Raw genomic sequence first — 72,089 nt, 5'->3', positions numbered from 1 at the left:
AAACAAAAGGTTGTCACATTTAAACAAGCTTATTACAATGCAATTTATTTCTTTGAAGTGGCATTTAAACAAGCACACTTAACAAATTTTGATTTTCTTTTGATGGGGTTTCATTTCATCTCTTTTTTTCTAATTTTTTCATTTTCACATTTATTCGTTATTTTTTCATACCCTCTTTTATAATTAAAAACTAACTTATCAAAAATAAAGGATGTTCAAAAATATTAAAGATTTAGTAATAGAAAAAACATACATCAACCTTCTACCTTTACATATTGGTTGTTTAATTTAGTCAAAGTTACATTAATTTTATTTTATTATTGTGAGATTAAAACTATTTATAAAAAGAATGTCTTTCAGATTAATCACATCATTGAATCACTGAAGTCTCTGTATCAATGTGCATCACAAAAGCCTTAAATCTAACATTAAAATTATTTGTTTAATTTTTTCATATCTTTAGTTTTAGGATGAGAATTATAAACTTTACCTCTATTAATGTAATAAATTATATTTGTAAATAATCATATAATTAGAATTTATAAATAAGAAATAAAGAAAATAAAATAAAAATATATCATAGTATTCTAGCGATTTGACATATTTATATAAATGTTAATCATATAATTACATTTAAAAAAATGAGTATTTACAAATTTAATAAAAATAATTTATATTGGTATTTTTTATTAAAAGTGATATGGAAGATTTTTCATTTTAATTTACTTGTAATAGTATTAAAAAAAATATGTTCATGCAAATTCATTTTATATTACTTAATTAAATGGATCTTTTCCATTTTAATTCAATTGCAACAGTTTAAAATAATAATAATAATAATAATTAATTAATTACTAATTATTAAGGTAATTTTCTATAAATATTATATAGAGAAGTCATGGGTATTTGAATTTTCATTAATTTTATATGAACATTACTTAATCTTAGTGTCTAGATTCTTCCATATTTGTCTTGCTTTTCCTTTTTCCTTACAAAAAAACGAAATTTTATTTATCTTTATGATTATTATATATTTGTGGTATTTATGTTTATGTATTCATGCATATGTAATATTGTGCAAAAATAAAATTTGATGAGAGGTAATATGGGAGTGTCTATAAATATATGTGTGTTTGTTTGCAATCCTAGTTGTTAGATTTCGAATGCAAGATAACAATAATTTTTTGCCACTTTTTCAATATTCTATTAATGTAATAAGGTAGAAACATTTTTTGGTTCTAGGATTTTCATTCCATAGTCCACATACAATAAGTTCGAGGCCATTAGCAATAATTTATGGCTATTGAAAAACACTTTGTTTACCTATTCATGCATGTCTATTTTTTTTAGTTCATATCTTTCAAAGTTCAATAATTAAACTAAGCTGCAAGGGACATTCCTAACAAAGTAATGTCTAAGGACTTACTTTTTCTTAATTTTTAATAAATTGGAAACTAATTTTTATGAAATGTATATTTCATTAACATTTAAAATAACTTTATCAATAATAAAATTACTAAATACTTTTTTAAATATAAAAATTTAACCAAGAATTCGATTTTTCTCATTCTCAAATAGATTTAAAATAACATCTATATATTTTATTAAAATTTTGAAGTGAGTTAATTATAATTATTGTGTTATTTCTTTTCCTATTTTCATATTTACTTTTTTTTGGTAAATAAACACACATAAATTTCTATTAGCACACATAGATTTATGTTATTTCTTTTTCCATTTTTCCATTATTATAATTGCTTATTTTTTATTTTCCTATTTGACATTTTTTTTTTAATTTGTTACTATAAAATATTATTTATATACCTATTTAGTAAATGCACTTGGTTACTCTCATCATAATAATTAGAATATATTGAATTCAGAATTTTATGATTTGATAGAATTCATAATTTTATAGTTTGATAAAAGACTAACATTTATTTTAAGAGAGTGAACTACGCGCGCCCTGCCTGAGCGCGTTCCTGGCAATTGTTCGACTCCAACCAGCAGCGCAGCGGCATGGGCCTCGGCCCCAGCCATGGCCCTCCCGAAATCACCTCGGGAGGACCCCGATCCCAAAAAAGCCTTCTCAGATCTGATGAAATCTCTACCTCCTCAGCGCCCCAGACCTGCAATCTCGAAATTTGTCAAGAAGCTAGATGTTCTTCAGGAAGTTCAGCTACCTCCAACCCTGCCTCGCATGGCAACGCTATCCCTTGCCGAAAAAGGTCTTATAGGGCAATTTACAGGCCTTTGGCCATCTCCAAGAACAGTTCAAAGATGGGTCGAACGAAACTGGTTAGACAAGATCCAAGGGAAAATATCAATTAGGTTTTGCGGAAAAGGGTACTACACTTTCCATTTTGAATCCAAAGAGGACAAGGATTTGATCTTCAGGAACGGGCCATACTTCATGGATTCCAGGGGTCTCTATCTCAATAAATGGACCCCAGATTTCGATCCGGAGCTGGACATCCCCAGTGCTATTCCAGTCTGGGTCCGTCTCCCTCATCCCCCTCTCCACTGTTGGGGAGACGAGTCTGTACGGGCCATAGGGAATGCTGTAGGCAAATATATCGACCGTAGTGAGCCCAAGGACAACATGCAAGCTTGCGCAAGATCTGTGTTGAAGTGGATCTAGCTAGAGGACTGCCTGAAGCAATAAAGCTAAAAGTGGACGACTGGAGCCATGTCCAGCAATTGGATTATGAGCAGATACCATTTAAATGCAAGGTATGTCACGAATACCGACACTTTGCTAATAGATGTTCTAAACTTGTTAATGCAGAGAATGATGAGCAGGATGGTCACTGGGAAACAGTCAAAAAGAAGAAAGCAGCTCCTCCCCCCAAGCCTTCCATGGATTCTGATAACCCTGGACCCTCTGCTCTGCGACCCTCCTCTTCCTCTCCCTCTCCATCTGCTCCCCTCCCTCCTGAACCGCCCCTCCCCTCCTCCTCCAACCCCTTCCTTGTCCTCTCCACTATCGATTTTGCCCTTGAAAATCCCTCCTCAGAACCCCCTGACCTCCATCTACCCCAGACCATCTCATCTCAGACTCCCCTCGAACCCCCTTCATCAAGGATTACCAGAAGCTCTTCAAAAGAACATGGAGTAACCAGCAACACATATAAAAAATCGGGACCTGGCAGAAAATCAGCTAAGCAACATAGGGATGAGAATGCCCAGAAGGACATAGCCATGGGCACACAAACTCCAATCGAGTCCTTCATTCTGGGGCTTCAAGAGAAAGAGACAAGCGGCAAAGACCAAGAGAGGCGAGCACCTCTCTCCATGCCCAATGCACCATGATGAAAATCCTATCTTGGAACAGCAGGGGTTTAGGGCACCCCTCTAAAATAGTTGCCCTCAAAGATCTAATTCACAATGAAAAGCCAAAAATCATGCTGATACAGGAGACAAAACAAGATCAACAAGAAATGAGAAAAATTATAGACCGGCAGAAACAATATTTAGGATGCATCAGTGAATCAAGAGGAGCCTCCGGAGGAATTGTCACCATTTGGGACAATAGTAAATGGAACTGCACCTCAACAAATCCTCACCAGAATTGGATCAGAACCACTCTTGACAGCAAAACAGGCAACCAAACAGTAATCATATATAATGTTTATGTTCCCAACCATTACAGAGAAAAGGAAATCTGCTGGGACGATTTGAAGACAAGCATTGATGGGGAACGAAATACAAATATCATAGTCGCAGGTGACCTCAACCTGATCTTACATGCCAATGAAAAAAGGGGAGGAACTTTCGCTCCAGATCCCTTCAGAGGCCGTCTGGAGACCATCATCCAAGAGCATGAATTAGTTGATGTTGTACCCAAAAATCGCAGATATACCTGGAGCAATCGTAGGATTGGCATCGGCAACATAATGGAGAGACTTGATAGATTTCTTGTCAACATCTCGTACCTCTCCTCCTTCCCTGTAGGATATGCCAACATCCTCAATACCTCTGCCTCTGATCACTACCCTATCACTCTAACTTTGGAAACCCACTGCCCTCTTGGCCCTATTCCTTTTAAATACAGTCCCCTTTGGAATCGGATTCCAACAGCCAGAGAAATCGTTCAGAAGACTTGGAGGCAACATGTAGAAGGTTCGCCAGGTTTCATTTGGGAAACCAAATTAAAAAGAACCAAACAGGTATTAAAATATTAGGCCAAAGAAAGTTACTAGGACCCAGAGGAGATCAAAAAGAAAATCAAGAGTGAGTAAGAAGCTGTGCAATTAAGGATCGAAGAGCATGGACTATCGCAGCAAAGTAAGGAGCAAGAAAGTGTATTACACGCACAGCTAAGTCACATTAATAGGGAGGAAGAAACCAAGTGGCGTTTAAAATCTAGACAATTATGGCTCCAAGGAGGAGACAAAAATACAACCTACTTTCACAAACAGGCCACTGCTCGAAAGCTCAGGAACAATGTAAACACAATCTTGGACAGCGAAGGAAATCGGCAGAGCACTCAAGAGACCATAAGGAATGTTGCCTCCAAGCATTACAGGGACCTCCTAACTGAAACCAAAGGTGCAGAAAACTATTCCGACTTGCTCCAGCATCTGCCCAAAGGAGTCACTAAGGAGATGAACAACAACCTTAGCAAGGAAATTGAAGAAGAGGAAATCAAAAGAGCAATCTGGAGTTTGCATCCTGACAAGGCGCCCGGGCCTGATGGATTCCCCATCTGCTTCTTCAGGGAGTTCTGGAATCTGATAAAAAAGGACCTGATCAAGATGATTCGCTGGGTGCAAAGAAAAGGGAAAATAGGAGGATTTACTAATGCCACCTTTCTTGCCCTCATACCCAAGGAAAATCGGCCCTCTTCTCTTTCCAGATTCCAACCCATTTCCCTCTGCAATTTCTCCTATAAAATCCTATCCAAAATCTTAGCTTCCAGGCTTAAACCCCTCCTTCCCTCCTTGATATCTGAAAACCAAGGAGGTTTCTTGCCTAACAGGCATATCACTGATTCTATTCTCCTTGTCCAAGAAGCCATCCACTCGAGTTTATCCAGGAAAGAGAAAGGATTCGTCCTGAAGATCGATCTGGCTAATGCCTTTGACAGAGTAAGGCATCCCTTCCTTATTGTTGTCCTAAAAAAGATGGGCTTCGAGACTCACTTCATTAATATTATTGTGGCTTGCATCTCTGGGCCCTGGATCTCCCCCCTGATCAACGGTAGGCCAGGTGAAGCATTTCAATCTTCCCGGGGTCTCAAACAGGGCTGTCCCCTCTCTCCCTACCTCTTCATCCTCATGGCAGAATCCTTCAGTCAAGCTTTGGATCACAATCGGAGAGTGGGCCTTATAACCGGTATCAAATTTGGGAACGGAGCCAAAAACATTAATCACTCACAGTTTGTTGATGACACCTTGTTAATTGGAGGAGCCTCCACCACAATAGCAAGGTGATTCAAGAAACTCCTTGACCAATTTATGGGGTATTCTAGAGGCTTGGTTAATCAGCTCAAAAGCTGTATATACGGATGGAACACTTCAAATCAGGTTATCCATAGCATTGCAAACATATTTGGTGTCACATGCAATCTGGAATGGACCCACTTTTCCTACCTGGGCATGCCTGTGAGCTTGGGCCCTTTGAAGGCTGAAACCTGGAACGGAATCATTGACAAGGTAAAGAGGAAAGTGCAGCAATGGGGATCACTGTGGGTCAACCTAGCAGGCAGGCTCATTCTCCTCAAGTCAGGTATCACTTCCCTTCCCCTTTACCGTTTTACTCTATATCAAGCTCCTACCATTTTTCACCATAAATTGGAAGTAGCACTTCACCTCTTCCTTTGGCAAGGAGGGAAGAATGACAAAAGCAAGTTCAGTTTAGTCAGTTGGAATCATGTCATCCAAACTCAAGATAGAGGAGGTCTTGGCATTAGATCACCAAAGTTCTTAAATCTGGCCTTTGGTGCAAAAATTGTATGGAGGTTTATAACAGGACCCTCATCGTGGTGGAAAAAGGTGCTGGAGACCAAATACCTAAACTTCCCCAGGTAGCAACTCCTTGACTCCAATATCCCCAATAGAGACTCCTCTAAAATCTGGAGGTTATGCAAGAAAGCCCTACCTCTTATGATTCAAAATATTTCTAAAGTTCCAGGGGGGGAGCCAGCATCAATTTTGGAACTGATAAAATCCTGGGACAACAACCCATGATCATGCATAAAGAGGCCATTCCCGTCATCAATTTTCTTAACAATAAAGGTATCCATCATCTGGCTCAAATTTCCAGTTGGGACCCTCACTCCCATTCCTGGACTGGATGGTCCTTCTCGGAAATCCCCAGCGCATTAGAGCCTAGCCTTAGCTATCTTAAGTCTCTCCTCCACAGTAAGGCCCCCATCAAGGAAGATGAAAGGGATGGTTTTCACTGGGACTCAACAGGAACAAATTATACAGTCAGAGCAGACCAACAATACCTTTGCAACAACACCTTTCAGATGAGCTTGTGGAACCATTGGAAAATAGTATGGAGATTAGAGGCACTCCCAAAAATAAAAAAATTTATATGGCTTCTACTGGAAGGCAAAATATTAACAACAGAGAACCTAAAAAGAAGAGGCATCAACGGCCCATCCAGATGCCCCAACTGTTGCAATGCCGAAGAAATGATGCATCATCTATTCATAGAATGCCCCTTTGCTGTTGAATGTTGGGAAAAATTGTCCTCCACAGGTAACTTAATTTGGGATCCTCAGCATACCATAGTTGAGACAATCTACAAATGGAGGAAATGTTGCCCCTGGAAAGAAAAAAGAAGCAACCTGCTGAAAAGAGTATGGAACACTCTCCCTTACACCTTGCTATGGCGAATCTGGCTAGCAAGAAATCGAAAAATATTCCAAGACAAGAGCTCAAATACGCGAATACTCTGCAGCAAAGCCAAAATCCTCGCCCTGGAAACTATTTCAATCAAAACCACAGGAAATATCGATGCAACAAGATATAGTGTGGAAGAGCGAGATTTCATAAGTTACATACTGGAAAAAAATCATAATGTACAGGAAGGTAGCAGGACGGATGCACAGAGCAGGGTAGAAGCTAGCTCCTGGAAAGTTAGATTAAAAGAAGAGGAGTTCGCCAATTGGATACAAAACTGCAACTGCTTCTATCTGTTCTTCGACGGGGCATCCAAATCAAATCCTGGTACAGCTGGAGCAGGGGGGCTTATTATTAACGCCAACGGGGAGTGCATCCTCCATTATGAGTGGGGTCTAGGCAAGGTCTCGAATAATAGAGCTGAAGCGCTAGCTCTGTTCCAGGGCCTAACTCAGTTAGGCAAACTGGGGATAAAGAAGGCAAAGATATTCAGGGATTCTTCTATTGTTATACGCCTCATGGTTCGCCAGCAAGACTCTCCCAACACTCTCCTTCAGTAAATTAATAAGCGCAACCAAATTCTGCACCAGGAAATGGATGACATTCAATACTACCATATTCTCTGTAACCTTAATAAGCAGGTCGAAGGTTGTGCCAACAAAGCGTGTGGAAGGTCAGTTGGCACCCTGTGCTGCAATTCCAAGGAGACTCACCACCCCTTGCCATGAACCAAAACAATCTTTTCAGCGTTAAGCCAAATCTCACTAACAGAATCGATTGGAATCATACTCCTCGAGCCTTCAACAGGATTGCACACTGCAGCAGGATATTGCAAAGATACGACATTCATAAAATACTCATTAATCTCGACAATCCCATCAGCTCAGCCGACAGTTGTCTCCTCAGATCCGCTTCTCGGATCCTCCAGGACATTTCTCTGGTCTGCCCTCAGGACCCCCTCTTTCATCTCGTGACTGGTTGGCCCTTTTCCCGCCTCTCCCCTCTTCAGCTTCTCTATATTTCTCTCCTCCCTCCTTCATTCATTAGCGCAAAGTGTTCTACTCTTCGTCGCCTGCTCCCCTGTCATTGCTTCCAAGAGAACTTGCGTCCTCAGGCAGTCCTTTGTGAGTTGTATTGCCCATCGAACCGCCGCCTCTACTATAGGGAAAGTTTCTGTCTCCTGTGTGGCGGACCGAACCTCTGGACTGTTTTCTTTTGCTTTATCCATCAGACTGTCTTCCCCGTCCCCATGTGGATTCAGGCCATTAAGAGCCCAACTATGCGCTGCGCAACTCTCAATCTCTCTGCCCCCTGCGTTGTGAGTTGTATTAACGGGTGTTCAATCTTTGTGCGCATCCACTCCTTATTACTTCCTCTCCCAGCAGCAACTATGGCTCGCAATGAAGACTGTTTGCATTGTGCGGACCTGCAAGTCGAGTTAGAAGAAGTCAGGGCTCAGCAGCGTATTTTAGAGAACCAGCAGAGGATCTTGGAAACAAGAATTGAAGACCAGAATCGCATTATCAATGATAAATACCGAGCAGAAATTGACCTCTTCCTGCACAGGGTCGCTTCACTTCATGAACAGTTCAGCCATTTGTCAAACAGGTGCAGTCATGCGGAAGAGTCAATCTCGATCCTGCAATATATGATGGACAAACGCAACAATGCAGCCCCAAGCTCCTCAAGTGTCAAGCCGACAGAAGGGGATCAAAAGCCGGAGGAATCGACCGCAAGGCAAATTAGTCATATAGAAATAGATTAAAATGTTCTGTAAATGTCAATTTTGGTTGTTCCAATATGTAAGAAGCTACAGTAGCCCAGGTAATTTTAGAAGTAGAACAAGTAGGAGAAGGATCAAGGAGAGATGTCTGTTTTGTAACTCCTTCGATCCCAGCTGCCAACGGCACCTAATGTATCTCAGGAGCTCTGACTCCCTACTTTTTTTCAGCCATTAATACAGCTACCAACTTTGTTAAAAAAAAAAAAGACTAACATTTATTTTGTACAAGTATTGCTAAAACATAATTGTATACTTGCAAAAAAAAATATTTCCAAAATAAATTATTAACAATTTCCTTTTCAAATTTTCAAATGAAAATATAATAGTTTTCTAAATATTATGTTGAGAAATATTTTGCAACATAAATATGGTTGTTAGATTGTGTAAGGTTACTATGCATTATCATGAATGTAAACTCCAATACAATTGTTCATCAAACACCACAAACCCACACAAATCCCTTCTCGAGTCCACACGATGCCCTTCTAGATATGGGATTCCCAATTTTAAAAATTACAAAAGTAACATTACTACCATTGAGTTTGGAAAATAATTAAAGCAATTAATGAATATATTTATCTCTAACTAACTTAATTTTGAAAAAATTAACATATTGGTCTCAAGGCGTAGCACCATTTTTCCTTGAGTTTGTTGGATGTGATTTTCTATCAAAATATTGGTTGGTTAGAAGGCATTCTACTTATAATACAAACCTTATACTTATAATATAGAACACTGAGTCACCTACCGACACAAATGGTAGTTAACATGTTATATAGAGTATCGAATTTGTCCAACCTTGATGTCATTTCAAATATTTTATTTGGCAGTGTAGGTGCTCTTATGTTAGATTATAACAAAGCAAGTAACATCGAATCAACTTTCGTTGATAAAAAGTTGTCATCTATGAAGTGTAAAGTTCAATATTTTTATGCATTGGAATTTATATTTCCTTATTTTTAAACTTTTTATGATTAAATAATATTAAACAATAATATTCCAAATTTTAAGATGTATCAATACTATGCACATATATTTAACATACATTAGTTGATATTAATATATACGGTTGTCTTAATATATATTCATTATAATATTCAGTTATTATTTAATTTTAATTCATTTTACAATTTTATCATTGTTGGGAGTACTTTTTACAACACATCATGACATCAAAATATTTTACTTAAGCTAAGTGGTAGGGAATGCTAGTGAAATCTGTTTATATTATGCACGCCCTTCATCTTTCTTGAGAGTGTCATCTTAGCTGAATATTTTGAAGCCAATTATTGAAAGAAAAGTAGTTAAAAAAGAGTATAATTATTAGCTACAAACAAAACTATGGTCATTAAAAAGGGGTATAATTATTAGTTACAAACAAAACTATGGTCATGGTCATGGAGAAGTGAAAAGTATAACGCCAACTAAGAGAAGTTCATAATTTATCCATTAACCATCATTAAAATTACATATGACCCTTAAAAAATGCATATCCTAATCAATATTAGATATTAAATAAATTTTGGTTAAAAAAAATTAATATATCAACCAATTTCTTTTTTTTTTTTTTAACAAGAACGAATAATGGATATATTGCCAAAGGTGGAGCAAGCTCCTATTACAATCGACTGTAACTTAAAAAAATTGAGCAATGAGAGTGATCTAGGAATGTAGTTGCTTCTCCATTGCTTATATTCAAAAATTCATTGAGATCTTTAGTTATTCTTGAATGTTTTACGTATTGTCCCTCTAGAAAAGAAAATTTACATAACATTGTTCATTCTGCTTGTTATTCCTTCTGCTTATTGTTCCTTCTACTTGTCGCTATGTCTACTTGCTGTACCTTCAGCTTGATGTTCCTTATGCTTGTTGTTCCTTCTACTTGTTGTTCCTTCTTTTGTTTGTTGTTCCTTCGCCTGCTGTTCCTTCAGATGCTATTCCTTCTGCTGCTATTCCTTTTGTTTGTTGTTCCTTCGGGTTGTTGTTCCTTCGGATGTTGTTCCTTCGAGTGTTGTTCCCTTTGTTGTTGTTCCTTCTGCAGCTATTCCTTATGCTTGTTGTTCCTTCGGATGTTGTTCCTTCTGTTGTTGTTCCTTTGGCTTGTTGTTCCTTTTGCAGTTGTTCCTTCTGCTTGTTGTTCCTTCTGCGTGCTGTTCCTTCTGCTTGTTGTTCCTTTCCTTGTTGTTCCTTCTGCTTGTTGTTCCTTCTGTTGTTGTTCCCTCTGCTTGTTGTTCCTTATGCTTGTTGTTCCTTCTGCTAGCTGTTCCTTCCGCTGTTGTTCCTTCTGAAGCTGTTCCTTATGCTTGTTGTTCATTCTACTTTTTGCTTGGCGTTCCTGAATGTGACTTGCAGAATTCCTAAAACAACTCTCACTCAGAATATTGGGGCCAGTGAGCACAGATCTGTCAACTGTAGGATGGTTAAGGCAAGGGATGAGTCGAGCAGGGTTCTCCATTAAGGCTGAGATTTCCTTGAGACAGCAGACAAATTATGTTTTCCAGTGAATCTGCTTACTTATTTAATTCCCGCAGAATGTGGTATGGGTCGTGTTAGCTTTGCTATGCAAATGGATTAAAAATAGATTCAAAAAGCTCTCAAAGGCTGCAAATATGCTTATAGTCATGCCCAAAATCCATGTTTGTTGTTCAAATCATCAAGACATGACAAAAGCTACCCACCGATCAAAGAGGTTGCAAGAGGGAAGCCCTTTGGAGGGCAGAATTACACTATCGGAAGGTGAAAATACCCAAAAAATCACATAAAAACCAAGATTGCAGGCTTATGAATCCGCATCAACCTCAGCCGTCGGATCTGGCCGATCAACGGTCCAGGTCGCGTCGGCATATCGCAAGTCGAAGGAGGAAGAGGCAGTGACATGATACATTACCGATGAGCGATCGCCGATATCGCTTCGGTGTATCGCTATCGGCGATAACAAAGGGATGGGCCTTTAACATATATCAGCGATCGCCGATGGGCCGGACCCGACGGCGTTATGAGTTATTTTTGATAACTTATCGGGTCCGCGGTGAATATCGCTATCGGCGTTTTCTGAGGGGCGGGGCATTTACATATAGCATGCCTCTGATCCGATGGGTCGGACCCGATGACACTATAAAGGATTTTTCATAATATTTCAAGTCCGTGCGGGGGCCAATTTTATTGTATTTTGTGTATTGTCAATGTATAAGGAAATACACAGGAAGCCTTAGCGAATGCCGATAACGATGAAGCCTGGACCCGAAAGGGTCCGGGAAGTGAAATACATATATTTTCAGGTCCGCCAAAGTCGATTTCCTCATGTTTTGCAGCATTGTTCATGAATTTCCAAATATAAAGAAAAGCAAGGGATCGGCCGGCTGCGATATGCGACTGTGACCCGAAAGGCGGACCTGATAGAAAGTTATGCCATGTTTGAGGATGTTTGAAGTCCAAGTGAAACAGAAATGGGCGGGATTTAGCAGTGTCGCAGCGTTTTCGCTGTTTATGACCCAGACAGACACAATAACAGAAAAGAAACATTCACAGCTATTGCCTGAAAGGGACCGGTGCAGGGATTTCATAAGAACGGCAGCCACTCCATTGCAGGTTCAAGCGGCAAGCCATCCTTGAAGGAACTGTGCAGTTATGTTATATACCAGAAGAAGGATTCGGCGGAGGGACAGCAGCCGGCAAACAGAACCCAGAAAGGGAAGGGGAAGGGCCACTACACGCCTCAACCCAAATCAAATAAAATCATGGAGCATTAACGGCCCTGCCAGTGCAGCAGTCATCCTAATGAACATAATGGGGCATCTTTGGCACGAGGGAGCTCATATGCATCACAGCAGGCCACCCAAAATATCTGAGTATGGTTATTTCTCTGTCAGAAGAGGAAAACCGCCGAGCCATGCCTACTTATTGAGGGAATCAATCAGTTAAACAAGACAGAAGGATAGATTAAGACACCTGAAGCCTCAAAAGGCTAAGGACCATTGTAAACAAGCTATAAATAGCTGAAAACAAGATGTAACAAGGGTTCAACTTTTGGAGATTATTCCTCCCCTGTTTTCTCAAGCTTCTCATCTGTAGTCTTTAGTAATACAAGATTCTTTTGCTGCTACATGTTTAATGTCCATTTCTCTTCTGTTCTATGCTTGCACTTGAACAGTTTGTTCAGGTTTTCTGTGTGTTTGAGGCCAGATAACTGTCATCTTATCTCTGCTTTGATATATTAGATTTGCAAGCTTCTTTGCTGCCTATGGCTAGCCATTTATATGTGTGATTATATACGCATCTGCCGATATAGTCAGTAAGTTCATTTGCTGCCTGTAGCTAGCCATTCGTATAGGTCCATGTATGCAACCTGCTGGCATAGTCAGTGTTCTCCATCTATCCATTAAATCTACAAACTATTGAGCATTAGCAGTCTAAAGCCTTGTGTTATTGGGGGTGTTCATGCATGCCTTGAGTGTGAATAGAGCTGAAATGGTTATCCGACTTGATCCAAACCATCTTTCATTCCAATATTTCAGAGAACAATATTAAAAATTATATGTTACCAGGCATCTCTGGTTTACAACCTCGGAGAGTTTCCTGGAGTGATAACATTAATTGGCGTCGTTGCCGGGGAGAAGAGAATCGAAGCTCAGCTTCCCTGGGAGACGACACAGCTTCAAGCTTTGATGACATACAAGGTTTGAACATAGACATTGGTTGTAATCATCTGTCTGGCGACTCCACTGGAGGAAGGCCATCCTTTGGCGACTCCACTTTGAAGTTCTAGCTCAGTTTGTGAGGCATACTAGAAGAAATCCGCAGAAGTCTCCAGCTGTCCTAGTGCCTGACCCTGAGAAGATTGTTAACCCGAGGAAAACATCACAGAAGGGAGCATCAAAATCAGGTAAGCCCCAGAAATCTTATTTGTCTCTGCATGAGAAGTTTTTAGTTGAGGATACGCAGTTTGAAGATTTAAAGCCTAGTATTGCTAATGAAGAAGTACCTGCAGAGCTTCATAAAGCTCCTTGTCCATTTAGTTCCCCTTTGAATCTCAGTCCAAAGAAAGCTTCCCATACTGTCCAAAACATCCCAATATCTCTGCCATCCATTACATTATTTCCTACTTCCCCATCTGCTAGTGTCCTTCCACAAATTCCAAACATGGCAGGACCACAAGCACCCACCAAAATGGAAAGAATCATAGCCGCTAGGTATGGACCTTTAATACTGCCCACTCCCTTGAATGCTATGCCCACTGGAGAATATCAGAAGTATATGCCCAAGTTCACTGGGACTGAAGGTGTCACTGCTGAAGAACACCTTGAGTCATTTTATAGCTATGCTGATAATCTAGATATTAGTGAAGATGATGTGTGGATGAGAGTCTTTGTCCAAAGTCTAGATGGGGAGGCTAGGAAATGGTTTAGAGAACAAGCCCCAAGATCTATAGCAGATATCGAAGCTTTAGATGATACGTTCCTAAAACACTGGGGAGATAAAAAGGACTTGCTATACTATCATACGGAGTTTGGAAACCTGAAGAGAGAAAATGGGGAATCCTTGTCTGATTTTAATAAAAGATTCAACTGTATGTATAGTAAGATACCAGCTGAGGTAAAGCCTACCCCCACCTCTGCCAAACTTGCCTACACCAGTGCCTTTGACTCTGAGTTCTGTTTGCTGTTGAGAGAAAGAAGATGTGCCACCCTAGCTGAAATGCAGGATGCGGCACTAGAAGTCGAATCTAACATTATGGCTGCAGAAAAGCTCAAAAGTCACGCTGATAGAAGGAGGCCGAGAGGCGAGGCTTCTTCTGCTTCATCCTCAGATACCAAACTTGATAAAATGACTAGAATGATTGAGTCACTGTATGCTAAAATTTCTAAGCTGGAGATTGAGCAGAACCCTGGGAAGACAAGGCTCCCAGGCACATTTGCACCAAGAAATCCGAATCCATTTAGAAGAGCCAACGAACAATCACAAATCATTCAGAGGGGTAAAGAAACTAACGAAGATCAAAAAGTTAAGGCTCCTTTCCAGAATGTGGTCATGGAGGAGGAACAGATTGAAGATGAGGATGAAATTCTCTGTATGGAAGATAAAGGCAGTGATGCCTTTTTGACATTGGCTGCATACGAAGAGTCTTTGCTGCAGGAGCAAGACAGTCAAAGGTGGGACAGAGAGGCTGTTCTGCAAACTGGGGAGCAGAAAAGATATAATCTAAGGTCAAATGCAAATAATATCAAGGAGAATCCTGCCCAAAAAGCTGTCGTCCAAACAGAGACCCAGAATAGCAGACAAAGAAGACCAGCAGCTGATCCAGTCACCCTCAAAGCACCAGTTCAAGAGGTAAAAAGTCCTGACAAGCTACCTCTCTCTTTTAGCTTCGAATCAGAAGTTCAGAAGTTAAAAATAACCGTGCCTCTGACAGAACTGGTAAAGAGTGAGATGTTTAGAAAGCGTATCCTTGAGGCTCTCGAGCTGAAGATCACACGAACCTCCACTGACTTTGTCAATTTGCAAGACGATAGGCCTGCAGTTGTTCTAAGCCCAATGACTGAACCTGCCAAGGATAATTCCCCATCTTTTTATGTCTCCTTGACCATTCATGACAAAATTCTCCACAACTGCCTCCTAGATACAGGTGCTAGTCACAATCTGATGCCTAAAACCGTCATGGAAGAGTTAGGCCTTGACATCACCAGACCATATCATGACCTATTCTCGTTTGATTCAAGGAAGGTGAAATGTCTAGGATTGATTAAAGATTTAGCCATTTCCCTAACCCAGCTGCCCATGAAGAGCATGATAATGGATATTGTGGTGGCAGATGTCCCTCCTAAGTTTGGCATGTTGTTGTCCAGAGGGTGGATTAAGAGACTAGGTGGAACATTGCAGAACGATTTATCTTATGCAACTGTCCTAGTGTTCAGAGGAGAGAGCAGGAGGTTATATAGAGAAGCACAGCTGGCATATATCATTAGCGATGAGAAGAATCCTACAAACCATCCCATATATGCAGTGGACACTGATTTTGGAGCTTGCATTCTCCAAATAGAAGAATCTCAGAAGGCTGCATTGCAGATCAGGAAACCAACAGCTCAGGCTGAGCATAATACAGGAGGTCAGATTTGGGAGATGTTCTTTGATGGAGCATGCACCAAGGAGACTGCAGGAGCAGGGGTGGTGCTAATGTCTCCACAACAAGAAACAGTTCAATTGTCTCTAAAGCTGGTTTTTCAGGTGACAAACAACATAGCAGAATATTAAGCACTGTTGTTGGGCCTTCATGCCGCCAAAGACAGAGGAGTAAAGAAGCTGAAGGCATTCAGAGATGTTGATCTGATAATTTAGCAAGTGAACAAAACGTTCCAAGCAAAGCACCCAAGGCTAAAAGCGTACAGAGATGAGGTATGGAGAACCAAAGAGTTCTTTGAATTTTTCTGCATTTCATATATTCCTAGAGCCCAAAATCAGCTTGTCGACTCCCTTGCTGTCTCAGCTAGTTTGTTTATACCTCCATCGCCTCCCAAACTAGTTTATGAGGTACAAATGAAGTATAGACCCTCCGTGCCTGATAATGTCCACCATTGGAGGGTTTTTGATGATGATGATGAGCTAAATAGGTTTCTTCAAGTCATTGATGAGTTTTCTGAAATGCAAATTGACCAAAATAATGATGCTTTGTTAGAAGATCCCAAGTCCAAGCTTAGAAATAAGATTGGCAAGAATAGCATAGTCCAACTCCCTAGCAACCATATTCCTAAGGGTCTAATTCCTCTTGAGAGATTGTTTGATCACAATGATGTGCCTTACAAAGCTGCCCAAAAAGAAGATCAAACTGCAGTTTGCAAACATGATATAGGAGGTCCAGGTCACCCCAAATTCATAAATCTGTCCACCAATCTATCTGCTGACCAGAGTGCTGAATACTGCAAATTAATGAGGCAATTTGCTGATGTGTTCGCTTGGGAGTACAGCGATCTGAAGACATATGATGAAACTATAATTCAGCATAAAATTCCACTTGAGAAAGACACTATTCCTTTCAAACAGAAGATGAGACCAATGAATCCTATGCTCCTTCCTCTGGTTGAGAAATAAATTAAAAAGTTGTTGGCTGCTAAGATCATAGTGCCTCTCAGATATTCTAAATGGGTGGCCAATCTAGTTGTTGTGAGGAAGAAGAGTGGAGAAATCAGACTATGTGTTGATTTCAGGAATCTAAATAAATGTTCCAAAAAGGATAATTATCCTCTACCAGAAATGGAGCATTTGTTGCAGCAAGTCTCAGGTGCCAAAGTAATGTCTTTTATAGATGGTTTTTCAGGTTATAATCAGGTTGCTGTGCATCCGGATGATCAGGAGAAGACTGCATTCACCACTCCTTGGGGTACCTTTATGTATTCCAAGATGCCTTTTGGGTTGATGAATGGTGGAGCCACCTTTCAGAGAGCTATGGATATAGCATTTGTGGGAGAAAAGGATAAATTTGTCCTTATCTACCTAGATGATATAACAGTATACTCCAGTAGCCATCAAGACCATGTGCAACATTTGAAGAAAGTGTTTTTGAAGTGCAGAAGGTTTGGGATTTCAGTAAATCCTAAGAAGTCACAGTTTGCGTTAGAAGAAGGCAAGTTGTTCGGACATATTGTTTCTGCTGCAGGTGTCCGAATTGACCTAGAAAGAGTAAAAGCGATACAGACCTTGTCTGTCCCGAGATCGAAGAAGGACATCCAGTCTTTTCTAGGCAAGATTAAATTTGTAAGGAGATTTATCCCAAATTTTGCAGAACTTGTGAAGCATATTACCTCTATGTTGAAGAAGGGGTCAGAGATCAAGTGGAATGGTGTAGCGAGAAAGTCATTTGAGTCCATTAAAAGGGCAATTATGGAGGCCCCCACTTTAATCAGTCCAGATTATAGCAAGGAGTTCCGCATATTTTCTTTTGCCTCTGACGACACCCTTGCAGCAGTCTTATTGCAAGCAGATGAAGAAGGCTCAGAGCATCCGATGGCATTTTTCAGTAAAACCTTAAGGGATGTTGAGCTGAGGTATGATATTATTGAGAAACAAGCATACGCTCTTATCAAATCTTTGAAAGCTTTCAGAGTATACATCTTGCATTCCAAAATAGTTGCATATGTGCCTTCTGCTGCAATAAAGGATGTCTTAACGCAACCTGATGCTGATGGAAAAAGAGCGAAATGGATTGCAAAAATGATAGAATTCAACATAGAGTTGAAGCCTACCAAGCTGGTAAGAGGTCAGGGGCTTGCCAAACTGTTGGCTAAAGAAAATTGCAAATCTTTGGACGTCGATTTCTTGTTCAATGTAGAAGGAAATGGTCTAATAGAAGAGCATGAAACAGCTGAATCGTAGAGAGGACAGTCGGTGGCCGAGAACCTAGCTTCATGTAGTTGGTATGCTGCAATAATTAATTTCCTTTTAAAGCTAGAAGTTCCTTCATAATTTTCTCAAAGTCAAGCAAGAACGTTAAAGCTCAAGGCAATGAAATATTGCATCAATGATAGCTCGCTTTATTGGAAGGATCCTTATGGAGTGCTTTTAAGATGTCTGGACAAAGAACAGTCAATAGAAGTTATGCAGCAGTTCCATAACAGCATGTGTGGAGGACATCATTATTGGAGAACTACAGCCCAAAATATTCTCAGAGCTGGGTACTATTGGCCATTTTTATTTTCTGATGCATTTGCTTTTGTTAAATCTTGTGACAGGTGCCAGAGATTTGAAGGAAAGCAGCAGTTAAAATCCCTGCCCCTAAAGCCAATAATTGCAAAAGGACCTTTTCAGCAGTGGGGCTTGGATTTCATTGGTGAAATCAACCCGCACTCCAGTGGCCAGCACAGGTGGATATTAGTTGCCACTGATTATTTTACAAAATGAATTGAAGCAATCCCAACAAGGAAGGTTGATCATAATGTGGTAATGAAATTTTTATCAGAAAACATTTTCAGCAGATTTGGTTGCCCACATAAGCTTATAACAGATAATGCAGCAACCTTCAAGGCAAAAGAGTTGGTGGAAATGTGTGATTCAATGGGAATTAAGCTTGTTCATTCCACCTCCTATTACCCCCAAGGGAATGGTCTAGCAGAATCCTCTAACAAAAGTCTGATCAGGATTATTAAGAAGCTGTTAGAAGATAATAAGAAGAATTGGGATGCAAAGCTCAAATATGCACTATGGGCAGACAGAGTGACCATCAAAATATCTACAGGCTGCTCTCCTTTCAAGCTGGTATATGGTACTGATGCTATTTTTCCAATTCAGCTTACTCTTCCTGTGGCAAAATTGCTCCAAACAGCGCAGAATGAAGAAGATGTTATGGCCAATAGAATCACTGATTTAACAGAATTATATCAGATTAGAGAGCAGCTGATTGAAAAAGCTACAGCACATCAGCAGAGGATCAAGGAAGTCTTTGACAAGAAGGCAAAGAGAGACAACTTGCAGGTTGGGGATTTGGTTATGAAATGGGATGCATTTAAAGAAAAGAAAGGCAATCATGGGAAATTTGATGCTCTCTGGACGGGCCCTTTCATCATTTCACGGATTCAAGGGAACAATACCTTCATACTGAAAAGTATGGAGGGAGAACCAGTTTTTGATGGCCCAATTAATGGATGGTTTTTGAAAAGCTATGTGATTTAAGGTCTTTATGCCTTAAAACTGTAAATATTTTATTTTTTCAGTTTTAGTATAAGCAAAGTAGACTCCATGCCCAATGGAACACTAGGAAATTTTGGCTAATTTGTTTTCTACAGGAAAGGCATTGATCTGCAGTTCTTGAGACCTCACAGGGAGGATCTCATCCCCAGAAGGAGCCAGTGTTAGCTTTGCTATGCAAATGGATTAAAAATAGATTCAAAAAGCTCTCAAAGGCTGCAAATATGCTTATAGTCATGCCCAAAATCCATGTTTGCTATTTAAATAATCAAGACATGACAAAAGCTACCCACCGATCAAAGAGGTTGCAAGAGGGAAGCCCTTTGGAGGGCAGAATTACACTATCGGAAGGTGAAAATACCCAAAAAATCACATAAAAACCAAGATTGCAGGCTTATGAATCCGCATCAACCTCAGCCGTCGGATCTGGCCGATCAACGGTCCAGGTCGCGTCGGCATATCGCAAGTCGAAGGAGGCAGAGGCAGTGACATGATACATTACCGATGAACGATCGCCAATATCACTTCGACGTATCACTATCGGCGATAACAAAGGGATGGGCCTTTAACATATATCAGCGATCGCCGATGGGCTGGACCCGACGGCGTTATGAGTTATTTTTGATAACTTATCGGGTCCACGGTGAATATCGCTATCGGCGTTTTCTGAGGGGCGGGGCCTTTACATATAGCATGCCTCTGATCCGATGGGTCGGACCCGATGACACTATAAAGGATTTTTCATAATATTTCAAGTCCGCGCGGGGGCCATTTTTATTGTATTTTGTGTATTGTCAATGTATAAGGAAATACACAGGAAGCCTTAGCGAATGCCGATAACGATGAAGCCCGGACCCGAAAGGGTCCGGGAAGTGAAATACATATATTTTCAGGTCCGCCAAAGTCGATTTCCTCATGTTTTGCAGCATTGTTCATGAATTTCCAAATATAAAGAAAAGCAAGGGATCGGCCGGCTGCGATATGCGACTGTGACCCGAAAGGCGGACCCGATAGAAAGTTATGCCATGTTTGAGGATGTTTGAAGTCCAAGTGAAACAGAAATGGGCGGGATTTAGCAGTGTCACAGCGTTTTCGTTGTTTATGACCCAGACAGACACAATAACAGAAAAGAAACATTCACAGCTATTGCCTGAAAGGGACCGGTGCAGGGATTTCATAAGAACGACAGCCACTCCATTGCAGGTTCAAGCGGCAAGCCATCCTTGAAGGAACCGTGCAGTTATGTTATATACCAGAAGAAGGATTCGGCGGAGGGACAGCGGCCGGCAAACAGAACCCAGAAAGGGAAGGGGAAGGGCCACTACACGCCTCAACCCAAATCAAATAAAATCATGGAGCATTAACGGCCCTGCCAGTGCAGCAGTCATCCTAACGAACATAATGGGGCATCTTTGGCACGAGGGAGCTCCTATGCATCACAGCAGGCCACCCAAAATATCTGAGTATGGTTATTTCTCTATCAGAAGAGGAAAACCGCCGAGCCATGCCTACCTATTGAGGGAATCAATCAGTTAAACAAGACAGAAGGATAGATTAAGACACCTGAAGCCTCAAAAGGCTGAGGACCATTGTAAACAAGCTATAAATAGCTGAAAACAAGATGTAACAAGGGTTCAACTTTTGGAGATTATTCCTCCCCTGTTTTCTCAAGCTTCTCATCTGTAGTCTTTAGTAATACAAGCTTCTTTTGCTACTACATGTTTAATGTCCATTTCTCTTCTGTTCTATGCTTGCACTTGAACAGTTTGTTCAGGTTTTCTGTTTGTTTGAGGCCAGATAACTGTCATCTTATCTCTGCTTTGATATATTAGATTTGCAAGCTTCTTTGCTGCCTATGGCTAGCCATTTATATGTGTGATTATATACGCATCTGCCGGTATAGTCAGTAAGTTCATTTGCTGCATGTAGATAGCCATTCGTATAGGTCCATGTATGCAACCTGCTGGCATAGTCAGTGTTCTCCATCTATCCATTAAATCTACAAACTATTGAGCATTAGAAGTCTAAAGCCTTGTGTTATTGGGGGTGTTCATGCATGCCTTGAGTGTGAATAGAGCTGAAATGGTTATCCGACTTGATCCAAACCATCTTTCATTCCAATATTTCAGAGAACAATATTAAAAATTATATGTTACCAGGCATCTCTGATTTACAACCTTGGAGAGTTTCCTGGAGTGATAACAGGTCAACTGTGTCAAATTCTTTCAATAAGTTTCGAATTCGCTGCAAGGTTTTGTTTAAAGCAAGGTTACGAAAATGATATTCGGAGTTTAAGATATTAATCAGAAGCTCCAAGTCTCTGAATATTTGAATTGTTTTATATCCTAGCTCCTTCACAATCTGGCATGCTTTTAAGAGACTGTAACTCTCTGCTTGATTGTTCAAACTTATGCCTAGACCCCAACTGAAGCTAGTTTTATTCAATCTATCCGAGGAGAGAATCAATCCTCCTACACCTGCAGTTCCTGAGTTCCCCTTGGATGCTCCATCGAAGAAGATAGTGGCTTTTGAGGTCCCCTGCCACCACTTGAGAAAGTCACCTTCAGTGAGACGCAATCGCCAGGTTGGAGCATTCATCGGTTTGCTGACTGTATCTTTCCTTTCACCTGATGCACAAAATCCTATCCACTCAGAAACTTCTGGTGGTAGAGGGGAGGCAAAGACTATTTTATCTACTATTTCCAATAGGATGGCTTTAACTTTGGCAACCACTTCCACTGATTTCGGGAGCCTGTTGTTGAAAATGCAATCGTTTCTAGCCAACCATACTTTCCAGCAAAGGCATTTTGGAATAACTTGCCAAATGTTTTTCCAGACTGTGTTTTTAGTTTTTTTCTCTGGGATTTGATCTGCCCAAGAGGTGAAGAGGGCGATGACTGATATTTGGGGGGGGGGGACACTAAGTCCATGGAGGACCATCTTCCAAACTACTTGTGTGAAATCGCAGTCAACCATTAAGTGGTCAGAGGTTTCAATAACAGAATTTCATAAGCTGCATCTAAAGGGGCCGTGGAATCCTCTTTTGGTCAGATTTTCTCCTATTAGAGCCTTTTTGTGCATGAGTAACCAAGTGAAAAAATTCACCTTTGGTAGACTAAAGGGGGACCAAACGGATTTCCAGAGCTTCGGTGTTAGCAAAGGGGCATGTATAGCTTGTAAAGAGGAGAATCCTTGAGCTGTTGTATATATTCTGGTTCTATATTCTGGTTCTTCCCCACCCCCATTCGTCTTTGGATGAGTGATGGACAGGGGCGAGACCAGAGAGTGCTGCACATAACAAGTTTTTTTGGGATTTCAGGTGGTCAAGAACCCCTGGAAAAGTCCATCCTGCCCAGTTCCCTTTGTTGTCCCAAGAACAAATATCTGCTAGCTGAAGGAGACCTTTGTTCACTAGCCATATCTTTATATCATTGCAGGAGTTTAGGGTGGCCAAAGGGGCATCCCCTTGTATAGTATCCTCCCACAGTAATTTTCTTTGTCCATTGCCTATAATTATGTATAAATGATGCTATACATGGTCGATGCTTATTCTGACTAAATTCCATATTGTTGTTCCTGCTGGAGTAGATGTTGTTGTGAGGTTTCTCAGTGAGCTTCCCTTTAGGTATTTCTTCCAAAGGATCTTGTTGACAGGATGATTTTTATCTGCATACAATTGCCATATGGATTTTCCACCAAGAGCCAAATTTTCCAAGCCTGGATCTCATATGTGTAACCCGCCTTGCTGGAGTGGTCTCTTTAGGATATCCCAACTTACCACATGTAACTTGCCATGATTGCCCTTGCCTTCGTTCTAAAGAAAGTCTCGGAGGAGCTTGGAGATTTGTTCTGTGATAGTCTTGGGTTGCTAGCAGGAGGGAACACTAATGGGGAGGGCAGAGAGGACTGCCTTTATCAAAACCATCTTCCTAGCCTTTGTAAGCCATTGGCCTCCCCAGTATGTCATTTTTTCTTTTAACTTGCTTATTACTTCTATCCAGAGGGAGGGAGGGCTTTGTCCCAAGGTTAAGGGAAGGCCTAGGTATTTGATCTTTTCCCATTTGTCATACCCAAGGAAACCCAATGGGCAGGCAATTGGTAGGATAGTTGGATGATCTACATTCCAGTCGTAGACAATGATTTTTCTTTTGTTGATCAAGGCTCATGAGATTGAGCAGTAGTGATGAAGAATTTCTTTGAAAGCTTTTGCTATCTTAATTGAGGCACCTCCCAAAAGGAGAGAATCATCCACAAAAAGGGCATGATTTATTGGGTCAACTCCTCTTGCTACCTTGATGCCTGGGATAGAGCCTGATTTCATTTCCGTTGTTAGCTTTCTGCTTAGGGATTCTGCCAACAAGATATAAAGAAAGGGTGACAATGGGCACCCTTGGCGGAGCCCTCTTGAAGCTTGAAAAAATTCAGCAGGTCTGCCATTGACCAGGGGCATTATCCAAGGTCTGTGAGTGCAGGCTTTTATCAAATTGACAAACTCAGCACTAAAATGGAAGGAGAGAAGGATTTTATAAAGGAATGAAAGTTTAACCAAGTCAAAAGCATTTGAAATATCCAGCTTGATGAACATGCCTTTTTCCTTCCGAGTGTGGCTAGAGTGGAGGGCTTCTTGCACTTAGATCACATTGTCTATGAGGTGTCTTCCTTTGACAAAACCGCCCTACAGAGGGGAGATTAGGTTCCCTAACAGAGGCTTGATTCTACTGGCTAAGAGTTTGGCAAGGATCTTGTAGGATGCATTGCAGAGAGAGATAAGCCGGAATCTGTTGAGAGTCTCAGGGTTAACTTCTTTTGGGATTAGGGCAAGGAAGGTGGAGTTGGTGCACCCTCCCACTTTGGCTTTCTTTTGAAAGGCTTTTACCATTCTGAGGAGATCGAGTTTTATTACATTCCAGCAAGCTCTGTAAAAATGAATGGTGAAGCCATCCAGCCCAGGGGCTTTATCTGGCTCCATTGACCAAATGACTTCCACTATCTCTTTTTCTGTAAAAGGCTTCAATAACCCATCATTTAAATATGTTGTGACAAGTGAGGGGATATTTGACAAAAAGTCAGTAGCCAGGTCTTCATCGAAAGAACCATCCTCCTAGAACAGATGTTGAAAATGGGATGTGGCGGCCTATTTTATGAGCGATTGTCCTTTGATAACTTCCCCCTCACTAGTGGATATTTCTGAAATGTGATTCCGCAAGAGACAAGCTCTGCATTGTCTATGAAAGAAAGTTGTGTTTCTGTCTCCAGCTTGCAGCCAGAGGCTGCGAGACTTAAGGCGCCAGTATTCCTCTTCCTTTCGAAAGGAAAAAAAAGAGTTGAACTGGGCATTCTGTTCGAGGAGCAACTGAGCTTTGGTGATTTCAGTGCCTTCCATGCCTAACTGAATCTCGGCTAGAGTCTGTACAACCTTTTTTTATCGCTCTTTGGAGTGGATAGAGGTTTTTTTTTTCCCAGGATTTTAGTGCAAACTTAGTGTACTTGAGCTTCTGCTCCCACACAAAATTGGGGGATCCTTCAACTGGTTGCAACCAGGCAAGAGTCATTGTGTCCATAAATCCCTCTCTCGAGACCCATAGAGGGCTGAATATAAAGGGAATAGGTCCCAAGTCCTCCTCTTTTTCTATCAGCAGCGAGATGGGATTGTGGTCAGATGTTATTTTGGGCAGGATTTTTGAAGAGATTAAATGCTTCCCCTCCATCAAAGTACTTTGAACTAGAAACCGGTCTAGACGAGCAGCAATGTTGGCATTACCAACTCTATTGTTGGTCCAGGTATAATGACCTTTCTTGGGTTTGAGGTCAAGTAGGTCCCATGCGAGAATCAGAGACTCCACCAAGACATGGAAGGGATCTTTACCCCATACTCCACCTTTTTTCTCATTTGGATCTAGTGTGATGTTAAGGTCCCCTGCCAGAATGATGTTTGGGGGGGAGTAGATTTCTAGGAAATCTGAGAGAGTATGCCAACAGTCCTTCTTTTCCAGAAAATTAATAGGAACATATAGATTGAAGAGAGCTAAAGAAATCTTACTTGGGAGGTGTAGAAGATCTGTGTATATCCAGTGTTGGGTTGCGAAGGAGCTCTTCAGCTAAAACATATCCTCCGACCATAAGGTTGCAAGGCCCCCTAAAGTACCTCGGGCGCTGACCGCTTTTCCTGAGTTCTTTTTCCACTTGGTTCGACTTAACGATAGAAGAGCATCTTCTTCTATCTTTGTCTCTTGAAGCAGGAGGATATCTGAGGGTTCCATTCTTAATAAATCTTTTACTGCTTCAGCTTTCATAGGGTTCCCCAGGCCCCTGCAATTCCAAGAGACAATCTGCATTATTTACTGGGGAAGGAAGGAGTAGACCCTCCCTTTGTGGGTCGGGTCCTTGTGTTTCTACCTAGTGACATTTCAATTGTGGACTGACTGCCCTACATCTTTAGTCGTTCTGCCTCTTCTTCTCTGATCTCCTTGCAAGACTTCCTTCCTGCGTTTTTATTGGGTCGCTCGAAAGAATGATCCAGACTTAAACAGGAACGCAACAAATTACAGAGATAACCATAACACAAATATGCAGCGGAAATAATACTTCATTTCATTAATATAAAATACTGGAATATGTTTACAAACAACAATGGAAATAAACCAGCTAGGGCGATGGTAGCTTATCTCTAAGAAGAGATGTGGTGGCTACATGCCTCTGAACTATTATGAACTATGTTACAATGAGGCTCGAAGGCCTATTTATTGTTGAGAAACAATGGAAAACCCTTCACATTCCAAATCCTAACCCTAGAAGATGAAACGCCAAATTGTGGGCCCCGTTTTTTGGTAAGTTGGTACATCAACTTCCCGGGGTTGCGAATTGGTCGTATTATCTCCGTTTGATGCGCATGACAGCCCGTTGGAAAGATCTCTCCGAGGACTACGACGAAAAAGATAATTTTTTTGGTAGAAAATTCGCTGGTGGTAGATTTCCCAAAAAACGTCGTTTAGGGCCTCAAAACGGCTCCGGAAGTTTAGGACCAGAAAAACTGCTAAAAATAGTAAATTGCGCTATAATTAAGGAAACTGAAAAAATGAAAGGGACAGTTGTGGGGGTCTAGATGGGATAGGTGGGTGGCCACCAACATCCACCTGTATCATTCCTCCCCCCTTAGGAAGCAATGGTCCCCATTGCGTTGAGTTCCTCCCTGAGATGAGGAAGCTTCTGCTGAGCTGGGTCTCTGGTGAGCTGTTCTGCAATCTCTGATGTGTCTAGAAATGGTGGGAAGCATGGTCGACGACAGTCCACATTGAACACTCGGTGCAAGCGAAGGAATGGAGGAATGTTGTGCTTCCAAGTATTGTTTCCCGTAGCCTTGGTACTAGTGTAAGAACCATGTCGCACTGGTCTGAGTTTCTGATGGGTTCTGGTAAGGCATTCTTTCTGCAGATGTAACCAAACTTTGTTGCCCACCTGAAACTTGTGTGGTACCCCTGTGGGTGAGGAGAAGTTGTTCCTGTGTTCTGTCATGACCATATCCCTTTGCTGTTGCTGCTGTGTGGAGGAATCCTTTGCAGGGGTCATGGATGTAGCAACGATCTTCCCCTTACTTTGGGAGAAAACCAGACAGAAAATGAATTTCCTAGTCTGGGAGATGACCTTGCCTCCTTTCTTGGTAGTGATCAAAGAGGTGGCAGTAGGTGGGGCTACCTTTGGTATCTTGTATAATGAATTATCCAAAGAAATAATGACAGCGCGAGGCCTTGACTCATACACAGCATGTCGCCTGCACAAGTATGGCTGGCCTAATAGTACATCTCAAACATCCAGAGGTGTAACATCACACAATACCTCGTCTATGAATGGCTTGATGCTGTAGGGAAGGCGGCACTGCTGGCGAACTTTGATATCTCGTCCTTCATGAAGCCACCCGATACTGTATGGCTGTGGGTGTGGTGTAGTCGGTAGGCCCAACCGCTTCACGACCTCTGCTGAAATAAGGTTCTTTTGGCTGCCATTGTCGACAATGAATTGTAGTGGCGAACCCTTCACCCACATCTGTGAGTGGAAAAGACGCTCCCCCTCCTCTGGGTCTTCGGGCTCATTTTTTGGATCTTGGCAGTGGCAACAGTGGCACTGGGATCCACATCAATGATTTGCTTCCCTTTGCCATTCCCCTTGTCAGGTTCTGGATCAAGGTCAGAACATGCATCTGATTCGGAAGCCTTCAACTCGGCCACCAGCGACTGCTTGGTCCGACACTCACTTGTGTTATGAGTGGGACTTTTGTGGAACTCACACCACTTTCCCGTGTCCTTCTTCGGCTTTGTGGTGTTGTTCTTTTCTTGCGGCTTCGACTGGTTGTCTTGGGTCACCCCGCCTTGGCTTTGTCCTTTGGGCTTCAGATTTGCAGATCCAAAGTCTCGCTTCTTCTGTTTGAACTTTTGCTCGATTTTGACAATGTATCGGTATGTTGTGCCGAGTGAGGAGATGTTCAAGAACTCTATCTCTTCCTGGATGTATCTATGTAGGCAGCCACGGTATTTGAGTACCAGATGTAGCTCAGAATCTTTGATACCCAACTGTGTGCGAAGGGTATGAAAAATGTTTGTGAACTCCGGCACACCTTGGTCTCGTCCCTGCCGCAGTGTGGTCCATTTGATGTATTTGTCCTCATAGCTTTTCACAGGGTAGTACTGCTCCTTGATGGCATCCCGAAAGTCATTCCAAGTGGGTGCGGCTGAAAATAGTGAGCCTGTACTTTCATCCTTCTGCTCGCAGTAGGTTTCCCACCAGTCCTTGACGTGGGGGGCTGCTTTGAGAAGAGCGAAAACAATCTTTTCCCGACTTGAAAATCCATGAACAGAAAAATACCCATCTAGCAGATTTAACCATTTATCTACGACATTTGCGTCAATTTGACCCTCGAAGATGGGGATTTCAAAATTAACTTGTACCTTAAACGGTGTGGTGTTTCCAGAGTAGCTGTTGGAAGCCGATGTGTCGCCTCTGGGTAGCCGCTGAAGGATCTGGGCAAAGTTGTTCATCATCGCGTTCCTTTGTCGCTCGAGGGCTTCTTCGAGCAAGATTTTGATAGGATCTCCTGCCCCCTCGTTTTTCTTCTCATCCGCCATGGGAGGTCGTCGAGATTTGCGAGGCTGGTCTTGCAAAGGTTCGACCAGTTCAAGCCTTAACTCCTTATATCCCGACCTCGGTGGGGACATGCAAAGAAAAAAACAGATAAAAAGCAGACCGCACTGATACCATTGATCCAGACTTAAACAGGAACGCAACAAATTACAGAGATAACCATAACACAAATATGCAGCGGAAATAATACTTCATTTCATTAATATAATATACTGGAATATGTTTACAAACAGCAATGGAAATAAACCAGCTAGGGCGATGGTAGCTTATCTCTGAGAAGAGATATGGTGGCTACATGCCTCTGAACTGTTCTGAACTATGTTACAATGAGGCTCGAAGGCCTATTTATTGTTGAGAAACAATGGAAAACCCTTCACATTCCAAAGCCTAACCCTAGAAGATGAAACGCCAAATTGTGGGCCCCGTTTTTTGGTAAGTTGGTACATCAACTTCCCGGGGTCGCGAATTGGTCGTATTATCTCCGTTTGACGTGCAGGATAGCCCGTTGGAAAGATCTCTCCGAGGACTACAACAAAAATATTATTCTTTGACAAAACAATCGCTAGCAGTAGATTTCCCAAAAAACGTCGTTTAGGGCCCCAAAATGGCTCCAGAAATTTAGGACCCGAAAAACTGCTAAAAATAGTAAACTGCGCTATAATTAAGGAAACTGAAAAAATGAAAGGGACAATTGTGGGGGTCCAGATGGGATAGGTGGGTGGCCACCAACATCCACCTGGATCAAGGAATCATCTTCGAAAGAACCAGGACCGTCTATCAGCTTTTTATTTTTAGTCATTTCTGCATATGAGGGTGGAGAAATGGTGCCTGCTGGAGGATCCTGATTTTCCTGTTGGGTTGCATCCACACAAGGGATTTCTATAGTGGCTTCTCCCATTTGTTCCTGAGGTCCTGAGTTTATTTTTGCGTCTGCTATCTATTCCATATTCTATTGCACCTCTCCCTCTTCAAGTTCTAGTTGGTCATCTGGAGGGATTAGTGCAGCAAAAGGATTTGAAGAGATGGTGGCATTTGCTGTGTCCTGATCTTCGGGTAGGCTCTTCCCAATGGAGGGTCCTCCGTTCTCTGGATTCCCTCCTTTCCTTTTCGCTCTGTTGGTCTATTTCGATGTGCCTGGTTTTCGGGCTTGTGTCCATTGATCGCCCTTATCTTTTTATGTTTCTTCCTCAGCTTTCTTCTTGCAGTTTCGAGCGAAGTGACCATAGCCGTGACAGTGTCGGCACTTGAAGGGAAGTTGTTCATAATCAAGTTCCTGAATGTGAGACTAGCCAGCTATGGTAAGCTTAATAACCTCAGGCAACCCTATCTCCAGATCAACTTCAACACATATTCTGGCACACGAGTATTGTTCTCTCCTTTCAGCCCTATCAATGTATTTTCCTAGTTTGTTCCCAACTGTTTCCATGGATTCCGAATTCCAAAAATGAAGTGGTAGGTGGGGTAACCTTACCCAGACAAGAACGGCTGAAGGAGTATCCTGGGAAGGATCAAAGTTCGGTGTCCATTTATTCAGATAGAGCCCTTGGGGGCCCATGAAATATGGACCGTTTCGGAAGATAAGATCTCTATCTTCTGCTGATTCAAAGACAAACACATAATATCCTCTGCCTACCAGATGACTTCAGATTCCTTAAGAGACAAGGGGCCTCCATTTTCTCTGGACCCATCCATCAATGGCTTTGGGAGAGGGCCAGAGGCTCGTAAATTGACCAATAAGCCTGCGTTCTGCTAGATTCAGTGCAGTTCAGCACGGGTGTTCCGCAGGCAGTTCTACAGAGGGGATGGATTCGGCTTTCTTAACAAACTTCTGCTGGTTCGAGGTTGCTTTCCTCTTGCCGCAGGAGGCTACCAGTCGTTTGAAGGTAGCGATCTCAGGAGGGAGGGGAGGCTGAGGGCCCCCTCCGGCGTCCATGCTAGAGGACTCAGATTTTTACCAAATGAAGAGGCTAACCACATAGAGCTTTCTCTACTCTCTTTCTGGTAACTGGCCTTTATTACATAAATCCAATCAATTTCTTATTTACAAGTATATATTTACATTAATTTAATTTAATCCATTTGTATTTATATATGTATTTGGTTGTTAATATTTAATATATTAATTAATTTAATTTAACAATATTGGTTTAAGTTAATATATTAAATATTTGGTCTTATAAAGCAAAACAAATATCATAGCAATTGTTTCTATTGATATTGATAGTGATTTTGAAAAATAATTAATAACATGACCATAATTGATCAAAGTAGTTTATACATTAGTTAGTTATAAAATTTAAATAAATGGTAAATGTTTAAAGAAATATTTTATGATATATGATATGATTAAAATTAAAAAGAAAAAAAAAATCATAAAAACTAATTAAATGGTACAAATTTTAAATTATATCTATAACATAAAAAAAATTTGAATTGAGGCTTCGGTAGTTAAAAAAGAACCTAAAGACCATCTACCTTTTGTCCAAGGGACCACTAATAAGATTGTTAGGATTCTTAAGAAACATAATGTTCCCTCTATCTTTAGACCCTTTAACACCATTTGTAATTCCCTCCGATTAGTGAAGGATCCTGTCAACCCTAAGGACATGAAGGGTGTCTATATTATTCCTTGTTCCTGTGGGACCCCCTACATTGGTGAGACTGGTCACTCTATTAATCAAAGGATTAATGAGCACGCAGTAGACCTAAAGCATGGGAGAACCAAGTCTTTCGCACTAGCAGAGCATGCGGAGAAGACTAAACATCATGTTTGTATTGAGGAGGCCCAGGTTATTGCTAAGGTTGCACAGTTCCATCACCAAAAATTTAGAGAAGCCATTGAGATTGAAAAAAGGCCAAGCAATCTCAATAGAGATGATGGTTGGAAGATCAGTAGTTGTTGGATCCCTGCCTTCTCTTCCTAGTCGTTTCTTCCCCTTCCTCCCCCTCCCTCTTTTTTTTTCGGTATTATCCTATAGTGAAGCTTTTATCTAACTCGTTTTCTTTATCCTTAATTCTTATTTGAGTTTTTGGTCCTCTTTGGAGATCTCCCTCATTCTCTTTTCCTTATATTTATGAGATAGTCATTTTCATGACTATCTGAATGGGTTAAAATTATCTAGCATATGATAATTATTTAAATTTAAGTAGTAAGTTTATGCTCACATTAGATAGCTTTACTAATCAATTTATATTAATTAGCTACCCAAACCATTAATAATAAGAATAATAATAATAATATAATTAATATTATTATTTTAGTTAATATTAAATCCATACAATTACTAATGGTTATAATCCCTAGATCTATTAATATTTGTTAACATTTTATTCATTATTATTTTTAATATTCCCTAGATTTATTATTTTTTAACTCAAATTTGATTAACATTTTACTTAAAATAACACACAATACCAACCGGAAAGTATTAAAAATGTTCGTTTGTAGCATTCTAAACTTTATTGACATTCAGAATATTATAAAATATAATGATATCAACCCTAAGACATTGAATAACTATTTATCTAATAATATTATTATTATGAAATAATTTAACTAGTCAAATCTAGTCGTTTCTTAGTCAATTATAGTCGTTTTCCAGTCAAACCTAGCCGTTGGAAGATCTGCTATCCCTATTTAACATGTAGCCATGATCTAATTCTTCAACTTGTCGTGACGATGAACCACTATTTAACATGTAGCCATGATCTGATTCTTCAACTTGTCCTGACGATGAACCACACGCGTTTGTTCGAAACGCGTCGACAAATGTATTATCATGTGATTTACGCCGAAAAATTCTTTCTCATAAAAAAATAATTATTAATAATAAGCAATAAATTAATATTTTTTTTTGCTAAGGCGAGAGCGGATCCTTCTTATTCAATTAAAAAGAGAAATAGTGTACAATCAGCAACCTCGGCGGTGGGGCTCACCATAACGACAGGCCCACCCAAATCCCCGGTCGCTAAACAACAAAATAAACCCAGGGACACGGCCAAACAAACCAGCAGTCCAAAACTGACCATTGGATCTTAAGCTAAAGATCTAGCAGATGAAAACCATATCGGGTGGCCAACATGCTCACCTCTTAACCAACACATCGGACCCGATGCATCCTATAAACCATAATTTATAATCATATCGGGTCCATTTTTGGCATAACCAGCGATCACTTTTACCACCCAAAATCCACCATTTGCGCTCGATTCCCATGAGGTCATGCAAATAGCTCGAAACATAACCGTTGTATCGGTCCCACAAACATGCACATTCAATCCTGGCCATTGAATGCCCTCGCTTGATCCAACAGTTCAGGATCATATTGCGCAGACTAAAAGCATTGATAGTTAGCACGCGACGAGGGGGTATTTCCTCCCCACCCAAAGCCACGTGTCACGTGGTGAGTGGAATCACTCCCGATTGTGAAAAACCGCTTCCAGCCTAAAGAGCTTGTGATAACCCAGAAACCGCCCAAAGGGTAGTAAAGCGATTGCCAGAAAACAAACAAGGGTTTTGCGTCTGCCGAGAAAGTCTGGATTCCGGCACAAGGGCCAAAGGAAGATGAGGATCCCTCCTTCTGGCCATCCCTCTGAGACTGCTGATTTGTTGTTACCTAGATTAAGGAGATCAACATAGACCTGCATTTGAAAAAGGACCTCACATATGTCATAACATTTCATAATGAATCCATATCGACGAGACCCCTTTCGTGTGGCTCTGCTTTAGAAATTATGTCTCTTGATTTTTCTTAATGCTGTTGTCGGTCGCTGATGGCCCTGGATGAGCATCCCTCCTTCAACCTGTCATCCGTAATCTCTGTCCACCAGCAGCACAAGTCAGTATGCTTGTTTCGTACTCCCTCATTTGCAAGCTAGTCCATAACTTTGTTGGCTTCCCTCCGAACATGCACCAACCTAAGAGTTCTCAGCCTTCGTAGGTGCACTTGGATTCTTTGGTAGACTTGCAGAAGCCGCCAGTGTTCTAAGATTTTCTCAGGAGTAGCGCCAGCATTTATCCTCTTTACTGAGTTGATGACTAATTCCGAGTCAGCTTCAATGATGACATTGTGAATGTTGTGCTTGAGCAGTATTTCCAGGCATGATTCCATCGCCATGAGCTCAGCCATATTGTTGGTTGCTTCTCCTAGATAACTGTGGAAGATGATTTGTATGTTTCCTTCTTCATCTCTCAAGACCCCTCCATAACCAGCTTCTCCCGGATTCCCTTTTGAAGCCCCGTCTATGTTGAATTTTAAAAAGCCATGAGAAGGGGGTTGCCAAGAAGACTTGTCTGTTGAGGTCTTCTTGTTAATCTGTATAGAACCTTGAGGGGGATGAACCTTGAGCTCTAACTTCTCCAAAATTCTAGCCTCTCTTTGACCGATGGGTTTGCCAGTAGCTGCACCTCCCATGATATGAACAGTCTCTTTAAGTTGTTTAAGGATTAGCTTTAGGATGTTGCTCACCAGACTCATTTTCTCCTTGAAAATCCTGTTGTTGCGCTCCTTCCAGACATTCCAGATTATGAATCCAAGGGTCAGCATCCAGGCAGAGTTAATGATCTCATTGTCTGAAATATTTTTCTGCCAATTCTTCAAGGTAGTAGTGATATCATTAACATTTATGTCTGTCTGCTCAAAGACTTCTCCAACCCAATTCCAAAGTATTGTGGTAAAAGTGCATCTATTCAGTAGATGATTTGTAGTTTCTTCTTGTTGTCTGCATAAATGACATCTTGAGGGGCCAACAAAGCCTCTTTTTCTTAGGTTATCCCATGTCAGAATCTTGCCCTGTTGAACCAGCCACTTGAACAGTTTTACTTTCATCCAATGAGGATTTTCCCATATTTCTTTCCACGTCTTATCAGTGTTAGGAAGGTTTAGCCCTGCATCTATTCTTTTGGCTTCCTTAAGGTTGAAGAGACCCGTCTTGTTCTTTCCCCATCTTAGTTGGTTGTTCAAGATTTGTCACTTGTCTAAAAGACCTTGAAGGGTTGTAGCTTGAGTATGCAACATGCCCATTCCACTATAATCTGGAAGTTTCCAAGTTCTCTATTTCTCATCATTCCTTGCTTGATCCCAATATTCACTTACCCACCTTAGTCCTTTGTTGATGGTATCGGTGTGAATGTATGCTAATTCTTCACTTCGGAGATTGTCCTCCTGTTGCCAATTGCCCTCCCAGAACCAAGCCATGTTCCCATTTCTGATCTCCCAGAAACTACGGTTTTGGACTAGGGCTCTGTTCTCCCATGCCCTATTCCAAATTGCAGAACCTTTTACCTGTCCTATCATTTTGATGAGATTTTCCTCCTGCCATTCACTGGCATATTTGTGCTTCTAGAGTTTTTCCCAAGGGGCTTGAATTTCTTTCAGCCATCTCCACCAGATTTTGGCGCCAAGAACTCTATTTAGAATTCCTGGGTCATGAAGACCCAAGCCACCATGGGACTTAGGTTTGCATACTTTGTCCCATGCCACAAGGGCCCATTTCTTCTTTTCTTCACCTTTCCCCCAGAGAAAGTCTCTCTGAATGTTTCTTATATTGGTCATTACACCGACTGGTGCTGGAATGGCAGATAGCATATAGATAGGGATACTTTGTAGGACAACCTTAGTGAGAACTAGTCTCCCTGCTAGATTTAGTGCTCTGTTTGTCCATTTGCTGATATTATTTTTTAGCTTATTAAGAATAGGCTCCCAGATATCCTTGTGAAGCAGTTTGTCAGTGAGAGGAACTCCCAAGTACTTCACAAGCAGTGTCTCCCTTTGAAAGCCCAATATTCTAGAAAGATTTCTTTGAACTGAAATATCTGTATTGAAAAGAAGACTTTTGATTTAGTGAGACTTACCTCAGTGCCTGCTGCCCTAGCAAACTCACTCAGAATCTGTTTGAATGCTTTGGCTTCCTTAACAATGGGTGTGCCTTGAAGCATAGTGTCATCCATAAATTGCTGATGTGTCACCGTGTCCCCACCATGAGTGAGTCTCAGACCCTGAATTCTCCCTTCCTCCTTAGCAGCTCTGATAGCTCTTCCTAACCCTTCCATCATTAGAATGAAGAGGAAAGGAGAAAGAGGATCTCCTTGTCTGATACCTCTAGAAGGCTTGAAGGTTTTGGAAGGAGCGCCATTGAGATGAATTGAACAGCTCGCTGTGGTAACTAGCGCCATAACCCATTTAATCCAATTGTGATCAAAGCCATAGGATTTTAAAATTGCTCTTATGTACGACCAGCTAAGTTTGTCATAGGCCTTTTCTAATGTCCAACTGCATTATCATTCTTGCTTGTTTGTTGGTAATGAGTGAATGAATCGTTTCATGTGCTTGAATTATATTATCTAGAATTTGTCTTCCTTCCACATAACCTGTTTGTTCCTCTGACACTAGGGTTGGGAGGAGAGGTTTGAGACGGTTGGCAATGACTTCGGATATAATTTTGTAGATCACATTGCATAATGCTATAGGTCGAAATCTGTCTGGAGAGGTGGCCTTCTCCTGTTTGGGGATTAAGGCTATGAAAGATTCATTGAGCGCCTTTAAGACTTTCTTCAATCTTCGAGAGTCTTCCACTACCTCTGGGATGTCCTGTTTCACTATCTTCCAACAAACTTTGAAAAAGTCCACATTAAAGCCATTCGGGCCTGGTGCTTTCCCATTTTGCATCTCTTTCACGGCTTCCTCAATTTCTTCCACTGTTACTGGTCTATTGAGATTGAAATTGTCTTCTCTGGTGACCAATTTAGGGATGTACTGAGTGAATTTTTCCATAAACTGGTATCTATCTTCCGAGGTTTCCTCAGCAATTTTCTGAAAATGCTGGAGTAGAACCTTCTCCATCTCTTCATGAGTGTCTCTCTCTATACCACGTTGATCTGTAAGTTTCACAATTTTATTGTTGTTTTGGTGAGCTATGGTGGATCTGTGAAAGAATTTGGTGTTTCTATCCCCTTCTTTAATCCATTGTACTCTGGATTTTTGTTTCCAGAGTATTTCCTCTTGAAGGCATCTGTTGTCCCACTCCTGCTGGAGTGACTCTGCCATCTCTTTCCTTTCATTTGTGTAGCCTTTTGTGATAAGAATCTGGTTTATTTCCTTTAGTTTCTTTTCCATCTCTCCTTTAGCTTTGAATATGTTACCAAATTCTTTTTTGTTCCACTCTTTGAGTCAGCCTTTAATGTGTTTGAGCCTGCAATGAAGCAGGAACATCTTTGTGCCTTGAAGGTGAAGATCTTCCTTCCACCATTATTCAATATTTGTGAGGAAATCTGAGTGTGTGAGCCAAGCATTCTCAGACCTGAAGGGGGTGTTCCTTGGTTTTCCAAAAAGGGAAGCTTCCAATTGGATAGGCCAGTGATCTAAACCCCCAAAAGGTAGTATGAGTGCAGTAATGCTACTTCCCCTGAGAAGAAGTTCCTCTGAAACCATAAATCTGTCCAATTTTGAGGCCACTTGGGTAGGACCTCCTCTTTTGTTATTCCAAGTAAAGATTCCAGTGCTTGTTTCCATAAACCAATTTCATATTGGTGATGAAGAGATAGAAGGCAATTGAATCTCTCCCAAGTATTCTAGTTCCTCCTTTCTTCTCCATGAGTGTTTTTGTTATGTTAAAATCACCTCCAAGAATCCATGGTAGAGCTGGGTATCTCTTTTTCATATCCTCCAGTGGTGTGAGGAGTCGAAGTTTGTCATCCATTGGCTGTGGACCATAGACATTGGTGATCATGTAACATTGCCTGTCACCCACCGGTTGGAAAATCAAAGAAAGGTGATGTCTGGATGCCTCCACATCAATCACGCCAAATTTCTATGGATCCCAAAGAGTGAGAATACCACCAACAGATTTATTTGCCTTAACTTCAAGGTATTCATATCTATTTACCCATTTGCTATGTTTTTCGTGGATCCTCTCCACTGAGCATTTTGTTTCCTATATGAATACTATGTCAGGTTTTTCCTCTCTAATCCTTTTACCAAGATTCCTCTATTTTCTTCTGCTCCCTAGTCCTCTAATGTTCCAAGTTGTGATATTCATTGAGGTGGGGTTATAAAGGAGTAACTAGAAAGGTCTTTCATCCTTCCTGAATCAATCATGAGCTTGCCACACTCCAATAGTAATTCTTTCTGTCTTTTTCTTCCCCTCCTTTTGCCTAGATTCTTTGTTAATTTTCCTGTTATTAATCCTATTGAGGAAGTTCCTTTGTTTTCCTAGTTTTCATGTCCTCTTTTGACTCCTACAGCTATTTGATGTGCCTTGTTAAGGAATATCTGTTGGACTTTGTCCACGTCCTCCTGAGGGATGGAGTTTATTCCCAGGTTGTCGCCCTGTTCTAGAAACTTTTCCAACTCTAAGTTCTCCCTTTCCAGGATCTCCTATAAATCTTGATCCTCTGTACCACTTTCACTTTGAGTCATTTCCTAGTCTTTTTCTACTTCCATGGTACTCAAAGGGTCCATTGTGTGTTCATTCTGTTCCTGAATGTACTCCATGCTGGTCTCTTTTTCTTTCCCCCTTGCTATCTGATTCTCTGTACTCTCTTTATCCCCTCCCTCAACTTCTTTTTCTCCTAAGATCTCAAAACTGTTGTAACTTTTTGTTTTATCATTCACACTAGGGTTCTTTTGTGTCTTCCTTCCTCCTCCTTTTCCTTTTCCTCCTACTTTGGTGAAACCTGTCTGGTCTTTTCCTTTGTTGGTATTTAGGTTTTCCTCCCTTCGATTGAGAGGACAGTCTCTGGATAAATGCCCATGCTCATGACATTTGTGACATCTGAACGGGATATGTTCATAGTCAACTACTTGAACCCATTCCTCATCATAGACTTCTAGAATGACCTCATCTGGAAGGGCTCCTGATAGGTCCATCTCCACACATATACGGGCATAGGATGTATATTTTCCCCTTAGAGTTGCCTCTGAAATTTTTAAGAAATGACCTAATTTATTACCTATAGCTTTTAAAGACTCTAGCATCCAGTAATCTAAAGGTAAGGAGTATAGTCGAATCCATACCGGTATCGAAGTGAAGGTTTCTCGTTCTGGCACAAAGTTCATCGTCCATGGCCTCATATAGAGTCCAGCAACTGCAAAGAAGTATGGCCCTCCTTCAAAGATTTTGTCCCTGTCTTCCATGTTCGTAAACACCACAGTGAAAAAACCTTTGGATCCAAGATGAATATTTAACTCCCCCTTTGGTTTCTAGTTGTATTTTATCCAGGTGTACAATGCTTTCTCTGATGGCCAGATTCCCATAAATTTACATATGATGGCATAGTTAGCCATGTGATCCCTATGCGCTTGCAGAGCTGGATCGTTCAGAATAACCCGAGGTTTAGTTGTGGTCTTGGGTTTACAGGGCCCCATCTTAGCTCTGTTCTCTGACCCTTGACCTCTGTCTTCCTCTTTCTCCTCCCGACAGTCTTCTTCGTGGGCCCCTTGATCTGCATTGGTTTTGCTACCTTCCGCCTTCTGAGTTTCTGTGTCTTTTGTCTTGACCTCCAAGGGTTGTGGAGGTTTGTTCTTTTTCCCTCCTCTTCCTCTATTTGCTACCATATAACTGTAGGAGGGAGTGGAGCTCCCTCCTCCCTGTGTCTCCATGGATGCTTGGTACTCTCTGCCACTAGTTTCGTTAAACCTTAGAACCAGAGCTCTCCCCGTCCTATTATCAGTAATAAATTAATATTATTACACATGTAATCATGGTATTATTTTTTATTAAAAAAATAATTAAAAGGACATAAATAGTTTTGACATAAATTTTTCTTTGATTATTATTAAAATTAAAGTAACCATATAAATTAAATAGCTCACAAACACATATAAACATCAAAATACTTATCTTATAATATATCTAACATTGCCAAAAAAAAAAAAAAAAGAACAACAACAACTAAACTATAGCTTCATTATTATTAATACTATATTATTATTGATTCTAAAAAAGATTAATATATGATTTAAACATATATCTGTACATTTTAAAATACATGTAACGAGATATTTAATGTAGATTCATCCAACTTGGCATGAAGATTCCTAACCTAAAAATAGACTTTGGTACAATACCATGGCTTGCTAATTGCGTATGCTCCAAAGACCTTAACTCGTGTTCATATGATATATGTTTTTTTAATTAACCAATATAATTAAAAAGAAGAAAAAGTTTAACTACTTTTTCAAGACCACGTGTTTAAGAAACCTATAGCTCATTTCATTTGACATCTTTTTAATTAATTAAATTAAAAGGGAAAAATGGTCAAAAAATGGTCAAAACTATTTGGAGATAAATCTTAAATATCTTAAATTTTTTATTTTACATATTAAATATCCAAAATTTTAATTATTAAATTTTTCTTCAATATTTTTGACAAAATACGTCGTAAAAGATGCCATAAAATGACCATTTCATTTATTAGTTAAATTAGACAAATATAGTTGCCATATATTCGACAAAGTGAATGGACTATATATACCATCTATAGTCTCTGTAGCCCTTGTTCAATTGTGAGCGCTGGTCATATTTTTCAAAATTCAATCATTATCTGTAGCCCTTGTTCAATTGTGAGCGCTGGTCCATGTTTTTCAAAATTCAATCATTATCTATAGCATCTGTAACCCTTGTTTAAATGTAAAAGTAGTTCATACCTTTCAAATTTCAATAATTAAATTAAGCCGCAAGAAACCCAAATTATATGACCTTGTTATGTATCAATTTAAATAACTTACAAATAATTACACTTTCAAATCTACAAAAATAAAATAAATAAATAAATAAATATATATATATATATATATATATATATATATATATATATATATATATAATATGTACACTACGCAAATTTATTAATATTATATATATGAATGTACTAACGTGACCTAATTCAGTTAGTATTTCCATTTGACTCTTTTTACTGCATTGGAAAATGACCATGTTGCCTTACTCTCACTTTTAGGTAAACATTTCACTTTGACTTTTTTAACTTCATTGGAAATGACCATATTGACATGATATGCTTGCTTCTCGCTCAATAATTTTTTAATGTCTTAAACTTGGAGTTTTTAATATTCTTCAGGTGAGGCTTAATCTAATTATCTAATTTAATATTTCCCAAAAGGGTTTCCATTTTTTTTTTACCGTTAACGCAACTTTTTTGTTTGCTTTGTGATAATGACATTTGTTGAAATAAAATTTCATGTGCATTTTTTTTGGAATTTTAAATGGAGTAGTCTATCTAGGCGGTAGAATGGCCCGTTTTCCGTCACTGGCCGGAAAACCGTCCGGCTCCGACCACCGGCAATCCCTTTGTCCTCCACCACCCTCCCCTAGCTCCGCCACCCTCCTTCGCCCCCACCCTCCCCTGAAAATCCTGACATTCCCTCCTGACAAAAAATCCGATAGCAGCTGGAGGCCCTGACATCCCCTGACAGATCGGGGACGAGCTGGAATTGCAGGGGTGAAGTATTATTGCCGGTTCCAATTCAAATTGAGGAAATGATCACTGCTCGCTGCTCACTCACCTTCCTCTTCAACTCGGCGCTTCCCGCTCTGCAATTCCGGCCGTCAAGAAATGCCTGTTGTCTGCAGGCCGTCCAGGGGATTCTTTTGTTTCTTTAATGTGCCGGAGCTTGTCAACAGATGCAGCGAAATACAGCCCTGAGGGCGATTCGTCGATTGAGGATGACAGAGAAAGCCGCCGGGTTTCGAAAATCCGCCGCGGGGGTTTCAGAACACGTACTGTGCATTCAATAATGCAAACCAGATCATTTACGCCGCGATGTCCCGTATCTTGTCAAGTTCTCAGAAGCCTCTCTATAGGTCACTCCGCTCCTCTGCGTTATAAACCCACAGCGCCCTGATCGGTTGTGCATCAAGGGTTCAATACTCTTCCAAGCAAAATGATGAGGAATTCTAAGGTTTGTGCGTATGTGTGCCTTCTGCTGCTTGTGATCTCAGCCCTAGAATGGCAGGTCAATATTGAAAATGTTATTAGGGTTGTTGTTTTCATATATGGAAGTACTATTCTCCTCCTCTATATTATCCTGAAGACCTGTATTCTTGTTTTGTTTTGTAGGTTGTTCTTAGCGCAGATCAGGGGATCACTGGAAGTGGAGGTACTCTGGTTCATCCAAACTCACATGCACCTTCGCCTGCACCTCTGATAGGTATAAAGCCAGGCAAACATAAACTTTCTCTTCTTATAAACTCATTTTTTCTGGTAGTGGTTTTGATATTGTATGTAACTTTTGTGTGTATGTTTTGGGGAGGAGCAGATTGCAAGAGCGAGTGCAATCGGAGATGTTCGGTGGCCCCGAGACAAAAGGCATGTCTCAAATTCTGTGGTATCTGTTGCAATGCCTGCAAGTGCGTTCCATCCGGCACTAGAGGGAACAAAGACGAATGCCCCTGTTATCGGGACAAGAGGAGCTCTCAGGGCAAACCCAAGTGCCCTTGATTCAGGAGATCAGCATTAACCCATTATTGCATTTTATTGGGTGGATCGCATTGTTTTAAATATTTTCTGAGAGTGAAATAAACAGCCATGTAAGTTGAGTGGAGATTTGTAGCCTGAAGCCCCAATTTAATGGATTTTTTATCATAGTGTGTAAATATTCGATGCTTATGGAGACAGACATAAATGGTAGAATGCTCTTTGATTTTTTGCCCAAAAGTTGTGGATGGTAGCTTATTACCCAAAAGATCTAACGAAATTCATTCAGGCAACGTGTAGATCGCATTACATGATAAAATTTATCCTTGATGATAGATTAGCTAATTATAGCTACTTCAAAAATAACTGAAGTAGTTTGGTAAATTGGAAGGTTGACTACTGGAGCAAATCACATGAATAAATTGGATTTGCATCACAAATCTGTGACCTGCAAAGTAATTAGAGTGCGTAATATTATGTTTCTATCACTTTAGCGAACTTTAATGACAATTTTATACATTTATAAAATATTTAACTGAATATATATAAATCATCAATCGGTTTAGATTCAGTTTAAAATTATATTTACAAAGGATCGATTAATATATTTAGAAAATATTTTAGTGAATATATATAAATCATAAATCAGTTTAAATTTTATATTTACAAAGGATCAATTAATGCATTTAGAAAATATTTAACTGAATATATATAAATCATAAATCAATTTAGATTTTGTTTAAATTTATATTTACAAAGAAGGAAGAGGGATGAAGAGAAGTTAAAGATAGATTTAAGTGGGTATTAATATCTTAACTAAATTATTCCATTCTATACTATTGTTGACCATTAGATCCATTGGCAGACCATTAAACAATAGTATGCCATCAGATTAAAAAAAATAACCTTAAAAATAAAACATTATTAAAAAACACAAAAAAAATTAAACATTATTTAATAAAACATTATTAAAAAACACAAAAAAAAATTAAATATTATTTAATAAATAATAGAAGGACCGTTGAAGTGTAAGGCAGAGCTCCTCTGCATGTGAATATCACCCTAAATATCATTTTTCTTGAAGTCCCCAGGAGGAACAGTGATTAAGAAGTACATGGTTGTAAAAGGATCTACCCTCTGTAAATATGATGAATATATAACAAGATATTGTTATGGTTATGAACATTTTTAATACGGTAGCTCAAGTATAAAATTTATAGAAAATCTTCTAGAGTAGCTCAAGTATAAAATTTATAAAAATTTTATAGGGTGGCTCAAGTATGAAGTCAAATTTTCTTGGGTAGTTCAAGTATAAAATTTATAAAATTTACTTGTTCGAATCTTCTGGGTAGCTCAAGTATAAAATTTATTTACTTATTCGAATTTTCTGGTTAGCTCACGTATAAAATTTACTTTAGTATGAAGGGGTAGCTCAAGTATGAAGTCAAATCTTCTGAGGTAGCTCAAGTATAAAATTTATAAAATTTACTCGTTCGAGGGGTAGCTCAAGTATAAAATTTACTTAGTATGAAGGAGTAGCTCAAGTATGAAGGCAAATCTTCTAGGGTAGCTCAAGTATAAAATTTATAAAATTTACTTTAGTATGAAGATTTAATTTTGGGTTCCAATATAAAATTTACTTTAGTATGAAGATTTACTTGAGTATGATTTTGGTTTAGAATATAGAATTTACTTTAGTATGAAGATTTACTTTAGTATGAAGTCTCACATAATCACAGATTTTGGGGAGATTTGTTCCAATATAAAATTTACTTTAGTATGACTTTGTGTTCGAATATAAAATTTACTTTAGTATGAAGTCTCCAAGAATCAGAGATTTTGGGGAGATTTTGGGTTTGAATTTTTTGGGGTAGCTCAAGTATGAAGTCAAATCTTCTGGGCTATGAGATTTTGGGTTCGAATCCTCTCGGATAGCTCAAGTATAAAGTTGACGAGTATTTCAAATTTTATGAGATAACTTAAATATAAAATTATTATTTTTCAATTAAAAAATAATCTAAGACCTTTATTCTATCGCGTTATATGAATTTATCTTAAAAATTAAAATGCTCGTTTCATAACGGTTAAATTAAATATAATTGAATTATGAAAATTAAAATTATATTCAATTTATCTAATTTAACAGCGACTCTAATCCTCAAAATGATGAGGAAGCAATCATCAATGCTATGCCTCTCAATGTTATTCCAACAAACTCTGAAATGCCTCTGAACAACTCTCAAGCTTTTCCCTCCCCTAGTTTGTCAGTCATTATTCTTGACTAGATTGATCGTCTCACAAATTGGCAGTGATCACACGAAAATGAATTTGCTTTCTATAGTGTTTAAATTCCAGTTTACACTTCTATATAGTCTTTATTTGATTTATAGTTCCACTTTCATGCTCGTTGTTATGTTTTCGGTTGAAGGTGCTAGTTATATAAACATGGTTCCTATGGATAAGTTGTATGTCAAGTCTCTGCAATAGTTAGTCAAAGGTGTCCATTCTTAGAATGTAATTTTCAAGTGGTCACCTTAGGTCAACTATGTGCAATTTTTGACAATTGGTTTTGTCTTATATGATCTCAGTATGATGTAATCCTTAAGGCTGAGGTATGTCAAGTTTTTGGATAAGCTCCTGCACTCACAATGTATGTAATACTTCCAACTATTAGTAGAAATTTTGTTCATATTTACAAAAAAAGAAGTGTTAATAATGCTAACATGAGAGTTCTTCAGCCACATGATAACTAAGTAATTAACTTTATAAAGAGTCTACAAAACAATCACCTTATCACTCCCAAATGAGCCTTTATTCGAAGAGGCAATACATAATGCTAAAGGTTTAGATATATATATATATATATATATATATATATATATATATATATATTGACAATTAGGTTGGTTTCGTGTTTGCATGATACTATTACCAATTTAACCTCAAAGTTATTTTGTATGCTCCCTTCCCCTTTGGAGATGTAGGGTAATTGGGAGGTGTTGACACCTAATCCTTGTGATTGGGTGAATTTATGTAAATAGATAAATAGGAAATATGAACAGTCATCGGGAGACGAACTGAACAGTCTCTCCCTCATGTATATAATGAAGACCTACCTGATGGAATAGAACAGTCGAATCATTTTTGCCTTATGGAGTTACTACCTAGCCTGACATGGTATTAGAGCCAGCTCCTGTTTTAGCTCTTATGTCCCTTGTAACTCCCTAGTCTGCTCTCCATATAGCTGAGTTGCTCCTCCATATAATTAGCTGCTCCTGACATGGTAGCTACCCCACTGTCCAGCGCTGTCCATATTGTCCATACTGTCCCACTGTCCAGTGTTGTCCATGCTGTCCATACTGTCCATGTGCGTTAAAATTTTTTGAAGGGCCTGCGATTCTACTCTCCGGCGATTTTGTTTCTCCATCGCCTTGCAGTCTTCTTCCAGCTGCTCGTTCAGTCCATCTATTTCACAATCCTTCTTGTTCATTTCTTGAATGGCAATCCGTCTCATGCTCTCCACGACGTCCATGTTTACCAGCTTCCATTTCTTCCCGACCGCCCATCTCCGCGGATCAACCATCGAGTCGAAGTCGAGAGGAGGCAGAAGTGCTTCTTCCGGTGTCCTATCCTTCCTTTTCGGGCCCAAGGATTCGAACCTGAATGGGATTTGACCTAGTTGGGCTGTGGCAATGGGGGCGGAAACGGTTGCTCAGCCTCATAGAAGCAAGTTAGTAGGCTTTACGACCAAGCTGTGGATGCCGATATTGAAGAAACCGGCCACTGAAAGCGGCCTTCAGCCATGGTGATGAGCTAAGGTTAGAAGGGTGAAGATCACTTCTTGTTGGTAGTTGTATTTGAAGTCCTCTTTGAAATCCCTATGAAGTCTGATTTTACATCTTTGTATCTTAATTTAAGAAGTCTGAATTGTTTTCTGTATGCAAAACAAGTGATACAAGCCCTTTCTTGAAGTCTGAGTTCCGAAATTTATATTGTCTTCATATGAAATACTGTGATACACTTGATTCTCATACACAATAACTAAGATATAGGACTCTTCTGCTTCAAAATCCGAAGTTCATTCGAAAGGTATGATTAAAACATAAACGCGAGTCTCCCTTGAAAGTTGAGATATAATACAAGGCTTAAGTTCTGGGGAAATCTGAGATGTATGATTTGATACAAAAAAAGGTGTGACAATCCAAGATATTGAATAGTAATTCAGTTAGTCCTGGACTATGATGCAAGGTTCTTCTTGGTACGAATGTAATTCAATTACTCCTGGAGTATGATGTGTCAGGCCTTTTAGTGGATGCAGTGCTTTATGCTGTTGAGGGTATTTTTTTTGGACTTAGTATACTGCCATATTCTATACTTTAATGTTGTGCAGATGAATGTGAATTGACATTTGAGTTTGTTGTCCAATCACATCAGAACTATGTTGTTTTTTTTTTTTTTTTTTTTTTTTTTTTTTTCCATTAAGAGTTAAAGTTTTGCAGCAGAAGTTTTTTTTGCTACAATATGCATTCAATCATATCCATGGTGGGAAAAGTTCTCACTAGCAAGGAGAACTATCCTGAATGGTCCCGGATGATAAAACACACCCTCATTTTCAATGAGTTGTGGAAAGGAGTGTGTGTTAAAGACGAAGACAATGAACCAGAACAACCTACCTCAGACAAATAGTTTGTCATTTGGGAAAACAAGAACAGCAAAGCTTATGCATTAATCGCAGCATCTGTAAATGAAGAGGTGAGTCACCATATTTCGTCATATTCAACTACCTTTGAAGCCTTACAAAAGCTGAAAGAACTCTATGACTCACATTCTGCACTTGAAGTTGTTCAACTCATGATTAAACTCTTCACTCTTGAACTGCAAAATAATGATCCTCTTTCTCTTGCATCTGAAGTAAAGTCTATAATGCATGATATCAAATCCACTAAGGTTGAATTGGATATTCCTCTTATCGCTTTTCTCGAGGCACTTTATCCTACTTACTCCAATTATCTTGAGTCATTGCAAGCAAATGGAAATCTCAAAGATATAACCTTTGACTCTCTTGTGAAAAAAGTTTGTTGAAAGAGAGAAAGATTTTGGAAAGAAGACAGCCCCTGAATCTTCTGAAGAGGCTGTGTGCCTTGCTCATAAAGAAAAGCATCCTGCTCAAGATTCTTCAAGAGGAAGAGGAGGTCGAAGAGGAAGAGGAAGATATTTCAGAGGCATGGGGGGCAAACATTCTCAAGGAGAAAAGGCAGATTTGCACTGTATTCGCTGCAAAAGAAATGGATCACATGATGCCTTTACATGCAAGCTACAGAAAGGTAAAATTGATGATACAGACACGGGTAAAGCACCTGAATCCGCTCACTATGTTGTGGCACAATGTAACATTGGAGTAAATGAAGATTTATTTAATGCTTCACTTGCTTCTTGGAAAAATGATTGGTTGCTTGATTCAGGAGCAACCTGCCACGTGACTCATAGAAAAGATTTTTTTGAAGATTTCACTGACAATGTTGATGGAGCAGTATACTTTGCAGATCAATCAAAAATCAAGCCATCAGGGCTTGGCACAATCAGGCTTAAATTGCCTGGTCTTCCAAACTTTCTTCTGCATCATGTTCTATATCTCCCACAGCTCAAGAGAAACTTGTTGTCCTTGGTCCATATCCGCCAGCAAGGTCACTCCATTCATATGTTTGATGGCAAGCTTGAGGTAAGAAAAGCATCTGACCACTCACTTGTCATGAGGGGAATAGAAGAAGAATGGCTTCTCAAACTGCAAGGAACCTCTACTCATGCACAAAATTTCTCATACAATTCTCATCATGAAGAAGGTACACTTCCATCAAGTTTATTATGGCATGCTAGATTGGACATTTGAACTATGACAGTCTCCGCTTGTTGAAGAAAAATGGTGTTGCTGGTTTGCCTACAATTCCTAGGAAACTTAGGCAATGTGAGGCTTGCATTCTAGGAAAGCATAGCAAACAGTCTTTTCATGATTCAAGAGCACATAGAAAACTTGAACTCATTCATTCAGATTTATGTGGTCCAATGCCTGTTCCTTCTGCAAATGGAAATAAATATATCATGACATTTATTGATGACTACACCAGAATGTGTTGGGTTTATTTATTGAAGAACAAATGTGATGCTTTTAAAACATTCAAGAATTTTCATAAATGGATTGAAAATGATGCACAATCTCATATTGGGTCTATTCGCACTGATAATGGAAAAGAATACACATCAAATGAATTTGAAAACTATCTTCGCCAACATGGGATCAAACATCAAACAACTGTGCCTTATAATCCCCAACAGAATGGTGTAGCTGAAAGAATGAATAGGACAATCTTAAATATGGTACGATCCATGCTCTTCTTCAAAAATGTAAAGATAATGTTTTGGGCTGATGCTGTTCTATGTGCTGCATATATAAAGAATAGATGTCCATCTAATGCTATAAGAAACAAGACCCCATATCAAATGTGGTATGGACATGTTCCTTTGGTAAAGCATCTCAGGGTCTTTGGTTCCACCTGTTATGCCTTGATACCAAATGTACATAGAAACAAACTTGGTGCTAGAAGTCGTAAGTGTATCTTTCTAGGATATTCAAACACCTCCAAAGCATACCGCCTCTATGATGAAGTAAATAAGAAGTTTGTTGTATCTAGAGATGTAATTTTCCTTGAATCATCCAAAACTGACAATGTTGTTGAGCGGCAACTTGATCGCTTGGATAGATTCGCAAAAGCAAAATCATTTCAAGAATTTGATAATCATATTCCACATCTTGAAGGGGGGATTCCTATACTAGATCAACATGTGGAATCTTCTTCTGAAGAACACTCTCCCCCGCATGAAACTCAAACAACTGATGATGCTTTAAGTGATGTGATTGATAGAATTGGGAGACTCAATCTTGATTCCGTCCCAACTCAATCAATGGAGCAGCCTGGACCATCTGTAAAAGGTCCCCCAAAGTGGCTGACAAAGACACTTGAAAGTGTTCATCCTGATGAAGTTGGAAAGACAGGAACCAGAAATTCAAATCGGCAAAATGGAGGTGATGTAGATGACTCTAATTCACCTGTTGATATGGATGTTTCTTATGATTGTGAATTGAACTTGTCTACAGATTTTGAACCAACTTCCTTCAAAGAAGTTGCTTCTCATGATGAATGGAAAGAAGCGATGCAAAAGGAGTATGATGCCCTCATAAAGAACGACACTTGGAAGTTGGTTGATCCTCCATTAGGAACCAAACCAATTGGCTACAAGTGGGTCTACAAGAACAAGTATAAAGCTGATGGCTCACTTGAGAAGCACAAAGCTAGGATTGTGGCAAAAGGTTTTGCACAGAAGGAAGGGGTCGATTATGAGGAGACTTTTGCCCCCACAGCAAAATGGGCTACCATCCAGACACTCTTTGCACTAGCAGCTCAGAACGGTTGGAAAGTCCATCAAATGGATGTAAAAACTGCTTTATTCAATGGAGATCTAAAAGAGAATGTTTTTATGTCCCAGCCTGAAGGATTTGCTGTGAAAGGACATGAACATAAAGTATGCAAACTTGTGAAGTCCTTGTATGGCCTCAAACAAGCACCGCGAGCCTGGTATGAAAAACTAACTGAGCATCTTCTGAAACTCAATTTCATTTAACATTTTGATCTTGATGATGCAACTTTATTTGTCAAGAAAGTTGGCAAAACAATTGTATATCTTGTGGTATATGTAGATGATCTTTTGATGACAGGGAACAATGAAAGCTACATTGCATCCATAAAGAAGGAATTTGGGAAAAGTTTTGAAATGACTGATTTGGGCTATGTTCATTACTATCTTGGCATTGAAGTAACCCAACATCCAAAGTCCATATTTCTTTCTCAAAAGAAATACATTGGAGATCTATTGAATAGGTTTGGCATGACAGAGTGCAATCCTCTTGCTACTCCAATGGAACACAACTTAAAGCTCACATTTATTGAAGGAAAAGAATTTGAGGATGCAACAAAGTATAGACAGCTTGTAGGAAGTCTCAACTACCTAACTACTACCAGACCAGACATTTCGTTTGCTGTTGGAATCCTCTCCAGGTTTATGCAAAAGCCTTGTGAGGGACATTGGTCTGCTGCAAAAAGAGTTCTAAGGTACTTGAAGGGAACTCAAGACTTTGGAATCAAGTATACACAAGTGGACGACTTCAGTTTGATTGGATACTTTGATTCAGACTTCGATGGAGACAAAGAAACTGGGGTATCAACTTCAGGATATGCTATGAGTCTTGGATCAGGAGCTGTATTCTGGAGATCACGCAAACAATTAGTTCCAGCAGATTCCACAACAGAAGCAGAATACGTGGCAGCAGCTGAAGCAACAAAAGAAATTGTGTGGCTCACGAAAATTCTTGAAGATTTGCAGGTAAAACAAGTACAATCAACTCCACTCATGATTGACAATACCTCTGCAATAAAGTGGGCCAAGAACCCAAAGTTCCATGATCGAACGAAGCACATCAATACTAAATATCATCTGATTCGACATCATGTTGAGGCCAAAACAATCCATCTCTGTCATTGTTCCACAAATGAGCAAATTGCAGACATCTTCACCAAAGTGCTTGGAAGAGAAAAGCTTGAACGATTCAGAATGATGCTTGGACTCACCAACATCCCTTTAGATTAAGGGGGGGAATGTTGACACCTAATCCTTGTGATTGGGTGAATTTATGTAAATAGATAAATAGGAAATATAAACAGTCATCGAGAGACGAACTGAACAGTCTCTCCCTCATGTATATAATGAAGACCTACCTGATGGAATAGAACAGTCGAATCATTTTTGCCTTATGGAGTTACTGCCTGGCCTGACAGGAGGATTTGAGCCTTAAATCTCATAATTTACATAATAATTCATAACATGACCATTGCAAATTGAGCTGCACATTAGGGGCTTCTCTTTGGGGCTTCAGGTAGCAAGACCATTTAATATAATTTCTTTCGTGCAACCACACATTTGATTACTACCTCAAAGTACCCCATAACTCTAGATTAAGTCCCCATGAAAATTTAACCTTACCAAATGATAAAAAACTCCCCACTCTTCATCATTAAATCTAACCATTTTAAATATTTTTTCCCTTTTATTAATTTAATAATAATAAAAAACTCCCCACTCTTTATCATTAAATCTAACCATTTTAAATATTTTTTCCCTTTTATTAATTTAATAATATAAAACATTTAAATAAAATATTTTTTTTAACATTAATAATAATAAACATAAAATATATAATTTCTTTGTAAAAATGATGACAACAATACCTCACTATTTTCTTTTATTTTATATTTTTTTCCATGTAATATGGTTAACTACAAAACCATTTTATATGTCAAATATTCACATGCCTAGCCTAGGGTTCTTATAGAGGCATGCCCAACGTTGGGAGTGCAAATATTTTTGGTAAAGACAAACGCAATACTACATTTCTCAAAGTTTATGTAGACTCTCCCAACGTTATACTACATTTCTCTCTCTTTACACAACGCACTCCTCTCCTCACAAGTTTGGTACATAAGTTTGTGGAAAAAGGAGGCTTTTTGGTATCTTCAATTCCATTATGCCACTTAATACTCATTTATTTTTTAAAATTTTGATTTCAACGATTCTTAAATATTATAAAATTGATATTTAAAAGATGGGAAGTCTACTCTTTATCTATTATCATGTAATGATTAATAATTATTTTAATGTTTAATTACTAACTAAATTATAATAATTTTTATCTTTTTTAAAATTAAAAAATATAATTTAAAATTTATTAATGGGTTGATAATTGAATTATATAATTGTAATTTAAAAATAAAAAAATAAAATAAAATTTTAAATATATAAATTTACCATGAAAATTTACAAATATTTATCATATTTAATTTCAATATATTAAATATGTATACATTCAAAATATAATGTAAATTCAAAATATGATATATATTTTAAAAAGTTATAAATATTAATAATATTTTTATTATATAAAATATTGTAATAGGTTAATTAATAGATATTTTTTAAAATTTTGTTTTTTTTCATTTTATAAGAAATTTATTAGAAATTATAATTCACTAGAGTACTTGAAATTTTGAGCATTAAAGATTGTTTTAATTCTTTAATAACATAAATACAAACCAATATTTTTGGATTTTCAAAATCATTTTGAATCCATGAAATCACAATAATCACATATTAACATTCCACAATCCAATTTCACTTTTGGTATTAAAAATTATTAAAACCATTTTTACATTAAAAACATCCATATCATCATTTGAAAATTGAGATGAATTAAATTAGAAAAATTCAAAATCCTAGAATGTTTAACCCTTCACATTATGGCATTGATAGTAACTACAGGGTTTTACAACCCAATATTTATCAAGTGGATAATGTTTTACATTGCATTATGATAAGATGATGTGGAGTTTGTCATGCGAATAAAGTTTAACAAAGTGTTATGATGAAGACACTACCAAATTTGTTGCATTGCATAGATAACATTTTACAAGTGGATAATGTTTTACATTGCATTATGATAAAGATGATGTGAAGTTTGTCATGTGAATAAAGTTTAACAAAGTGTTACATTGCATAGATAACATTTTACAAGTGGATAATGGTTTACATTGTATTATGATAAAGATGATGTGAACTTTGTCATGTTAATAAGTTTAACAAAGTGTTATGATGAAGACGCTGCCAAATTTGTTGCATTGCATAAATAACATTTTACATGGTATTATGATAAATATATTGTTAAGTTTGTGAGGTGGATTCAAATTCAAATTCCTAAAAAGTTTAGCTTTTTTAAAATTATTGCATCAATGGTGCCAAATTTGTTGCATAGATGACATTATGATAAATATGTTCTCAAATTTGTCAGGTAGATCCAAATTCAAAATCCTATAAAGATTAGTTTTTTTTCACAAATTATAACATTAATGGTAACAAAGTGCATCTACAACCTAATATGATAAAGATGTCATCAACATCTACAACCTAATATGATGAAGATGTCATCAATTTTATCACGTGGGTAAGGTTTTACATGGCATTCTAATAAAGCTCAATGGTAACAACGTGCATCTACAACCTAGTAAGATAAGGTTGTAAGATGAAGAGGACGTCAAGTTTTATCGGGTGGATAACATTTTACATGGTATTATGATAAAGTTGTTGTTTAGTTTGTCAGGTGGATAACTTTTTACATAATGTTATGATGAAGATGTTGTAAGTTTTCTTAATTGGATAACTTTTTAAATGGTTTTATGATGAAAATGTTGCCATGTTTTAAATAGTTTTATGATGAAAATGTTGCCATGTTTTTCGGGCAGATAACATTTTACATGGGTTTATGATAAAGAATGGATAAGTGTTTATGATAAAGAATGTATAAGTTGGATAAATTTCTACATGGTGTTATGATAAATATGTTGTCACATGGATAGCTTTTTGCGTGATATTATGATGAAGATATTTTGCTTTTTACATGATGGTATGATGAAGATGATGTCATATTTATCACCCCGTGTTATGATAAATATGTTGTCAAGTTTGTCAGGTGGATAACTTTTTAAATGATATGATGAATATGCTCTCAAGTTTATCACGTGGATAACTTTTTGTATGATGTTATGATGAATACGCTGTCAGGTTTGTCGTGTGGATAACTTGATTAACTTTTCACATGATGTTATGATGAAGATGCGATAACTTGATTAACTTTTCACATGATGTTATGATGAAGATGCAATAACTTGATTAACTTTTCACATGATGTTACGATGAAGATGTGATAACTTGATTAACTTTTCACATGATGTTATGATGAAGATGATGTCATGTTTGTCAGATGGATAACTTGATTACTAAGAATTTTTTTTTATGATAATCACATTAGAACTAATTTGCCAACATGGTTGAACCATCCATCACGTGGATAACTTTTTACATAATGTTACAATGAAAATTGTTATGTGGATAACTTGATTACTAAGAAATTTTCGATGATAATCACATCAGAACTAATTTGCCGACATGGTTGAACCATCCATCAGGTGGATAACTTTTTACATAGTGTTACAATGAAAATGTTGTCAGGTTTGTCAGTGGATAACTTTTTCCATGATATGTTATGATAAATGTGTTGTCAAATTTGTCAAGTGGATAACTTTTTAAATGATGTCATGATGAATGTGCTCTCATGTTTATCACATGGATAACTTTTCATATGATGTTATGATGAATATGCACTTTTTAAATGATGTCATGATGAATATGCTCTCAAGTTTATCAGGTCGATAACTTTTCATATGATGTTATGATGAATATGCTGTCAGGTTTGTCCCGTGGATAGCTTGATTAAATTTTCACATGATGTTATGATGAAGATGTTGTCTTGTTTGTCACATGGATAACTTAATTACTAACTTGACTAACTTTTGACATGATGATTCTTTCCGATGATAATCACATCAGAACTAATTTTCCGACATGGTTGAACCATCCATCACGTGGATAACTTTTTACATAATGTTACAATGAAAATGTTGTTAGGTTTGTCAAAGTGGATAACTTTTTCCATGATATGCTATGATAAATATGTTGTCAAGTTTGTCACGTGGATAAATTTTTAAATGATGTCATGATGAATATGCTCTCAAGTTTATCACGTGGATAACTTTTGATATGATGTTATGATGAATATGTTGTTAACTTGATTAACTTTTCACATGATGTTATGATGAAGATGTTGTCATGTTTGTCACGTGGATTGTGATGACCCCGTGAAACATGTAAATATGAAATATTACTGTGGTAAGAAACTAATGTGAATTGTTAATTATTGTTACTAAATGACATTATCTATTTATGGAATGGTAGACATATTTTTGAAAATGTTGGCAGCCTCCTGATGGAGGATTTCTAAAGAAAAGGAAACAGTTATGAAACTGAAAAAAAAAAACTACCCTTTCACACAGGAAAAGTCCTGGGAGGGAAAACCCCTGGGCTGTGGTGACAGACAGGGGGAGAGAAATTCCAAGAAAGGAAAAAAAGAAAGAAAAGAGGGTTAAGTCTGGTAAGGACCAGATAACCCAAGCACGAAGGTGCATGAGTCTTGTTGAGGGCTGCAGGCCTGCAAGACAGCTCGGGGGGAGAATCCAACGTGCTGATGGATCTCAAGGTTGGGTGGATAAGAGCAAGTATGGAAATTGCAGGTGAAATTCTGGAGCGTTAACTCCTGTAACTGGTAGACCAGGTACGATTTATTCACCAGATTCAGATTACCATAATCAATATACTGAGTATATAGAAGGAAAAATATAGTTGAATCCAAGTCTCTGTTGATAGCTATATGTAAATAAAATATAACATTAGAAACAGTTCCAATGAATATCTAGAACTGGTTGTTAAGACGAGAAATGACAGAGATTATCTACTGTATACAATGCATGCTATCTGTATAGAAACCGATGCATGTTATCTGTGTAGAAACCGATGCATGTTTTCTGTGTAGAAACCGATGCATGATGTCTGTATAAAACAGTACGAGGGTCCTGAAAGACCATAGCAACATGCAAAGTATTTATGTGCATAGTATAGAGATGCATTGAAAAACCAGAACAGCGGAAGGATTCATTGAAAAACTAGAACAGTAGAAAGATTCATTGAAACATCAGAACGGCAGAGAGATTTATTGTCATTCTAGAGCAGCCGAGAAACATACTTGAAATATTAGTGTTGTACATAATAAATAGTGAAGCCGTATCGGAACTAGGCGGACCCCTGTACCGAGGGTTTAGATTTCATTACATTTTGAAACAAGTATAAAAGCAATCACTGTGTTATCGCAATACTCTATGCCAGTATTCATTCGGCTCAGAGCACAGGTGATTAATACCATTAAACATTGATAAGGCGAACATAATGTCGCCTGGAAACAGAACCCAGCTGTGGTAATCGGCCGCGTAACCGCTGTAATACAGCCATGTACTAATAAGCAAACATACGGCTGTTACAATAAAACCCTCAAATAGAACGACTCTGTGAACCAAAGGAATAACAATAAACTTTATAATAAGACGAGCTCAAGACATGTTCTTTGAAGCAAGATCATACGCATATAAAACAAGACAGGCCATTGGTGCAAAACCATACCAGATGAAGAAACATAAACATCGTATTCAAAAGAGGAAAGGAAAAATATTAACATTAAGATAGACAGAAACCCCTGATGGGTATAGCGACAGTATGTATATTAAAATGTCCAGAGAGCCGAAGAAGGCTCTTTATCTCTTCACAAATACAGACAAAATCTGAGAATTCATATTTTAACATCCTTAACAGCATGAGAAACAACAGGAGTGAATATTCCGACTTCATATGGATCGATTTGGTTCCGGCAGGGAGGCCGTGAACCCTTAAAATAAATATACATACAACCATGGGCTTATTGCCAGAAAAGGTATTTAATATAAGTTTGTATAAACCAAACAAGACGCAGGTCCCGGCATGGAATGGCCGACCGCGATTCGTAACCAGGGTTTGGCCGAATGAAGAAACCCTGAGACAATAAAATAAGAGACCGCCATGAGGAACTCCTCAGGCCAAGAAAATCGACACAAGGCAAACCTCATAAGTATAAACCCTCACTCATCAGGTTAAACCGCAGGCTCTGCATCAATTCATGATAGGATAAATACCTGAGAGCGCCTCGGCCGCATAATCGTTCCTTGAGCGGTAGGAGGACCGAGGTGCAACCACCTGTACAAGGCAAACGCATTTGAAGTTAGCTCATGAATGAATTAACCCAGAACTATTAAACTCTGCAGTAACAAACGCACTGTATATACATATATCTAAACAACTGAAGGAAGACTAGTAAACGGCAGGCATCAGTCATCAAATTACCTGAGATAGCGTTGCAAGACCTGGCAAATGGTGCAGGGAAGGAGCCGCAAGCTGAGCAGTATTCGGCCTCTTCAGCATATGCAAATGAACCCAAATTAAGTGACTCGGTGGTATATAAAACACCGCTAAACCCTTGGGCGAATTTAAACCCTTAGATCTGAATAAGTAATCCTCACCGTTCATCCGAGTGGGAGATTGGCGCGCAAACCACAGCGTTTCCACCGAGAAATCACATGGCTTCTGCACGGTGTTAGCCACCTGGCAGGGGTAGGTGAAGTCAATTAAAGTTCCGCTCACCACCTGGCGCCGGAGTTGGTCGGAGCAGCGAACCGGTGAACACATTAACCATTGACTTAGCCATTAAATCGTGAAGGTCGCCCAATGGTTCATGTAGTATTAAGTCAAGAGGAAAACCTTATGGTATTAAGGTTGATATATATGTATATATAAACATAGCAGCATGTTCAGTATTTAAGAACGATGCTTTATATATATATAATTATTCTATGTCGAATACATGGATGGGCAAAAGTAGTAAGTCTTGTAATTATTTATTTTTTTTATTATTTTGTATATTTGTCGTTGGGTCGTGACAATGTGGTATCAGAGCGGAGGTTTCAAAACTGTGGCCTCTGGAGCAGTAAGATCCAGCTGCATGGAAGATTATCATAATATATATATATATGGGGAAGAATTAAGTCAGCTAACTGATTTTCTTGTTTTATTAATTAGGAGATAAATACAGAAACGATAATCAGCTAACAGTCAACAATAAAGATAGAGGAAATGCAGGGAGCTGACAGCATTCTTCGAGAAAATCCAGAGCTGTGGGTACAGCTTGGTGAAGAGACACGCAGTACTAATCTGGCGATACTAGAAACTATTCAAGAACTGAAAAATGAGATGGCACGTCTGCGAGAAGACAATGCGCGATTGACAGTGGAGCAGGAAAGAATACTGAAGAGTTTGTCGGACAGACAAAATCCACCATTAGCCAATCCCAGTGCAGAACAGCAAAGGGCAACTGAGGAGCGAAATTACCCAACTGCACCTGAAATTTCAGAGGAGAAGGAGGACCATTCTGATAACGTACTGGAACAGCAGACCTCAAAACGACAGAAAATGGAATTACAGGGGGAATTCCGAAAAATTAAACCTCCACATTTCGATGGGGAACAGGAAGAAGCAGCAGAAGCATGGTTGATTAACATGAACAAGTATTTCCAGTTGTATGAGTATGATCAGAATCTGAAGGCACAGCTGGCCATCTTCCAGCTACAAGGCAAGGCAACCCTGTGGTGGGAAGAAACCAAGATTGTAAAAGGAGTGAGTGAGCAGAACATAATATGGGAAAAGTTTCAAAAGTACTTCAAAGAGAGATATCTAACCGAGCGATTCTATGATGAGAAAGCACGGGAATTCCACGATTTACGGCTAGGACAGCAGTCTATGGACGAGTTCATTAATCGCTTCACTTCCCTGCTTCGCTATGTGCCATATATTAAGGAGGAAAAGGCCAAGGTGCAGAGATTTGTGAGTAGCCTACCTGCCTATATAAGGGAACGAATTGAGTTTGATAATCCCAGAACAATGGATGAGGCGATTCGTAAGGCAAGAATTTGTTACCAGCAGAACAAACAAAAAGGAGACATTTCAAGTAAAAGATGGAATGAAAGAAAGGGCAACAGAATTGCTGGTAATAATAAAGGGAGTCGTGGTAATGGCAGCAAGAGTGCTGGCAAGGGACAGATTAGCAGAAATGTAGCAAGGAGTACCTTTCGGACTAAACCAAGTGAGAGCAGAATCAGTGAACCACCTGCCAGGTCAGACCTTGAAGGGGTGACCAGACCTCCAGTCCAATGTTGGGGTTGTGGAGGACCGCATTATGTTAAGAACTGCCCTCAGCGTAAAGGAGTGGACCAAATATCTCAGATCCAAGAAGCATCGACCGTTGGGGAAGTGGCGCGCAGCGTACCAAGAATTAACGCAGCCTTGGATGACCGTCAAGCGGAATACCAGCCGACCATGGTGGAGTTTGAAGGTAAAATTTCAAATCTTTCTATAGCTGTTCTTATTGACCCAGGAGCTACTTTAAGTTATGTTAGCCCAAAAATAGTAGAACAGTGTAAGTTACCTTCTGAAAAGTTCAGGAATCCATGGCTGGTACAGCTAGCTACGGGAGCTAAGAGACGAGTCTTAGCCAAAATTAGTAACTGCTCTTTCAGCATAGCTGGACAACCAATTACAGCAGACCTGAATGTACTTCCATTAGGTTCCTACGACATCCTGATTGGTATGGATTGGCTGGAAAAACATTGGTCATTGGTAAACTGCAAGACCAAAACCATCTATTACAAGGATGACTTGGGAAAACAGCAGGAGTTGCAGGGGATTAAACACCCTGTACAGATCCGACCTATTACTGCTTCCCAGCTAGCTAAATGTCTCAGGAAGAAGTGTCAGATTTACGCCATTCAAGTTGGTTATGCAAACCAGAAAGACAAAACATCTGCACTGGATAATATTCCGGTAGTACAGGAATTTGCGGATGTTTTTCCTGAAGAGGTACCAGGACTGCCCCCAAAAAGGGATATAGATTTCACTATAGAGCTAACACCAGGAGCAGCACCGGTGTCACGGGCACCGTACCGAATGAGCGTACCAGAGTTAACAGAATTAAAAATGCAACTGCAAGAGCTGCTGGATAAGAATTATATCCGCCCCAGCGTATCACCGTGGGGAGCTCCAGTATTATTTGTTAAAAAGAAAGATGGAACTCTCCGTATGTGTATAGACTATCGTCAGCTGAATAAGCTCACGATCAAAAATAAATACCCCTTGCCTCGGATTGACGAACTCTTTGATCAAGTGAAGGGGGCAAAGGTATTCTCCAAGATCGATTTGCGATCTGGTTATCATCAGATCAGAATTAAAGAAGAGGACATTGCCAAAACCGCCTTCAGAACACGCTATGGGCACTACGAATTTGTGGTGCTGCCCTTTGGTTTGACCAATGCACCTGCCACCTTTATGTGTTTGATGAACAGCGTGTTTCACAGGTTTTTGGACAAATTCGTGCTGATATTTATCGATGATATTCTGATATATTCTCGTTCCCATGAGGAACACGAAGAGCACCTTAGAACGGTGTTGCAAACTCTTCGGGAACATCAGCTATATGCTAAGTTTAGTAAGTGTGACTTTTTCAAGGAGGAAATCCAATATTTGGGCCATGTGATTACTAAAGAAGGAATTGCAGTAGATCCTGAGAAGATAAAGACTATTATGGAATGGCCCATACCCAAGGATGTAGCTGATATCAGATCCTTTATGGGACTAGCTGGCTATTATCGAAGATTTGTGGAAGGTTTCTCAAGGATAACCTACCCTATCACTTCCTTGCAGAAAAAGGGGAAGGTGTTTAAGTGGACACCGGAATGTCAGCAGAGCTTTGATCGGTTGAAGCATTTACTCACCACTGCACCCATCTTGAGTATAGCTGATCCTAATAAGGATTACGTAGTGTGTACCGATGCAAGTAAGGAGGGTGTGGGAGGAGTATTAATGCAGGAAGGGAAAGTAATTGCGTATGAATCGAGAAAACTAAAAGACCATGAGCAGAAATACTCTGCTTACGATCTAGAGTTAACAGCTGTTATTCATGCGCTGAAAATGTGGCGACATTACCTCTTGGGGAGGAAATTTCTGTTGTTAACAGATCACCACAGCTTGACCAATTACTTCAGTCAACCTACCTTGAATGCAAGACAGGGTCGTTGGGCAGATTTCCTAAGTGGATTCGATTTCGAGATTAAGCACTTAAAAGGCAAAGAGAACCGGGTGGCTGATGCATTGAGTCGAAAGGTGCAGTGTTTGTGTGAACTTTCAGTCAGCAAGTGGCGGAACTCTCTGTTTGAGCAGATTAAATCAGCAGCAAATCAAGATGCTGAATACCAACAATTAAAACAGCAGGTACAACAATCAGTTAATGAAAAATTACAGCAAGGATATACACTAGACGGTGCTGGCATGCTGTATTTTAATAAAAGATTATATGTACCTGATTCGAATGACCTTAAGAATCTGATTTTGGACGAGTTCCATACCAGCCACTACACTGGCCATCCAGGATACCAAAAGATGGTCACTGCACTTAGGAAGGAATATTACTGGCCCGGAATGAAGAAGCAGGTGGTTGAGTATTTGGCGCGGTGTTTGGAGTGCCAGCAGATTAAGGCAGAACATATGCATCCGGCCGGGCTATTACAACCTTTGCCTATTCCGAAGTGGAAATGGGAAACCATTTCCATGGATTTTATAACCGGTTTGCCCCGGACAAAGAAAAGCAATGATTCTATCATGGTGGTGGTTGACAGTTTGAGTAAAGCGGCACACTTCATACCCGTGCAGTCCACTTATAAGGCGGTGCAAATTGCTCACCTTTTTATGCAGAATGTGTTCAGACTGCATGGACTGCCGAAAGTAATCATATCAGACCGGGATGTAAAGTTCACATCCACCTTTTGGAGGACGTTGTTCGCTGAGTTGGGAACACAGCTGAACTTTAGCACAGCCTATCACCCGCAGACCGATGGTCAAACCGAGCGAGTAAATCAAGTGTTGGAAGATATGTTGAGGGCGTATGTGATGCTGAAACCAAATCAATGGGAAGAGTATTTACACCTGGTTGAATTCGCATATAATAATGGATATCATACCTCGACACAGCTAAGCCCCTTTGAGGTCCTGTATGGGCGAAAATGCCGCACACCCTCAAGTTGGGGTGGACCTGAGGATAAGCTGAGTTTGGGTCCGGAAATGCTTAAAGAAATGGAAGACATGGTGAAAAGGGTGCGTGCCAATTTGAAGGCTGCACAGGACAGACAGAAAAGTTTTGCGGACAGGAAAAGAAGATTCAAAGAATATCAGGTTGGTGACCATGTGTTTGTGAGAATCCAAGCCAGAAGAATCACACTGCAATGGAGCGGATGTGCCAAGCTGGCTCCTCGGTACTTTGGACCTTTTCAGATCTTGGCTAGAGTGGGGCCGGTGGCTTACCAACTCGCCTTACCAAGTCATATTAAGATTCACAATGTTTTCCACGTTTCTGTTCTAAAGAAATATGTATACGATCCTAAACATGTGATCAAATCGCAAGATGTTCGGGTAAGAATTAATCCGGTTGTTTTGAATATGCAGATATACTCAACAGAAACTGACTGAAGGTATTGATTGTCTGCAGGTCGAACCGGAAGGCGAGGTTCTGGTCGAACCACAGAGCATTCTCGACCGGAGAGAAGTGCGGCTGCGGAAACGGGTTATTGCCCAAGTTAAAGTGCTGTGGCAGCACTATGGGCCTGAGGAGGCTACTTGGGAAGACGAGGAGCTTATTAGAAAAGTTTACCCGGACTTATTTAAAGGGAATAGACATCGGGACGATGTCCAATCCCAGGGGGGGGAGATGTGATGACCCCGTGAAACATGTAAATATGAAATATTACTGTGGTAAGAAACTAATGTGAATTGTTAATTATTGTTACTAAATGACATTATCTATTTATGGAATGGTATATATATTTTTGAAAATGCTGGCAGCCTCCTGATGGAGGATTTCTAAAGAAAAGGAAACAGTTATGAAACTGAAAAAAAAACTACCCTTTCACACAGGAAAAGTCCTGGGAGGGAAAACCCCTGGGCTGTGGTGACAGACAGGGGAAGAGAAATTCCAAGAAAGGAAAAAGAAAGAAAAGAGGGTTAAGTCTGGTAAGGACCAGATAACCCAAGCACGAAGGTGCATGAGTCTTGTTGAGGGCTGCAGGCCTGCAAGACAGCTCGGGGGGAGAATCCAACGTGCTGATGGATCTCAAGGTTGGGTGGATAAGAGCAAGTATGGAAATTGCAGGTGAACTTCTGGAGCGTTAACTCCTGTAACTGGTAGACCAGGTACGAGTTATTCACCAGATTCAGATTACCGTAATCAATATACTGAGTATATAGAAGGAAAAATATAGTTGAATCCAAGTCTCTGTTGATAGCTATATGTAAATAAAATATAACATTAGAAACAGTTCCAATGAATATCTAGAACTGGTTGTTAAGACGAGAAATGACAGAGATTATCTGCTGTATACAATGCATGCTATCTGTATAGAAACCGATGCATGTTATCTGTGTAGAAACCGATGCATGTTTTCTGTGTAGAAACCGATGCATGATGTCTGTATAAAAACAGTACGAGGGTCCTGAAAGACCATAGCAATATGCAAAGTATTTATGTGCATAGTATAGAGATGCATTGAAAAACCAGAACAGCGGAAGGATTCATTGAAAAACTAGAACAGTAGAAAGATTCATTGAAACATCAGAACGGCAGAGAGATTTATTGTCATTCTAGAGCAGCCGAGAAACATATTTGAAATATTAGTGCTGTACATAATAAATAGTGAAGCCGTATCGGAACTAGGCGGACCCCTGTACCGAGGGTTTAGATTTCATTACATTTTGAAACAAGTATAAAAGCAATCACTGTGTTATCGCAATGCTCTATGCCAGTATTCATTCGGCTCAGAGCACAGGTGATTAATACCATTAAACATTGATAAGGCGAACATAATGTCGCCTGGAAACAGAACCCAGCTGTGGTAAACGGCCGCGTAACCGCCGTAATACAGCCATGTACTAATAAGCAAACATACGGCTGTTACAATAAAACCCTCAAATAGAACGACTCTGTGAACCAAAGGAATAACAATAAACTTTATAATAAGACGAGCTCAAGACATGTTCTTTGAAGCAAGATCATACGCATATAAAACAAGACAGGCCATTGGTGCAAAACCATACCAGATGAAGAAACATAAACATCGTATTCAAAAGAGGAAAGGAAAAATATTAACATTAAGATAGACAGAAACCCCTGATGGGTATAGCGACAGTATGTATATTAAAATGTCCAGAGAGCCGAAGAAGGCTCTTTATCTCTTCACAAATACAGACAAAATCTGAGAATTCATATTTTAACATCCTTAACAGCATGAGAAACAACAGGAGTGAATATTCCGACTTCATACGGATCGATTTGGTTCCGGCAGGGTGGCCGTGAACCCTTAAAATAAATATACATACAACCATGGGCTTATTGCCAGAAAAGGTATTTAATATAAGTTTGTATAAACCAAACAAGACGCAGGTCCCGGCATGGAATGGCCGACCGCGATTCGTAACCAGGGTTTGGCCGAATGAAGAAACCCTGAGACAATAAAATAAGAAACCGCCATGAGGAACTCCTCAGGCCAAGAAAGTCGACACAAGGCAAACCTCATAAGTATAAACCCTCACTCATCAGGTTAAACCGCAGGCTCTGCATCAATTCATGATAGGATAAATACCTGAGAGCGCCTCGGCCGCATAATCGTTCCTTGAGCGGTAGGAGGACCGAGGTGCAACCACCTGTACAAGACAAACGCATTTGAAGTTAGCTCATGAATGAATTAACCCAGAACTATTAAACTCTGCAGTAACAAACGCACTGTATATACATATATCTAAACAACTGAAGGAAGACTAGTAAACGGCGGGCATCAGTCATCAAAATACCTGAGATAGCGTTGCAAGACCTGGCAAATGGTGCAGGGAAGGAGCCGCCGAGCTGAGCAGTATTCGGCCTCTTCAACATATGCAAATGAACCCGAATTAAGTGACTCGGTGGTATATAAAACACCGCTAAACCCTTGGGCGAATTTAAACCCTTAGATCTGAATAAGTAATCCTCACCGTTCATCCGAGTGGGAGATTGGCGCGCAAACCACAGCGTTTCCACCGAGAAATCACATGGCTTCTGCACGGTGTTAGCCACCTGGCAGGGGTAGGTGAAGTCAATTAAAGCTCCGCTCACCACCTGGCGCCGGAGTTGGTCGGAGCAGCGAACCGGTGAACACATTAACCATTGACTTAGCCATTAAATCGTGAAGGTCGCCCAATGGTTCATGTAGTATTAAGTCAAGAGGAAAACCTTATGGTATTAAGGTTGATATATATGTATATATAAACATAGCAGCACGTTCAGTATTTAAGAACGATGCTTTATATATATATAATTATTCTATGTCGAATACATGGATGGGAAAAAGTAGTAAGTCTTGTAATTATTTTTTTTTTTTATTATTTTGTATATTTGTCATTGGGTCGTGACATGGATAACTTGATTACTAAGAAATTTTTTCGATGATAATCACATAAGAACTAATTTGCGAACATGGTTGAACCATCCATCACGTGGATAACTTTTTACATAATGTTACAATGAAAATGTTGTCGTCAAAGTGGATAACTTTTTCCATGATATTATGATGAAGATGATGCCAGGTTTTTTAAGTGGATAACTTTTTATATGATGTTAAGATGAAGACGTTGTTAGGTTTGCCATCCATGATGCAGATAACTTTTTACATAATGTTACAATGAAAATGTTATCAGGTTTGTCAAAGTGGATAACTTTTTCCATGATATTATGATGAAGATGATGTCAGGTTTTTGAAGTGGATAACTTTTTACATGATGTTAAGATGAAGATGATGTGAGGTTTGTCACCAGATAACTTTTTATACGTTGTGACCATGAATATGCTGTGAGGTTTTGTTTTGTTAAGTTTGTAGCGGGGATAACTGTTTAAATGATGTCATGATGAATATGCTTTCAAGTTTATCACATGGATAACTTTTCACGTGATACTATGATGAAAATGCTATCAAGGTTGTCACACGGATAACTTTTTATATGATATTATCATGAAGATGTTGTCAGGTTTTTCACGTGGATAATTTTTTACATGATGTTATGATGAAGATGTTGTCAGGTTTGTCACTTGGATAACTTTTTTCATGATGAGACGATGAAGATATTGTCAGGTTTGTCACATGGATAACTTTTTACATGATGTTATGATGAGGATGAAGTAAGGTTTGTCACCTGGATTTGTCACTTAGATACCTTTTTACATGATGTTATGATGAAAATATTGACACGTTTGTCACGTGGATAACTTTTTACATGATGCTATGATTAAAATGTTGATAGATTTGCTACATGAATAATGTTTAAAATGATGTTACGATTTCACGTGGATTTGCCACTTAGATACCTTTTTACATGATGTTATGATGAAAATATTGACAGGTTTGTCAAGTGGATAGCTTTTTACATGATGCTATGATTAAAATGTTGATAGATTTATCACCTGAATAACATTTTACATGAGATTTATTATGCAGATAACATTTACCTAAAAACTTCTTAAAAAATAATAAAAAATAAAAATAATTCCATTTATAAATTAATTTTTTTTTACACATATAAATATAATATTTAAATATTTATTTTAAATTTTATATATATATATATAAATAAATAAATATAAATATATAAATTTTGATCTCTTTTATATTTAAAATGAAAACTAAAATCAATTTACAATACATCAATCTATTATTTGTAATCTATAAATATACAAATCCCACACATATTTACAATATATCAAAAAATAAAAATTTACAAATAATTATGAAAACTAACAAATAATTATACTATTAAATCTATAAAAATATAAATATTTACAAAATATCAATTTAAAAATCTAAAAAATTCAAAATTAGATACCTACTCTTATGACTACAAGCTCAAATTTCAAAAAGCTTTCCATAACTATTTACCCAAATTCCAAGAACAATGGACAGAGAATTCAATTTACAAAATCGTGTTCATATCCATTTTACCCAATTCCAATAACAATCCGGGGAGAACTCAATTTGAAAAAGACTGTCTATACCGGTTTACCAGATTCCAATAACAACGTACAGAGAGCTTAATACATCTGTTACTCTCTGTCAATATGTGAATCCTTCCAAAATCCCAATGAATCAATTTCCAAAAACTGAGTCAAGTCAATTTGCCAGCGAATTACCTGAAAGCATTTATTACAGTATATGAATCAATGAAGCCCCTCGGGCCTTAACCATTCTACAAGGATAATCATAGTGTAATTACATTATAATCCCAACAATAACAGGCCCAAATCATTTATAAATTACATTAACTCCAACAATAAAACAGCCAAATCATTTGTGAGTACCTAGAGATAGAAATCAGTTTATTTGAAAGAGGAGGGGACGTATCAAACACCATCGGATCTTGTCCAGATCTTTGGCTCCTCTTGCTCACTTATTCCTACAGACTAGGTGATCTCCAACAAATTCTGTGAAATTGAAGAGAAAGATGGAGTGATTACAGTTTCTTCTATCCCTATAGAAACTTGTGAATCATCCAAATTGATGATTATAGGCTCTTTCTGACCTAGATTAGTAGTGCCTTTGGAGTCCGTCCTTGATTTCTTCTGATAATGAATGAATTATTTTTGACCTTTCGCTAGTGATGAAGACTCTTCTCTGGGCCTCTTGTCCTTCCTACTTTGAAAAGTGGGAGTCTAGAGGGTAGAAGGAAGTAAACTCTGTTCTTCTGCTTCCTAGAGTGTATTCTCCTCCCGCTATTCTTGATTTTTGTACTTTTCAATATTTGGTCTTGGAGTATGTTATAAGGTGTGGTTTTGAGTTCCACCCTTAAGTTGGAGATTATACTAAATGGGTCATAAGACCAGGTGAAACTTGGCTAGAATCCCATATGTTTAAGGATTGAATCTGCTTCGATACCTGCTAAAGCGGTATTGCAAATAAATGATCCTACTTGTGCCTTGATTTTGAACCGAGACTTGCTCTTCCCTAAAATGAAATGTAGTTCATCCATATTAATCATTTGCCTAATATATTCCAGAGAGAAAATTCTCATTGGAACATATTTGGGCAATTTGTATGGAGCTATTTCACAACCATACACTCTAATATTTGTATAATCCTGGTAAAGATACCAGTCCCCTATCTTGGCTTAGTCACTCAGATGAAGGATCCTTTTGATTTCTGGACTAATCCTAGGCTCGATCTGGCTCCTAAGAATCTGTGCAACTGGATGAATAAAACAATCAATGAAGTCTGAAAACTTGAACTCAATTGAGTTCCTCCTGATCAATGAATTCCACTATGTGACTGCTTGAATCACTTGCTGATTATCCTGCTAAGCTATAGGCAACCTGTCTCCCTGTTGAAAAAGAATCATATGCACTAGCAGAGAGGAATATTTAAATACTCCTTTAGTAGTAATCTTCATCAGTTATTCATGCATACTTTCAGCCAAAAATTGACTGTAATTATACATGAAAGCAAATTTGTTTTCTTTGGAGAATATGGATAGATAAATAACCTAGGATAGATTCATCTACCCATTGATCTGTTTGGTAACCTAACAAGCAAGAAACTAAGGAAATGATGTGTTTAGCTCTCTCATGGAACATGGATTCTGGATATGGAGGGTTCTTTTTAGGAAGTTCAACATCTTCTGGAAGAAAGATCTCAAAAATTTGAGCTCTTTGAGGGAAAGTGAGCTTATGGTATAGATCCATTAAAACAATAGTGGAGAAAAAGCTAAGGGAATTGTTTTCAGGGATAAGAAGCATCTTGTTGATAGTTTGAGGGGTGATGGATACCAGAATGTCTCCATTCTGAGCTACCACAATTCTTTGTAGGGGATTGTACTTAGCTTGACACCATATGACTAAGTCATGAAAAGGATGGATCTGAGGAAACATATACATGGGCAATAAGGATTCCCATAAGTTGATTTCATCTTCAGAGTCCTCGTAAGTATACTTTAACCAATGGTGCAATTCAAACATGTCGAATTCGCGCTTTGTGTCTGTGATTCTGAAGAACTGGTCAACCAATGGAATGTGATCAAGCTCTAGGGCATCAGAGGCTTTGCAGTTTTCCTGTGATGAAGTTTGACTACCAGAGGGCTAATCGTTTCTTTTAGGAGCCATAATCTACAAAATCAGGAGAAGGCAATAGCAGAAGGTAGGGATGAAAATACCTAACAAAAAAGGTTTTGTTCTGATGGTAATTTTCAGCTATGTCGCAGAGTGGAAATAAGGAACAGTCAAATTTAGGAAACCAGTGAATGAAAGACAAAGCAAGGAAAATCACATAACGGGGGATGAAGGGCTTATTTATAACAGAGAATGGATTATCTTTAAGGGAAATCGTTGCTAAACGAGAGGATTTTCAGTTATGGCCAAAGGGAGAATATAACGACTGGAAGAAATGGATACGTTGATAGGCTACAATGGATATGGAGACGTTGCGCGAAATGGTTGGGGAATGGAATGTGTGGGAAATGGAATGACGTTGGCAGGATGATGTATGCATAGACTGGATAAGTAGATTTCGAGGGGGGGGGTAGTGGTAAGTGGTAATGAGTGAGGGGGGTTGCGGGGGGTGAAGTGAGGAGGAGTTTTCACGTTGCGAGGGGCCTGCGTGAATGAAAAACACTTTTCAGACGCCCTGTCCCCCCTGTCGTTATCGTGCAATGGTGGGAGGGGGTGCGAAATGGCTTCCCCACTGTTGATCTCGGCGAGGAAGCAGATCACCGTCCAAAAGTGTCTGGTACTTAGCGCTTCCCAACAAAGTGGGTTTGTGGTTTTATGACTTTAGCTTATAACATAATAAAGTTTTCAATATGTACAAAAATTAATCACCCTTAAGAGGTAATTAAGTACTAATCAATCCAACCTTAAACTAATATATCTCTTGGCCAAATTTTGAGAATGTTAGACCAAATTTATTCTATTCTATCCTATATAATAATGTTCTACCAAAATTAAACAATTGGTGAACTTATTCTCTATTCTATCCTATCTAATAATGTTCTACCAAGATTAAACAATTTGGTGAACTTTTTCACTAATCTAAAACATAAATTTAAATGATTTGATCATGATTAAACACTATGATTCAAATCAAACAAAATATTGTGGAATTTAAACAAGTTGCACACAAAACCTTAATTTATTACAATGTAATTTATTTCTTTGAAGTGGCATTTAAACAGACACACTTATACAAATTTTGATTTTCTTTTGATGGGGTTTCATTTCATTTCATTTTATTCTTTATTTTTTCATACCCTCTTTTATAAATAAAAACTAACTTATCAAAAATAAAGGATGTTACAACATTGGCTCCAACTAGGGACTGCTTCCTCCTGCAGGTTGTAGAGAACTTGCAAATCCATGTGCCTTCTCCTCGAGCTAATGGGGTCTCTGTTGAAACAAATGCACACTGCATGTAAAATAAACTCTCCGATGATATAAAATGATGAATGAATGGGGAACCTCTCAATACTGAATGTAGTGCTTCAAGTATTTCCCATTGACAGGCAATGAGGAATACTGTCCTTCCAAATTCTACAGGATGAAAGTGTTATTACCCTTAACCTCAACAATGCTAAAAGGTCCAAACCAGAGGTTATCAAACTTTCCATGCTTTCCTTTGTCTTCTCTTCGAGCATCCCATCTTAATACAAATCTCCTTCCCTAAAATATCTTTCCCTAGCTTTTTTATTAAACAAGCTTTTCATTTTGTTCTAATATTTCTGAAGCTTATAATGAAATTCATCTCTATCTTCATTAAGTTTATAATCTGATTTATCATTCTAGAGAAATCATCAGGCTCTTCATTTGATTCTTATAAAAACTTCATGATAGGAAAAGCTAAATGTGTGGGAAATATAGCTTCTTTACCATAAACAAGCTGAAAGGGAGATTTACATGTCGATCTCTTTGGTGAAATCTTGTTGGCCCAAAGTGCATAAATGAGATGACTGTCCCAACTCCTTTTGTGATCCTCCAATGTTTTCTTTATGACTTTAACCAAACTCTTGTTTGAGGACTCTTCCAGTCCATTTCCCTGTGGATAGTATGGAGTAGAATGATGCAACAAGATTTGATATTTATGACAGAATTCAGTCATCTTGACACCGCTGAATGGTGTTTCATTGTCTATCACTATTTGCCTGGGGCATCCAAACCTAGACAATATGTATTCTTCAATAAATTTGATAACTACAGTATTAGTTGCATTTCTGACTAGAATAACCTCTACCCATTTGGTAAAGTAATATGTGGTAGAAAATATCCATCTGTGCTGACTACTTGATGGAGGATGAATTTCACCAATGAAATCCAATCCTCATTGAAGGACAGGTGTTTGGACTAGCACTAGAACTAATGGAAGTGTTGCTAATCTTTGTTTTCAAGCAAACATCTGACATTGAGTACAAATTCTAACCTTTTCGCCCACTTGTGCAAATAGAATAGGCCAATAAAAACATGTTCATAAAATCTTGTGTGCTATAGCCCTCCATGCATAGTGCCCTCCACAAATGCCTACGTGAAATTGATCAATGATTCCTTCTGTCTCATTTTCTGTTAAGAAAAGTAAAAGGATGCTAAGAGGATCCTTCCAATACATATTTGCATTAACAATACAGTATTTTATGTTCTTCATCTTCAGTGTTTTACATTGATTCTTTGTGAATTTAGATGGACACTCAAAATCTCTTAGAAAATTCACAATATCAGTGTACCAATCAGATAATACAAATTACTCATCAATATGAATCAGAACTGACTGGTCTGATGAAGAAGGTTTTTGTGGATTCTTTTGTGTTGGGATTTCAGAAGGTTCTTGTGGATTCTTCTCAATTAGGATCCCAGAAGGTTCTTTTAGATTCTCATGTGTTGGGGTTGCAAAAGATTCGTGTGGATTCTTCTCAGTTGGGATTTCAAAAATAGAATTTATTCCCAAGATCTTACAATTTATCTCAGCAAGGAGCTTGGCGAGGCCTTGACCCTTTACCAACTTGGTAGTCTTGATAATGAGCTCATACTCTAAAATCTTAGTTATCTATCTTCCTCTCCTTCCATCGGAATCAGGCTGAGTTAACACAATTTTAACAGCACTATTGGGTACATAGGCAATAATAGAAGAGTGAAGGAGATAAACTCTAAAAGCTTTTAGGGCTTGAACAAGAGAATAGGCCCGTTTTTCAATAATGTCATATTTCAACTCAGCATCTCGCATGACTTAACTAAAAAAGGCAATAGGTTGTTCATCTCCATCTTTATTCTTTTGCAAAAGAACAACAACTAAGGTAGTTTCAGATGCAAAAGAAAGATTCTGAAAGGTTCAGACTAATCTAGGCTGGCTAAAATGGGAGCTTTTGCAATAGCCTTTTTAATCTGATCAAATGCATATCTTGTAGGAATATTCCATTTAACTTCATGATTCTTTCTAAGAATATC

The sequence above is a fragment of the Pinus tabuliformis genome, chromosome 2_1, assembly GCF_031772625.1.
Source record: "Pinus tabuliformis cultivar Carrire ecotype Pingquan chromosome 2_1, CPIR1, whole genome shotgun sequence".
NCBI lineage: Eukaryota > Viridiplantae > Streptophyta > Pinopsida > Pinales > Pinaceae > Pinus > Pinus tabuliformis.
The sequence above is the reverse complement of the archived record's forward strand: the minus strand, read 5'-3'. Positions refer to the sequence as shown.